General features: G+C 41.6%; 1 protein-coding gene across 2 annotated transcripts; it reads right to left on the bottom strand.

Moving 5' to 3' along the window:
• Nucleotides 1-35032: 35032 nt before the first annotated feature.
• On the bottom strand, nucleotides 35033-60173 carry LOC130846806 (kynurenine/alpha-aminoadipate aminotransferase, mitochondrial-like). 2 transcript variants are annotated; one of them, XM_057725263.1, is made up of 13 exons: nucleotides 59923-60162; nucleotides 59219-59387; nucleotides 58112-58244; nucleotides 55899-55973; nucleotides 50290-50499; nucleotides 49652-49717; nucleotides 48348-48430; nucleotides 47816-47912; nucleotides 46505-46566; nucleotides 46171-46235; nucleotides 44811-44917; nucleotides 36570-36671; nucleotides 35033-35619 (listed from the first exon to the last, which is right to left on the bottom strand). In XM_057725263.1, the coding sequence occupies exons 1-13, from the start codon at nucleotides 59987-59989 to the stop codon at nucleotides 35578-35580; spliced, it is 1278 nt and encodes a 425-aa protein (XP_057581246.1). In that variant the 5' UTR covers nucleotides 59990-60162; the 3' UTR covers nucleotides 35033-35577. The 2 variants fall into 2 exon arrangements, with proteins under 2 accessions (XP_057581246.1, XP_057581247.1); XM_057725264.1 differs by lacking the exon at nucleotides 55899-55973 and having other exon boundaries at nucleotides 59923-60173.
• Between the last annotated feature and the right edge of the window lie 11916 nt (nucleotides 60174-72089).

Raw genomic sequence — 72089 nt, 5'->3', positions numbered from 1 at the left:
TACCTCCCCAGGAGACCCTCCAAGACCAGCAGGTAGGTCTGGCCCTAGCTCCTCTCAAATGATTGCTTTTGCCATTTGTTCCAGTGAGTATGAGATTTTGTGTGCACCCTTTAAGAATGAATTCTCTGTTTCCTGCAATCCTGTGGAGGTCCTGCAGTCAATTCCTTTTGGCCTTCAAAGCCAAATGCTCTGGGGGTTCCTTTCTCAGTGCCAGACCCTCAGGCTTGCGGGCCTGACGTGAGGCTCAGAACTCTCACTCCTGTGGGAGAACCTCTGTAATATAATTATCCTCCAGTTTGTGGATTGTCCACCAGGGCCGTTTGGGGTATCAGATTTAATTATGTTTTGAGTCTGCCCCTCCTATGCATCTCATGTGGTTCCACCTTTATGTCTTTAGCTGTGGAGGATATTTTCTGGTAGGTTTCAGTCCTTTTCAAAAATGGTTGTTCTGCAGATTGTTGCAATTTTGGTGTGCTCACAAGAGGAGGTGAGTTTTGGGTCTTTCCACTCCACCATCTTGGCTGCTTTCCCAACATATCTTTTTTGAGGGTACCGAATTTAAATCATAACTCATAATTACTAGCAGAAGACTTCTGGCTGACTATTGTAGGAGGATGCAGTTGCCTCCCACGTGTACCTCTCCACAGAGTTGCTTTAGTGTCCTCGGGGCATAGATGGCTGGTTTCCCTCAGCTTGAGTGACCCAAGAGAGAAAGGCAGAGCCCTCAATAGCTTTTATGACCTTCCTCCCTTCCCTTATTCTTTCCTCCCTCCCTCCCTCCCTTCTTTCCTTCTCTTTTGTATTTTGGACAGTACTCATATTTGTTATCTGTAGGAAGTTTGGGTCAGGTAAGAGCATACTTGGTTATATCCAAAGTGGAACTATGGTGGTGGCCTTTTTAAAGTGATGGGAGTGAGTGTGATGTGTTGAGTGATCATGGCTTGGAATCAGACTGGCTGGTTTCAAATATTAGCCTTATCATTTACACTCTGTGTGTCCTTGGACACATTACTTAACCTCTCTATATCACCTAGGCTGTAAAATAGGTTAAAAATGTTACCTATTTCATAGACTTATTATGAGTATTAAGTGCATATAATATACTCTGCAGTGTCTGATATATAATAAGTGCTAATAAATGTCAGGTGTTTTCATTCTTATCAGCAATGTTAATGATGATAAAAGGGGAAACAGAATATTCTGAGAAATGCTACTTAAGAAGGATGTATCTCAAATTCTTTTCTCAAGCTTAAGGGAACTAAATCCATTATATTAAAAATGATTATTAAATGCGAAGTGCAAACTGTGGGCTGACTTTATTTACTAAGACAGACAACACATAGTTCCTATTATTAATGGGTAAATATATGTGTGGGTATATTCAGTGGTTTCCAAAAGTCAACAAATAATGACAGAAAAAAGTGAAAAGTATAAATTGTCTGAGCATAGTGCACATATTAAGAACAAAGATCAAGTGCTTAATTTTAAAAGAGATCCTTGTTTCTCACCAACATGTTTACCCTGGAATCTGTTCATGATCTGAGAGAGATTTAAGTTGTAGACAACCAAGCTTATTGGTGAGCATTCCGGGCTTAAAATCCGTAGTAAAGAGAGGTATGTGATACTATCTCACCTACCAGTGACTTTTTTTTGCAGGGAGGGGAGGAAGGGGCAAAAATATGCAGGTGGCAGCTGACACAAGATTCAAGATAGGCATCAAGGTATTATTCTTCTTGGCAAGTTGAAGTCCCTGGGGCAAGGACTGAATTGGACAAGTTTTGTTTTATGTGTCCTGTGTCTGGTGCTTTGAGACACAGTGGTGAGGGCTGAGCAGAAAGGCACCCAGTGCATGAGGATATAGGATGACACAGGGGTGCAGTCTTGGAGGGTATAGTCCTCCGAGGAAGATATCCTTCCACTGAGGTTGAAAGGCTGAGAAGTCAGTACAGACAGAGTGGATGAGGGGAGGGCGCTCCCAGCAGCAGGAACAGAATGTGCAAAGGTTTCCCAGATCAAGGAAACATGGTGAATTCACAGAAGGGAAGGGAGGCTAAAGGCTGAAGAGCTGAGTGAGAAGAGATGAAAGTAGGAAAGAGCAGAGGCCAAGTCATACTGTCCTGTTGGCTACAGTCAACATCTTCATTCTTATCCCAAGAATAAGGGAGCTGTTGAAGGGTTCAATTTGGAGGATACAGGTCAGGATGGAAGTGGGGTGGAGGTGCAGAAGAGCTAGAAGGGCAACTTAATAAGTGCCTTTTGCCTTTGAGATGCAGAATGGATTAGAAGAAGCAAAAGCAGGTGAAGGGAGACCAATTAGAAGATTATGGTAATAATCTAGATGAGAATTAATTATGATGGTGGAAATTGAGAGGAGTAGACAGGCTAGGAGGTAAAACTAACAGTACTTGATGGATTGGAAATGGATTCCAGGGAGAAGGAAGTGACAGAAATGATTCCTAGGTTTCTGGTTGGCTGAGCTGGGTGGACAGTGGTGCCATTTACTGAGATGGGGATCATGGGAAGAGGCTTAGATTTGGGTGGGCCAATTGTGAGTCTAGAAGGAATGACTGGACTCCTATTATTTGTACATAAATCAGAATCCCAGGGGAAAGAATGGTGGACACTGCAATCACAAATGCATTAAATGGATTGGGGGAGAATGTAGAATTGGATTTCCGTTGGTTTTTGTTGCCAGTTTGGGCAAGTCCTAGAATGGTGGTGGTAAAGAAAAGGAGGCGCATGACCACCTTCATTTGCAGAGATGAGCTTGTCTTCCAAGCAACCAGTGGACTTTGTGCTTATGTGCAGCTCTCAGCTGAATTGGAGGAAGGGGAGATGGAGTAGAGGGGCCCCCAGGCAGGCAGAGAATATTGACTTTCTTTCCCTTGTCCTTCCTGTCATTACCCTCTCGGGGTGTGGCACCCTCTCTCAGGAAGGGTTAGGACCTGTGGTTCCCCTCAGCGTTCCCAGAGCACATATGTGAGCATATTTAATTTGAAGATTTGGCTTGAGGAAGGTCAGGTGGTAATTAACGAAGAAGTTTGAGGCAATCAAGTTCCTAATTTTCAAACAGATGTTGGGTGGAATTTCATCTTTTGGCTGATTGAGGGAAACAATAATTTATCCCCCTAGAAACAATGCTCTGAATGGTGATTGGATTTTTTCAAACATTTCTCTGAAAATGGATTCTGAGTTGAAACTTGGATTCCTGAAAGAGTATATCTGATCAGATTTGGTCTGGTGTGACTTGAGGAAATTTGATTGCATTGTGTCATTATTTCAAAAAGTGTTTACTGAGCACTTGGCATTTTCCGGGAACATGTGTGGTGCTGGAGATGTGCTGGCAGATATGATGGGGGTAGCCCCTGCTCTCATGGGATTTATGTGTTAGAGACATGACTAATCGTGTGGGGCACCAGAAGGGGAGTATGGAGAGAGGGGCAGTGTGGCAAGGCTGAGGAGCCTGATGAGTCCATGATGGAGCAGAGAGAGCAGTGAAGAGGGTGGCAGGAGGTCCCCGAAGGGCTTCTCCTCCATGTGAAGCTGTTGGACTTTATCTTCTTTGTGGTAGATGTGCTTTACTCAAGGGAGTGGTGCCTTCAGATTTGTCTTTAATGGTCACCCTTGCTGATGACTAAGAATGGATAGGACAAGAAGAAAAATCAACAGATGGAGCCATTTAGGTGCTTATATAGTAAGGGAAGGGATGGTAGGGAAAAGGGAGGACTCACAGGGTTTGAGAGTCACTCAGTGGGTAGAATCAGGGTTTGTGATAGATGAATGCGCAGGAGAGCAGCCACAGTGGGTGAGTCAGTGTGTTAATTTCCTGTTGCTGCTGAAACAAACTACTACAACTGGGGCAGAAACAAAAATTTATTCTGTCACACTTCTGGAGGCTTGAGATCAAAATCAGGATGGAGCAGGGCCATGCTCCCTCCAAAGGCTTAGGGAGAATCCTTCCTTACCACTGCTAGCTCCTATGGTGCCAGAATCCTTGTCAAAAGGTTTTTCTGCATCTATTGAAATGATCATATTCTTATTCTAATTCCTCAATTTATTGATGTGATGTATCACACTGATTGATTTGCAGGTATTGAAAAATCCTTGCATCCCTGGGGGGGTGCATCATGGTGTATGATCCTTTTAATGTATTGTTGGATTCATTTGCCAGTATTTTGTTGAGGATTTTGGTATCTATGTTCATCAGTGATATTGTCCTGTAATTTTATTTTTTTGTGGTATCTTTGTTTGGTTTTGGTATCAGGTGTCCTCATAGAGTGAGTTCGGGAGTGTTCCTTCCTCCTTCCTTCTGAAGAGTTTCAGAAGGATAGGTGTTAACTCTTCTCTACATGTGTAATAGAATTCGCCTATGAAGCCATTTGGTCCTGGACTTTTGTTTGTTGGGAGTTTTAAAATCACAGTTTCAGTTTCAGTACTTAGGATTGATCTGTTCATATTTTCTATTTCTTCCTGGTTAACTCTTGGGAGATTGTACCTTTCTAGGAATTTGTCCATTTCTTCTAGGTTGTCCATATTACTGGCACGTGGTTGCTTGTAGTAGTCTCATGATCCTTTGTATTTCTGTGGTGTCCATTGTAACTTCTTTTTCTTTGCAGATTGTATTGATTTGAGTCCTCTCCCTCTTTTTCTTGATGAGTCTCGCTAAAGGTTTATCAATTTTGTTTATCTTTTCAAAGAACCAGCTTTGAGTTTCATTAATCTTTTCTATTGTTCTTTTAGTCTCCATTTCATTTATTTCTGCTCTGATCTTTTTTTTTTTTTTTTTTCTGTCTGATCTTTACGGTTCCTTTCCTTCTACTAACTTTAGGTTTTGTTTGTTCATCTTTCTCTGGTTCCTTTATGTGTAAGGTTAGATTGTTTATTTGAGGTTTTTCTTGTTTCCTGAGGTAGGATTGTATTGCTATAAACTTCCCTCTGAGAACTGCTTTTGCCACATCCCATAGGTTTTGGATCATTGTGTTTTCATTTTCATTTGTCTCCAGGTATGTTTTGATTTCCTTTTTGATTTCTTTAGTGATGCATTTGTCGTTTAGTAACATATTGTTTAGCCTCCACGTGTTTGTGTTTTTCACAGTTTTTTTCTTATAGCTTATTTCTTATCTCATAGCATTGTGGTCAGAAAACATGCTAGGTATGATTTCAGTTTTCTTAAATTTAGCAAGGCTCACTTTGTCACCCAGCACATGATCAATCCTAGAGAATGTTCCATGTGCACTTGAGAAAAATGAGTATTCTGCTGCTTGTGGATGGAATGCTCTATAAATATCAATTAAGTTCACCTGGTCTAATGTGTCATTTAAGGCCTGTGGTTCCTTATTTATTTTCTGTCTGGATGATCTGTACACTGATGTAAGTGGGATGTTTAAGTTTCCCACTATTACTGTGTTACTGTCAATTTCTCCCTTTATGGCTGTTAAGATTTGCCTTATATATTGAGGTTTTCCTACATTGGGTGCATATATATTTACAATTGTCATATCTTCTTCTTGAATTGATCTATCTTCATGTAGTGTCTTTCTATGTCTCTTGTAACAGTGTTTATTTTAAACTCTCTTCTGTCAAATGTGAGAACTGCTACTGTAGCTTTCTTTTGTTTTCCATTTGCATGGAATTCCTTGTTCCATCCCCTCACTTTCAGTCTGTACATGTTTCTAGATCTGAAGTGTGTCTCTTGTAGACAGCATATATACAGGGTCCAGGCTATATCTTTTGGTTGGAGCACTGAATCCATTTATGTTTAAAGTAATTATAGATGTATGTTCTTATTGCCATTTTGTTAATTGTTTTGGATTTGTTTTTGTAGGTCTTTTCTCTTCCTTTCCTCTCTTGTTCTCTTTTCTTATGAGTTGATGACTAATTTTAGTGTTGTGTTTGGATTTTTTCCCCCTTTTTTGTGTGTGTCTCTGTTGTAGATTTTTGGTTTGTGGTTACCATGAGGTTTGAATGTAGCAGTCCATATATAAACATATTAAAACAATCTTAAAGGATTGTTTTAAGTTGCTGGTCTTTTAACCTTGGATGCACCACCTGGCCACCCAGTAAACTGAGATATGTGTGGAAATAGGAAAATCTTGGTGCAGGTATGGAGGGCTAATCTATTTATTTTTCTAGAGAAGTAGGAGATCCAGTGCTGAAGGAGAAAGGGTGTGTGGGAGAATTGGGCATTTGAGGAGAAGGAAGAGGATTTGAATGTTTATTATGAAGAACAGAGCAGCAGCAGGGTAGCATCCCAGATGTGACACAGGCCCATTTGAAGTTGGTAGCTACAAGTTGGGACCAATCTACACCATTAATGAGATTCTTCTTTATCAACATTTAGCACATGGGGTGCAGACACAAATGAGAAGGGGGTAACTGGATCTACCTGGGATTGGGGTTTTGCATGTGGATGCAATGAGAGGTCTGTGGAAAACATCAGGAAGAGAAGAGTTGAGATGGTACCTAAAAAGTATACAGGGGAAGGGGTGAAATGAAACAGTTGATGGATAAAGAGAAGGTAGAGGGTTCTGTGGACAGGAGGCACCCTGGAACTTGGTGTGGAAGAAGTAGTCTGAGCTGGGTGTCCCTGGAAGTGAAGGAGGCTGGTCCATGATAGTGGCAGGAAAGGCAGATATAGTGTGTGCCCAGAAACAGAGTGTACAGTGGAGCCAAATTACCTGAGTCTCCAGGGAGCAGGAGCTGTTGAAGAAGGTGTAGGAGTGGTGGTGTGGACATGGTCTGGGGAGAAAGGAACATGCCAACCTCATTTCCCACCTGCAAGGTAAGAGGGATATAGGAGGATGGACAGTTGTTACCTGCAGTTGTTACCTGAGGAAGCTACAGGACCAGGTGTCTGCAATAGGTACCCGGGCTTCAGCAAAGCCAGTCTGGTAAATCCAGGAAGTGTGGAGCAGAGTTTAAAGGTTGAAAAGAATTAACGATGACCCAGCCTTCCCAGAGTCTTGGGAGGGGGGAGGGGGTGGGCTTCTCAAGGAAGAAGTCACATAGAGTATTTAAGTGATGAGAGTGTAAATAACCAAAAGAGTTTATGTATTTGGACAGGAACCGAAGAAAACAGGGATGCATGTCCTGGTTGTTATAAGTCAGCTGTCCCCTGAAGTGTTGTTTCTCACAACTTGTTCCATAGACCATTTGCATCAGAATCACTTAGGGGCTTATTAAAAATTCACATTCCTGGGCTCTGCCTCTTACTGACTAAATTAGAACCTGGCAGGAGGAGTGGGGTGAGAGGGTAATGGGCATTGGTGGTGTGGTGGGAAGATGCTTGGGAATCTTTTACAAATAAAGAAGGAAAACCAAGGCTCTGTTGGATAGTGGGCACATAATTCATGAGAGCGTGCCTGGACCATTGTGTGGGAGCCTGGAGCAGGGTGGTCAGAAGTGGTGAGCCCAACAGGGCACTGTTGATCTTGATGTTCAGGGACTGTGGATTGGCCTGACCTAAGTGGATTGGAGAAGACTAGGGTTTTAAGTCATACCAGGCTGAACTTTTAATGGCTGAGAATGAGGCTATCCTTAAAGCTGCAAATGACCAAAAAGCTTGGAGATCTGCCCCAGATATTATCAAGGGGCAGAGGGAGGGGAGCCCACAGAGTCTGTTTGTAGCAGTAAAAGGAAGACAAATAAATCTGCTTCCGGGACTTCTCTGGCGGTCTAGTGGTTGAGACGTTGTGCTTCCATGGTGGGGTGTGTGTGTGTATGTGTGTGTATGTGGTGCAGGTTCAATGGGGGAACTAGGATCCTGCATGCTGTGCGGTGCGGCCACAAAATAGAAAAAAACATCTGCTTCCTAAATGTAATGCCATCTAATTTAGCCCCTTCCTTAAAGTAGTTACACTTTCTTTCCTTCAGGGTCCCTCCCTGCCCCAGTTCAGTTTTGACCAGTAGTTCTCCTGCTGGTGGGACAATTTCTTCTCATTCGTGACCTTCCCAGGAAATCAGATCTCAACTGTTTATGTTCGTTCCTACTTCTAGAAGTTAGACTGAGGCTGGTGCAGCTGACCTGGGCCGGCTCTCGCCTGGTAGGTGGTGACGTTGTGGGTTCTGGCAGCCTCTCGCTACTCAAGCCCTCATCACCCAAACCAGCAATGGATATTCCAGCTGGAGCCCTGGAGGGTTTTTCTCCACCTGCACCAGTATGTCAGCTATTGATGGGCCAGTGTGACACCTCTCTGTGGTTGTGTGTGGAAACTTGCCCCAGGACATTTGTAAGCCCAAAGGTTGCAGAAACAGGACTCCTAGTGGGTGGTGGGTAGGAAAAAATCCAGCTGTACTTGGGGTGCCAAAGCAGAGGTTACTGCACGGGGACACACTTCAGTCCCATGGGTTCCTAGCTAGTTTGTAACTATTATATAGTTATAAGTGTTTCACATGAGAGCTCATCTAGGACACTGAAAATCTGTTAACCTTCATAGCTCTGACACTGCATCACATGTATGTTATCCTCTTAGACTAGAGCCAACACTCTGTCTCTAGTTTCTCTCTAGTTGGACATGGTTGTTAGAAGACGGGCAAGCAGAGGTGGAGACCATTTCACCTCACACGGCTGTGGTCTCAGCTGGGAGAATGGAAGAGATACTATTAAGCAAAACTAGACCCAGGGAGCTGTAGAATTAAGGTGGCGGGTCTCAGGCAACTTTACGGGAAGTACATCAGGCTCGGGAGCCTAACGGTGCTCTTAAGAACTCATCTTGGGGGTGTGTAGGGACAGCTGATTGTTGGATGCTCTTCTGGTCTCCTGGAGCACATGGCCACTGGGCTTTCACTCTGTTTTCCAGCTTCCTTTGTGACCAGGGATGGCCATGTGACCAGTTCTAACCTATGAGAGGTGTTGTGTTCTGTAGGCATAACCAGATTTGACCCATAAAGTAGACACAATCGTTTACTCTCATGCTCTTCCATGTTGGTTTTGCTCTTAGCCTGTGGCCTTAGGAACCAGGGTACTGGCTTTGCATCCATCATTCTTGTCCCAACCCTGTGCAACCTACTAGCTTGGCTTAGTTTCCCTTGTGTCTCCAGTGAAGTGAGCCAGCGCAGTGGTCCTGTGCCCAGGACATCTGCTGTCCCAGCCGTGTGGTATTAATTCAAAACAACTTTGGGGTGATTGTCTCCCAAGGCACAGAGCTAGAGATGCAGCACTGGACCAGGGAGAGCTTTTCTGTTCGGATGGGACTGGTGGTGGGGGGTGGTGTGTGTGCCCATATTCAACTGGAGAGGTGCTGCCCAGGAAGCGTGGAGGCTGCTGCTGGGCAGGGACTTTCATTCAGGGCTGAAGGGGACGGACCAGTTAGAAATGTGGCTCAGGTGTGCCCTCGAGGATGGACTGTGTTTGGTGAAGTGAAGCAGGTGTGCCAGCTGTACTGGAAAATCTTCCCACACAAGGAAGGAGGGAGTGTAACCAGGAAGGCAAACCTGTGCTCGTTGTCTGCGAAGAAGCTTTAAGGGAACGGGTGCAGATGAGGCTGACTGTGGATGATGGCCCAGCTGAGAGGGGAGGACTCTGTCACAGGGAAATTCTCCCCAGAATCCTGCGGACAGCTGCTGACAACCCTAAAGATTAAATCAGGAAAGAGTTGTATTCTAAGGAATTCTGAAATCAGGAGGTCAAGATATGAGAGACAAACTCAATGTACAGCAGGGTATAGATGTGTATATAGATATAGATATCTAACTATATCTATAGCTGTATCTAGACCTAGAGAAAGGAATCCTCTGTCAAAAAGTAAAGGAGCAGGGACATTATAAATGTCCTTTTGACATTATAATTGAATGGGTCTTAATTATGCACAGGGTGGTAAATGTACATTGATATGAATTGGAGAAAAGGAAAAAGTCTATTTGTAAGGGTATGTATGTCCCAAATGACTAAATTTTTTAAAAAAATTTTTATTGGGATATAGTTGATTTACAATGTTGTGTTAGTTTCAGGTGTATAGCAAAGTGAATCTGTTATATATACATATATCAACTTTTTCAGATTCTTTCCCCATATAAGTCATTACTGAGTAGAGTAGTAGGTCAGTATTGAGTAGAGTTCCCTGTGCTATACAGTAGGTCCTTATTAGTTTTCTATTTTATATATAGTAGTGTGTTTATGTCAATCCCAATCTCCCAATTCATGCCTCCTCCCCTTTCCCCCCAGTAACCATGAGATTTTCTATGTCTGTGACTCTATTTCTGTTTTGTAAATAAGTTCATTTGCACCATTTTTTAAAAAGATTCTATGTATAAGCGATATCATATGACATTGGTTCTTCTCTGCCAAATGACTAAGCATGAAAGAATTATGTAAGGCGTGATTCCCTCTCAGGAGGTGGTAGATATATGGGTGACTGCAGCTTGGGGGTGGACTCTGGGACTAGGATTCTACCCACTCTTCCAAGTGGCGTGCTGCTCTAACAGCCTTCCCCTGGATCCCTCCCATGACACATTCTTCTGCAGCCTTGGCTGCAGGGTCTTAATAAGGGAATTAACAGATGATCCAAAATACTTTACATGCATATTGTCCAGCCTCAGTCCTCATATTCATGAGCGCTAATATTTATGCAGAGCCTAACGCGTGTCGTGCTCTTTATTTAGTGCTTTACCTACATGATCTGTTTCTAATTAAGGTTTTAAAATGGAAGCATTCCATGCATACACATCATATACATACACAAATCAGAAGTGTACTATGTGTTATCCTAAAGTGAACAGATCCATGTCATCACCACTTAGGTTAAGAAGTGAGCTCTTCCCAGGACCCCAGAAGTATCCCCATCCCCTCCCCAGTGACAGTTGCTCCCTTTACTCTAAAACCAACCACTCTCCTGACTTCTAACACCACAGGTTGGTTGTAGCTGTTTTTGAACTTTATATCAAATAGAATCAAGCAGTTTTCCTCGTTTTGTTTTCTTTTCCTCAACATCATGTTTGTGAGATTCACTTACATTGTTCCCTGGCGTAGTAATTAACTCAGTCTTGCTGTTGCATTCCGGTGTGTGACTATAGCACAATGTATCCCTTGTGTGTGACCGTAGCACAAAGTATCCCTTGCACTGTTCACGGATTGTGGAAAGTTTTGACTATTTGGCTATTAGGAGTATTGCATTCATGAACATTATTGTACAGATCTTTTGGGCAAAATCTCTATGTATTTTGGATATATACCTAGAGATGAAATTGCTGGGTCATAGGGTATATACATTGTTAGTATTAGTAGAAACTATCATATGGTTTTCCTAAGTGGTTATGTACTACTTTGCCTTTTTGTTAGCAGTGCACGAGAATTCCAAATGCTCCACCTCAGCAACATTGGGCTTTGTCTGCTTTAAAATTTTTAACTATCATGGCAAATGTCTAGTGATAGTTCATTGTCTGCTATAGAGTGGATGTCTGTGTTCCCACCCTCCCCCCCGCCCCCCCACCAATTGGTGTGTTGAAATCATAATCTCAGGGTGATGGTAGGAAGCTGGGGCCTTTTGGAGGTGCTAGGGTCATGAGGGTAGAGCCCTTGTGAATGGGATTAGTGTCCTTATAAGAGAGACCCCAGAGAGCTCGCTAGCCCTTCCACCATGGAGGACACAGTGAGAAATCTGCCACCTGGCTGAGGGCCTCACCCGACCATGCTGTCACCCTGATCTGGGACTTACAGACTCTGTGAGAAATAAATTTCTATTTATTTTTTTTTAAAATTTTATTTATTTATTTATTATTTTTTTGGGGGTACACCAAGTTCAATCATCTGTTTTTATACACATATCCCCGTATTCCCTCCCTCCTCGACTCCCCCGCATCCTCCCTGTCCCTGTCCTCTAAGGCATCTTCCATCCTCGAGTTGAACTCCCTTGGTTATACAACAACTTCCCTCGGGCTATCTATTTTACAGTTGGTAGTATATATATGTCTGTGCTACTCTCTCGCTTCGTCTCAGCTTCCCCTTCACCCCCTGCCCCCCCCAAACCTCGAGTTCTCCAGTCCATTCTCTGTATCTGCATCCTTGTTCTTGTCACTGAGTTCATCAGTACCATTTTTAGATTCCGTATATATGAGTTAGCATACAATATTTGTCTTTCTCTTTCAGACTTACTTCACTCTGTATGACAGACTGTAGTTCTATCCACCTCATGACATATAGCTCCATCTCATCCCTTTTTATAGCTGAGTAATATTCCATTGTATACATATGCCACATCTTCTTTATCCATTCATTTGTTGATGGGCATTTCAGTTGCTTCCATGTCCTGGCTATTGTAAATAGTGCTGCAATAAACATTATGGTACATGTTTCTTTTGGGATTATGGTTTTCTCTGGGTATATGCCCAGTAGTGGGATTACTGGATCATATGGTAGTTCTATTTGTAGTTTTTTAAGGAACCTCCAAATTGTTTTCCATAGTAGCTGCACCAACTTACAGTCCCACCAACAGTGCAGGACAGTTCCCTTTTCTCCACACCCTCTCCAACATTTGTTGTTTCCAGGTTTTGTGATGATGGCCATTCTGACTGGTGTGAGGTGATACCTCATTGTGGCTTTGACTTGCATTTCTCTGATGATGAGTGATGTTGAGCATCTTTTCATGTGTGTGTTGGCCATCTGTATGTCTTCTTTGGAGAAATGTCTATTTAGGTCTTCTGCCCATTTGTGGATTGGGTTATTTGCTTTTTTGGTATTAAGCTGCATGAGCTGCTTATATATTTTGGAGGTTAATCCTTTGTCCGTTGTTTCATAGGCAACTATGTTTTCCCATTCTGAGGGTTGCCTTCTAGTCTTGTTTATGGTTTCTTTCGCTGTGCAAAAGCTTTTAAGTTTCATGAGGTCCCATTTGTTTATTCTTGATTTTATTTCCATGATTCTAGGAGGGGGGTCAAAAAGGATGTTGCCTTGATGGATGTCATAGAGTGTTCTGCCTATGTTTTCCTCGAGGAGTTTTATAGTGTCTGGCCTTACATGCAGGTCTTTAATCCATTTGGAGTTTATTTTTGTGTATGGTGTTAGGAAGTGTTCTAATTTCATTCTTTTACATGTTGCGGTCCAATTTTCCCAGCACCACTTATTGAAGAGGCTGTCTTTTTTCCATTGTGTATTCGTTCCTCCTTTGTCAAAGATAAGGTGCCCATATGTGTTTGGGCTTACTTCGGAGTTCTCTATTCTATTCCATTGATCTTCCTTTCTATTTTTGTGCCAGTACCATACTGTCTTGATCACTATGGCCTTGTAGTATAGTCTGAAGTCAGGAAGCCTGATGCCACCAACTCCATTTTTCCTTCTCAAGATTGCTTTGGCTATTCGGGGTCTTTTGCATTTTCATACAAATTGTAAGATTTCTTGCTCTAGTTCTGTGAAAAATGCCATTGGTAATTTGATTGGGATTGCATTGAATCTGTAAATTGCTTTGGGTAGTATAGTCATTTTCACAATATTGATTCTTCCAACCCAGGAACATGGTATGTCTCTCCATCTGTTTTTGTCGTCTTTGATTTCTTTCATCAGTGTCTTAAAGTTTTCTGCATACAGAAATTTTGCCTCCTTAGGCAGGTTTATTCCTAGGTATTTTATTCTTGTTGTTGCAATGGTGAATGGGAGAGTTTCCTTAATTTCTCTTTCTGCTCTTCCGTTGTTCGTGTATAGGAATGCAAGAGATTTCTGTGCATTAATTTTGTATCCTGCTACTTTACGAAACTCATCAATGAGTGCTAGCAGTTTTCTGGTAGAGTCTTTAGGGTTTTCTATATATAATATCATGTCATCTGCAAAGAGTGACAATTTTACTTCTTCTTTTCCAATTTGGATTCCTTTGATTTCTTTTTCTTCTCTGATTGCTGTGGCTAAAACTTCCAAAACTATGTTGAATAATAGTGGTGAGAGTGGACACCCTTGTCTTGTTCCTGTTCTAAGAGGGAATTCTTTCAGTTTTTCCCAATTGAGAACGATGTTGGCTGTTGGATTCTCATATATGGCTTTTATTATGTTGAGGTAATTTCCTTCTATGCCCATTTTCTGGAGAGCTTTTATCATAAATGGATGCTGAATTTTGTCAAATGCTTTTTCTGCATCTTTTGAGATGATCATATGGTACTTATCCTTCAATTTGTTGATATGATATATCATGTTGATTGATTTGCATATATTGAAGAATCCTTGCATCCCAGGGATAAGCCCCACTTGATCATGGTGTATAATTTTTTTTAAATGTGCTGTTGGATTCTGTTAGGTAGTATTTTGTTGAGGATTTTTGCATCTATATTCATCAGTGATATTGGTCTGTAATTTTCTTTTTTTGTGACATCTTTGCCTGGTTTTGGTATCAGGGTGATGGTGGCCTCGTAGATTGTGTTTGGGAGTGTTCCGCCTTCTGCAATATTTTGGAAGAGTTTGAGAAGGATAGGTGTTAGCTCTTCTCTAAATGTTTGATAGCATTCACCCGTGAATCCATCTGGCCCTGGGCTTTTGTGTGTTGGGAGATTTTTAATCACTGCCTCAATTTCCATACTTGTGATTGGTCTGTTCATAGTTTCTATTTCTTCCTGGTTCAGTCATAGAAGATTGTATTTTTCTAAGAATGTATCCATTTCTTCCAGGTTATCCAATTGATTGGCATGTAGTTGCTTGTAGTAGTCTCTCATGATCTTTTGTATTTCTGAGGTGTCCGTTGTTACTTCTCCTTTTTCATTTCTAATTCTGTTGATTTGCATCTTCTCCCTTTTTTTCTTGATGAGTCTGCCTAATGGTTTATTAATTTTGTTAATCCTCTCAAAGAACCAGCTTTTAGTTTTATTAATTTTTGCTATTGGTTCCTTCCTTTCTTTTTCATTTATTTGTGCTCTGATCTTTATGATTTCTTTCCTTCTGCTCACTTTGGGGTTTCTTTGTTCTTCTTTTTCTAATTGTTTTAGGTGTAAGGTTAGGTTTTTTATTCGATAATTTTCTTGTTTCTTGAGGTAGGACTGTATTGCTATAAACTTCCCTCTTAGAACTGCTTTTGCTGCATCCCATAGGTTTTGGGTAGTTGTGTTTTCATTGTCGTTTGTTTCTAGATATTTTTTGATTTCCTCTTTGATTTCTTTAGTGATTCCTTGGTTGTTTAATAGTGAATTGTTTAGCCTCCATGTGTGTGTTTTTTTTTTTTTTTTTTTTTTTTTTGCAGTTTTTTTTCCTGTAATTCATATCCAGTCTCATGGCGTTGTGGTCTGAGAAGATGCTTGATAGGATTTCAGTTTTCTTGAATTTACCAAGGTTTGATTTGTGACCCAAGATGTGATCTATCCTGGAAAATGTTCCTTGTGCACTTGAGAAGAAAGTGTATTCTGTCATTTTTGGATGGAATGTCGTATAAATATCAATTAAGTCAAGATGGTCTAATGTGTCATTTAAAGCTTGTGTGTCTTTATTTATTTTCTGTTTGGATGATCTGTCCATTGATGTAAATGTGGTGTTCAAGTCTCCCACTATTATTGTGTTACTGTCCATGTCCCCTTTTATAGCTGTTAGCATTTGCCTTATGTATCGAGGTGCTCCTATGTTCTGTGCATAGATAATTACCATTGTGATATGTTCTTCTTGGATGGATCCCGTGATCATTATGTAGGGTCCTTCTTGTCTCTTGTAATAGTCTTTACTTTAAAGTCTAATTTGTCTGATATGAGTATTGCTACTCCAGCTTTCTTTTGACTTCCATTTGCATGGAATATCTTTTTCCATCCCTTGACTTTCAGTTTGTATGTACCCCTTGCTCTGAAGTGGGTTTCTTGTAGGCAGCATATAGAAGGGTCTTGTTTTTGTATCCATTCAGCCAGTCTGTGTCTTTTGGTTGGAGCATTTAATCCATTTACATTTAAGGTGATTATTGACATGTGTGTTCCAATTGCCATTTTCTTAATTGTTTTGGGTTTGTACTTGTAGATGTTTTCCTTTTCTTGTGTTTCCTACTTAGAGAAGTTCCTTTAGCACTTGTTGTAAGGCTGGTTTGGTGGTGCTGAATTCTCTTAACTTTTGCTTGTCTGGAAAGCTTTTGATTTCTCCATCAAATCTGAATGAGATTTTTGCTGGGTAGAGTGTTCTTGGCTGTAGGTTTCTCTCTTTCAGAACTTTCAGTATATCCTGCCATTCCCTTCTGGCCTGCAGAGTTTCTGTAGAAAGGTCAGCTGTTATCCTTGTGAGTTTTCCCTTATATGTTATTTGTTGCTTTTCTCTTGCTGCTTTTAATATTTTTTCTTTGTGTTTAATTGTCATTAGTTTGATTAATATGTGCCTTGGAGTATTTCTCGTTGGGTTTATTCTGTATGGGATTCTCTGTGCTTCTTGGACTTGGTTAATTATTTCCTTTCCCATGTTGGGGAAGTTTTCCACTATAACCTCTTCAAATATTTTCTCAGACCCTTTCTTTTTTTCTTCTTCTTCTGGGATGCCTATAACTTGAATGTTGATATACTTAATGTTATCACTGAGGTCTCTGAGACTGTCTTCCATTCTTTTTATTCTTTTTTCTTTTTCCTGCTCTGTGGCATTTTTTGTACTTTATTTTGTTTTCAAGATTTTGTATCCTTTTTACTATCATTACTCTGAATTCTTTTTCAGGCATTTTCCCTATGTCCTCTTCATTTATTTGGTCTTGTAGGTTTCTTTCATGCTGCTTTGCCTGCATGGTGTTTCTTTGTTTCTTCATGGTAGTCAAAACTTTTGGGGTTGCTTGTTCCAGTGATAAAAGGGTTTATAGAAGCCTGTCCAAGCCCCAGACTAATGTCCAAGTGTTGGGTTAAACAAATAGTAAGTCTAGGAAACACATACATGTATAAGACACACAATTATTGAATCCATTAGGACATAAGGCTCTCGAAAGACCTGTCAGAAGAACCCCCGTATGCTATCAGATATTCAAAGAGAAACCCTACAGAAATTGACAATGAAAACAGCACAAAACAGAAACAAAAGCAAAAACAAACAAACAAGCAAATAATACCTTACACTTACAAACACAAATCCAGGAAGATATTGAAAGCTAGGACCAAATATAAAAAAGAGCTAGAGTACCACCAGACAGAATGGAGATCCTCAGAATGAAATTAGACAATTGTGCTAAGAACTAAGATAAAGACAAAAACCTAATATTAAATACCAAGGTGGTGTGTCATCTGGAGAATAGAGCAAGGAGTCTGAGCAGATGAATAGTGTTGCTTATATGTTAAAATAAAATAAACTTAAAATGGATGGAAGACAGGGGAACAGAAGATCATAGTGTGCCTGGAAATATGTAAATAAAAGGAAGGGAATAGAAATGTATAAAGAATAGAGATGAAAGGAAGGTAGGAGAGATATATAGTCCGTACTACCAAAAGCTTAGCTAGAAATAGAAGTATATAAAAAGGCTAAAAATAAAAATAGAATAAAAAATAGCATTTAAAAATGTTATAAAACTTGTAGATCCCTTAGGATTAAGATCGTGATTAAAAAAAGAAACAAACAAAAACTGGAACTGATCCTCGAATGGACCACTTCAATAGAATTGGTACTAATATTTCTGTTTCCTTAGAGCCTCAGCTCTAAGTGTCCTTCTACTCGTCTTGGGTTTTTTGTATTATTCTGTGACCAGCAGAGCTTCCTTTATTGTTTGTCTGTAAGCGTTGGTGTGTGTGGAGGGAGAAGGTACAATAGTGGTTCCTTCCCCTGGGAGTGTGTGAACAGTGGCACTCTGTCATTTTAGTTGGGCTTGGAGATGCCTTTTGCAGAGGGACGCTGGTGGCTCCAGTGTAAAAAGAAAGTCTCAGAGTTGGGCCTCTCTTGGGGTTTTTTTTTTTCTTTTTCCTTTTTTCTCAGCAGCCTCCCTGCTGCCGGCATTCCAAGGGGTTTTAATCTAGCCCCGCCCGAGGTCCTGAGGGTACTTGTTATCCCTGAGTGCGTTAGGTGGCCCACTGGGGTCCCTTCATTGCCAGCTGCAGGCGCCAAGAGAGAGAGGCTATGCCCGCGGCTCCTTCCCCCCGCCCTTAAGCCTGCAGCATCCTGCCGCCATCATGGCCGGGCAGCTCTCAGGGGTAGGCACTCCTTGCCATGGACCTCTTCCCTCCTGTCCTCTCAGTCCGTCACCTTACTGGCACCAATTTTTTCACCCTGAACCAGCTCTCCGGTTCCCACGCTCCCGCTCCCAGACTCTCTGTTCAGCTGTGAATCGACGTCTCAGTCCGGGATTGCTGAGCTGTGGTGTGGACCCTCCATGTGTTTCTCACTCCCTCCCATCTGCCACAGCTCCGCCGCTTCACCCTCTTTGAGCTGTTGTAGATGCCTCCCTAGCAGTTATGTCAGGATCCCTGTGGTTCTTTCTGGTGTCCGAAGTCGCCTGCTGGTGTTCAGTGGGTTCTCTGTGGGAATAATTGCATCTTTTGGTGCATTCCCAATGCATCTGTGGAGAGGGATGCATTCCATGTCCCTCTACTTCGGCGCCATCTTTTCTCCCCCTGTATATAGTAGTTTTAAATAAGCTAGTCCTTATGAGGAAAGGTACATGAAAGTATGGCAATGACTTCCTTTGGAATAGTTGTTTATCTAAAAAACCTGAATGATGATTTGGTTAGAAGCAAGTTGGTATTTGGGGAGGTGGCTTTTTACATACAGTTAATCTCTAAGATTAGTATGTAGTAAAAATTACTCTAGAAAACCCCTTGCCTTGACCATAAAATTTAACATTCCTGTTTGAGTAAATAATCTCTCTCCAATGGGAGGATGAAAGGAATGTCTCTGTACAAATGCCCAGGTGGTCAGATCCACTGTCTTGAAGAAACCTCTCAAATGCCTGTGTGGCTGGAGGCTGGGGAGACACCCAAATGATCCTGCTTGTCCATAGGATCTATGCGTTCTGCCTTAATATTAAACCTTTATTCCTGAGTACATTTCACTATGAGGATTAAACATAAGGAGTCATGGTTTCTGCATCTTACGTAGGGGAGGGTCAGATGCAGGAGTCAGAGACCATGTGGCCTTTTATGCTGTAAGGAGCCTGGAAGTCATGGCAGTTTTTGGATTGAGTTACGTTATTTGAGAGGCAGCCGTTCTGGAGCAATAACCAACCAAACAGGGCTTCCTCGAATAGTTTCAGCTGGATCAAAACCTCCGTGAGCAGCCTGGCTCCAGAACGGTTATTGCTCTCAGGTCACAGGACACATCACCATGACAGTAAAGCCAGGGTATCATCTCTGTTTGGAATTTAATCTCACTTTGTTCTGGTTTAAGATGGTCACAGGAGGTTGTGGCATGAGGTGGAGTGGATGAGAGCAAATTGTCACCATTATTAGAAAACCTGGAGGGTCGGGTGGGTGGTCTGAAGTTCATCATCAGTACTGTCTTTGGACCAAAGGTGCACTATTTCTGTTCCATTTGTGTGAGTGCACTGTGTTTCTCAGCCTTTCCTTTAATGATGACCTTACTAATCTAAGAGCCATCAGTGTCCTGTTTGTAACCTGCTCAGGCACCTGGGTGATGAATGCCAGTGCGAGATTTACTCTGAAACAACCTGATGGTTTCAATGCCAGGGATGCCTCTTAAGTCTAGCCTCAAGTACCAGGGGTCACAACGGTTCATCTTACAGCGAGATGGACGCTGATAGTGCCAAGGACGCTCCAGGTCCAGGGAGCCGAGTGAGCGCTGCATGTGGAGAGTGTGGATGCCATGAGCTTCAGGAGTTTGGTGTCATTTACTCAGTTTTAATTTGTATTAATGACATTTAATTTTTATTACTAATAATTACATTTAATAATTTAATAATAACTTAATTTAATAATAATTACATTTAATATTTCCAATAGTGAACCCTTCCCAGGGGCCTGGTGTCCCTCGGTGGCCTAGCAGCTGGACCTCTGCGTGCTGAGTTGCCCAGAAGTCAGAGGCTCCAAGGCCTGCTTGTCCTGCTGGTGTTCCCTGGGCAGCCTGCCGAGGGGCATCTCTCCCCTACCTGTGCACTCCTGCCATCCGAGCTGCTCTGCATTTACCAGGGCACCTGGTCCTTCCCCACATGCTGAGACATTGTGCATGAGTGTGTGCCCTGCGGGACCCTATGCACGGATGTCCCCACGTCCCAGCACCTGGGGGGGCAGACCCCAAGCCCACTGGGATGAGTCCTGCTGGGTCTGTGCCTACTGTGCGCCTAGGAGTGATGTCCATGGGCAGGACTGAAAAGGCGGGCAGACTAGGTCCATCCACCTCTGTGCTGTGGATGGAGTCCTGTCTGCCCTGAGTTCCCAGGTGGAAGCCTAAACCCCAAGGGCTGGTCTTGGTGGGGGTGGGAGGTAACTGGGTCGTGAGAGCCCAACCTCTTGCTGGGCTAGTGCCCCCGTGGACAAACCCAGAGAGGATCTCTCCCCACTTGGGGACACTGCAGAGGCAGCCATGCAGGCCAGGACGGGAGCCTCCCTGGAAGCCAACCCTGGCCATGGACTCCCAGCCTCCAGACTGTGACAGTAACGTCAGCTTTTGAAGCCCCCAGCCTGGGGAATTTTGTTACAGCAGCCTGGGCTGGCTAAGCCAGCTTGTTTCCAGGAAACGTGTCTGGAACATGGTCTTCCTCTGACTCCAGTCTCCTAGTGGAGCCATCAGCTGACAGCAGGGCCACAGGGAGACTGTCTAAGGGTGGGGCCAGCATTTGTGTCACCTGAGTGCAGGTGCTGCTGTGAGGGGGACGGAGCAGCCTCCTTTTTATGAGGATGCACTGAATGAAACTTTCAGAGCAAAGCATGTGGTCCTGCTGTGGGACTGTTTGTACGTGGTGTTTGTGGGGCTGTGATTCCAATGCGGGTACCAGAGATACAGCCTTTGAAGAGATGGTTCTGGGTTTTGCTTGTTTGAGACCCTTTAGGGTCATTCAAAAGATCTCTTACAGAAAAGGCCTATGATTTATTTGTTCATACCGAACCTCTTGGATTTTGATTTTTTTCTTTGAAAATTTTCTTAAAAATTAATTTGTTAAAAATGTAAAATTTTCTAAGTTATTCCCCACTCCTGCCTCTTTGCTTGAATTGCATTTCTCTATGCAAAAAAACTTGTCAGGAATTGCAGTGCTTGAATGGTTATTTCTCTAGAAAAATTTCATTTCCATTTTTGCTATTTTTTTTTTTTTTGCACTCCTTTTTTCCTATTATACATTTGGCCCTTATCATATTTGGCCCATATCACTTTTTTCGATCTCTTTTGTTTTTTAGAAGTTCAATCACCATTGAGAATATACAAGAATAAGTTAGAAACATAGAAAAAACATTTTCCACGAAGTGAGTTTTCCTGCATAAGGAGTTATATTGTGTTACGGAGCCCGTTTTAGGGAATGGTGATCAGCAGATCATAAGAATGAGAAATGAGAACTCTTACCCCCTTTTCTCTGCCATGAACACTGATCAGTTTACCTTTGATTATCTGCTCTGAGTAGAGGCTGATGTCCTAGCTGATAAAACTTATTTCAGAGTTTGAAAGTGTATGTCGATATAGTAGCACAGACAGACACATTTCCACGGTGTATCTGTGAAGACCTTACAATCCCATAAGAGCAGACCTTTTAGAACGTGTAACAGTTTATAATGTACCTGATGGGCAGGAGTTTTAAATTACCTCAAGTCCTTTCTGGAAACAGGGATGTCTATTAATAATGTCACCCAGCGCACATAGAGGTGTGGCCAGTGTTTTCAGAATCTGCACGGTACTGCCACCAGACAGAAGGTGTGAGGGTCAGAGTCAGAGTTAGGGTATCCTGGGCCATCTTTCAGGCTGGCGTCGGAGCTGAAAGCCCATCTCTGCCACACGAGGTGGTCCCTATGCCGATGGATGCCCTGCTTGACCACGAGCAAGAAGAACTTCTGGAGGAAAGCAGTGTGAATACCTTGATGCTCCAAATAAGCTGATGATGGACAGAGCAGAGGTGCTCTGTCCACAGGGTAGCCCACAGGGTAGCCTCATCTGGCCCCTTGGCTGTTTCACTGGCCTACACCAACAGCCACACTTGATTTTTAAGGTAGCAAAAGAGGCTTTACCCAGAGTCTTCCAATTTATCCAGCCTCTGCAGGAAACAGATTTTTCCCCTGATCTGCAATTCTAATGGCTGATTCCATCTGAATACTTAAGTTGGATTTCACTGTGTATGTTTATACATACAAAATATTGAGATAAAGGTAGTGAATTTTAGTTGATGTATGTTAGTAGTTTGCTAGGGTTGTGGTAGCAAAGTACCACAAACTGAGTGGCTTAAAGGGAAAAGGAAAGCGCCTTTTAGTTCTGGATGCTAGACGTCCAAGATCAGGGTGTCAGCAGGGCTGTTGTCCCTCTGGGGAAGGAGCTGTCAGGACTTCAGCGTATGAATTTTGGGGGACACAGTTCAGCACACAACAGTGCGATCAGTGTGAAGTTAATCAGCTTATGGAAACTTAGAGCCAGTAGGGTCCTGGAGATTATTGGATGCAATCGTATTATTTTGCACGTGAGATCGATGGGCAGTAAAGACTGTATTATTTTAAAAATTAAATCATGTAAAGTGTCCTTCAGATGCTCCCAAATAATTAGAGATCCTTTATTTGCCCACATCTATCTCCAGCCCCAGCGGCCCTTTTTCTTCTTTCTCCGACTCTGCCTGCCCTCCTGGCTCCTGCCCACCTCCATCACCACCTGGAATCCTTCCCCAGCTGTCCTCAGCAGTGGACTGCCCAACTCTGTGCCACCAGCCTTTAGTAACTTGTCCATTCTGTCTTTTGACTTTTATTCATTGAAATTTGAAATGTACAAACCACCTTATGTTACCTTATGTTTTAATCATGCCATGCAGTTTTTAGGCTCCTGGCATTTGCCGATGGAAAGATTTCTGATATTAAAAGGAACTCTGATACTTAGGCATGTGAAATTTTTCTGAAATACAAGTTTTTTATTTTGTTTTTTTGGGCCGTGCCATGGGCCATGCGGGATCTGAGTTCCCCGACCAGAGATCGAACCCGGGCCCCCTACGGTGGAAGTGCAGAGTCCTAACCACTGGACCACCAGGGAAGCCTCCTGAAATACAAGTTTTAATCACTTGGGTTTTGAAGAGTGGATGTGTGGGGCCAGGCTGTGGAGTGGGTGGTAATGAGTAACTGAGTCAATGAGTGCCTGGCTGGCCTTTCTTCACCCAAACGTGAAACTCACTGCCGTTCTCACTTTGATAATGTTAAGTCTTTTGTTGGGACTGTATATGCAAGCACATCTTTGGGAACTTTAGAAAGTTCCCAGGGACATAAGATTCTGTTGGTCTTGCCTCTACAACAAGGCTGTGTGCTCCCTGAAGGCAGGAACCTCCTCTTTCCTGCTTGGTGCCAACTTCCTGCTGGGGCAGGGCCATGCTTGTTGACCTGTCACTCCAGCTAGGTAAGCCAGGTGTTGTCCCAATGTAAATAAGGTCAATAGAGGAAAATGTGTTATCTTACTGGACTAGACTCAGCAGATATTTTGAGAGTAAACATGTATTTACCATGATTAACCCATGGGGTTTGCCATTTCAATTGAGACTACGATGTGAAATATACTTTTTTTTTTTAGCTCTTTATTGGAATATAATTGCTTTACACTCTTGTACCAGCTTTTGAGGTACACCAAAGTGAATCAGATGTATTTATACATATATCCCCATATCCCCTCCCTCCCGCGACTCCCTCCCACCCTCCCTGGCCCTCTAAGGCATCACCCATCATCGAGTTGATCTCCCTTTGTTATACAGCATCTTCCCACTGGCTATCTATTTTACAGTTGTTAGGGTATATATGTCTATGCTACTTTCTCACTTTGTCCCGGCTTCCCCTTTGCCCCCCACCTTCCCAACCCCGTGTCCTCCAGTCCATTCTCTGCATCTGCATCGTTATTCTTTCCCTGTCACTAGGTTTATCAGTACCATTTTTTTTTTTTCAGATTCCGTATCTATGAGTTAGCATGCAGTATTTGTTTTTCTCTTCCTGGCTTAATTCACTCTGTATGACAGTCTCTAAGTCTATCCACCTCATTACATATAGCTCCATCTCATCCCTTTTTATGGCTGCCGTAATATTCCATTGTATATATGTGCCACATCTTCTTTATCCATTCATCTGTTGATGGGCATTTAGGTTGCTTCCATGTCCTGGCTATTGTAAATAGTGCTGCAGTGAACATTATGGTACATGTTTCTTTTTGGATAAAATATACTTTTAAATATTGTAAAAATTAGAACTACATATTAATTTTTCTAAAAAGTTAAAAGTTAATTTTGTTATTTCTCTACAGTGAATGAAAACCTGAATTTTTAAAAAAAAATTAATTGAGACCCAGGAGTATGCCATATACAATTAGTGACAGGCCTCACATAGGAAGACAAAATATATTAAATCTCTTCAATGGAAAATCAATGTTTAAGTATATTACTTCCCCCCACTATGACTTAGAATGGCCTAGATATGATGCTTTACATGGAGTGTGCAGAAATGTCTTGATGATTCATTCACTTAATATTAACACCTACATGTATTATCTTGTATTCTTTCAGTTAATTGAATGAACAGATTCAGACAACATTATTCATGAAACTCCAGGCCACAGTATGATTAAATAATGTTGCATTCGTACTTCCTGCTAAATATGAGATATGTTTGGATTTTGGGGATGGTATCAGAATCAAAAATTTACTGTATGACCGACTCTAGGTCTATCCACCTCATTACAAATAACTCAGTTTCATTGTTTTTTTATGGCCGAGTAATATTCCATTGTATATATGTGCCACGTACAGAGTGAAGTAAGTCAGAAAGAGAAAAACAAATACCGTATGCTAACATATATGTGGACTCTTAAAAAAAAAATGGTACTGATGAACCCAGGGGCAGGGCAAGAATAAAGATGCAGATGCAGAGAAGGGACTTGAGGACACAGGGCGGAGGGGGGGCGGGGGGCAATGGGGAAGCTGGGATGAAGTGAGAGAGTAACTTTGACATATATACACTACCAAATGTAAAACAGATAGCTCGTGGGAAGTTCCTGCATAACATAAGGAGACAAACTTGATGATGGGTGATGATTTAGAGGGCCAGGATAGGGAGGGTGGGAGGGAGTTGTGGGAGGGTGGGGATATGTGAATAAATACAGGTGATTCATTTTGGTGTGCCTCAAGGATTGGCATGGCAGTATAAAGCAATTATATTCCAATAAAAAGTTAAAAAAAAAAAAAAAGGTAGGTGTTTATCCAATACTGACTAGTGCTATTGGCACAGGCCCTGATCTCCAGCTATCTGGGCTCAAATCCCAGCTCTCTCTCCACCCTCACCGGGCTTGTTGCATGAATTTGAGCCGTTGACCTCTCTGTACTTCAGTTTTGTCACCACTGAAATGGCAACAGCCATAATACTATTGTAGAGGGTTACCGTGAGCCCTGCATGTGTTAATATCTGTGCCTGGCCTATCGTAAGCGCTCAATAAACGTTAGCCACTATGATTTTTTTTCATTTTATTTATTTATTTATTATATTTTTGGGGGGTACACCAAGTTCAATCATCTGTACTTATACACATATCCCCGTATTCCCTCCCTCCCTCGACTCCCCCCCACCTTCCCTGTCCCAGTCTTCTAAGGCATCATCCATCCTCCAGTTGAACTCTTTTTGTTATACAGCAACTTCCCACTGGCTATCTGTTTGACAGTTGGTAGTATATATATGTCTATACTACTCTCTCACTTCGTCTCAGCTTCCCCTTCACCCCCCACCCCCCCAAACCTCGAGTTGATTTTCTTAAAAAAAAAAAAATTTACTGTAGTATGAGCTTTTGAAGAAATCATCATGAGGCAAGCCTGCCACCCTCTGGTCAAGGCTTGTTACTTCAGCCTACGTTTCAAATAACCTGGGCATTTTTCATTACAGCAAAAGAATGTAATACAATTCGAAGCAATCCTATACGTAGACTTTTGAGATTTCCCAAGCTGTCATAAATTATTGAAGTCTGAACATCCTAATTGTCATTCCCAAAAGCCTTTCATGTTTATTCTTCCCTTCTGATGACCATTGATGGTAAATCTAGGGCTGTATATTTCTGAGTCCTTGATACAAAGTCCAAGTTCGATTCAGGCTTCTGTCTCTTGAGCAATCATGTACCAAGAACCTATCTGTAAGTGCTGCCAATCCTCCTGCAGGATTGCACTCCTCTGCCTCTTCTTTCCTGACCACATCGCATGCACACACATACACTGGTGCAGCTGTTGTGTCCCCATGCAGTGTCCCGCTCCTCTGTCTGGCCCTGAGCCCAGCCTGGGGCTGTCCGTCCCCTAGGAGTCCCAGAACCTCAGCTTCCTTATCTGTGAAGTAGGGGCTAATGACTCCTCTTGGTTGCCTTGAGCATTAAATCAGGTAATGTGGGAAAGCCCTTAGGAGGCTGTAAGATTCTTCTGTGTGTATCCATCATCAGCAGTTAGAAGACTCACCAAGATGTGACTGTGTGACTTTTCACCTCATCTATGTTGCCCAACCCAGCTATTAGTCCTCTTTTTCTTCCCTGTTGTGCTTTGAAGACCCCTTTCATGGGCAGGCAGACTGCAGTCCCAGAGACTAAATGTTTAGAGCATCACCACAAACAGGACAGAAACCGCCTGGAGGCTGGAGAGAAACGCTGGTGGGTCCTGCAAGCATTCGGAGCTTCTCCATGTTTACGCAGCTGTTGATTTGTCTGCATGCATTAAACCTAACTTTGTATTTGCTAGAAAGAGGGGTAATCATTATGACTATTTCAGGAAAGTAGAGCGAGGGAGGTAATTAGTGCAGTAAGTGTTAATTAAACGATAGCCATACACAGTGATGGGGAGAGGTGCTGGGGGCAGGAGGTTGGGACAGGACCTTTTCCAGAGCCCCATGAGAAAGTCCCCTGACTGTGTCAATCCCAGTAACAAGGTTCCTTCCGCAGCTGTTATATGTGTTGTGTCACAATTGGATTATCCCAGGTTTCTTTTTAACCTTTTCAGGTCTTATGAGCTTCAAGTGCCTGAAATTTCTGGTTTGCCTGCTTCTCAGTGGAGCTGACGGGTATGTCTGCGGCTGGGGCGGGGGCTGTGCTCAGTGTCCACGTGTGTCCACGTGTCCACAGTGTAGGGTAAGCATTCAGTGACCACATTCATCTCTTTAACTGCAGAGTTTAGCATGTTCTTGCTACATGGAAAGAAACGTCTGTTTGAATTACTGAAAAGAATCTTCAAGTTGTCAGGGGCCCCGTTAATTTCAGAGTGCTCCGTCATTGAACTTAGGGACCAGCAGACTGGATGTGTATCCTCTGGACTTCTTGGGAATCAGAAGAAGGTGGATACTTCCTGGGGACTGTTACTGTGTAACAGTTGAACTATTATGTACTGAACTGTCTATGTACCATTGAACTTGATCTACCTATACTTTCTGCTGCTGAGATCTGAGCCCCTGGGGCTGAGGTGGGCTGCTGGTTGTTGGAACATTTAGAGGAGGATGTTGATCACTGTGTTTTCACTTACTCTAGATGCAGTGCGTGATTATTCAGCTGCTCAGTAAAGAGATACGGGGGACAGGACCTCACCTGGAGCCTCAGGACATGGACACACTGCCTGCTCACACTTCCGTGCACGTTGCCAGGTGTTTACAATGAACGCAGCTGAGTGCTGAACACTGCCCCACCCCCTGTCAACCCCCTCCAGGTGGCTTTCACCCCCCTCTACGCCACGAAGCTGCTTTTCAGTGATGCCTGTGACCCCCGTCTCAGTGATTAACGGAGATGACTCCCCTCCTTCCCTTTAAAACTTTCTTGGTCGAGCAGAATCTCAGAAGTGGCTTTTGGGGCACATGGAGTCCACCATCTCTCCAGATTGCCAGCATCCTGATTAAAGGAACCTTTCCTTTCCACCAACACTTCTCTCTCTTGAGTGTTGACTTTTGAGTGCTGAGGAGCCAGACCTGATTGGGTAACCCCAAGTCTCACCTCCAGCCCTGACCTCTCTCCAAACTCCAGGTGGACACTTCCAGCTGCCTCATCCACGTCTCCATCTGGGTGTCCTTGGGGTCTTGCCACTCCCCCAGATGTCTGCGTGGCTAATGCCCACTTGAGTCTTTGCTCACCTTCTCAAGGACCAGGCTAGCATCCTGATTTCAGGCTGCACCACGCTCCTTGCCAGCATCCCTACCTTCTCTGCCAGGTGGCCCCACGGCCCTTTGTCCCATCAAAGATGCTATGTGATGTACTTGTGTATTGTGTTTATTACTTATGGTCAATCTCCCGTGCTAGAATGTAAGCCCCATGATAACAAGGGTCTTTATTCACTGATGGGTCACAGACGCTTAGAACTGTGCCAACAAATATGGGCATTCAAAAATACTGGTTAAATATGTGGATCTATCATTTTGTTAAGCAAAAAACAAAAACAAAAACTCCAAAAACAAAGCCAAAACAACAACAAAAAACAACCCAGGGTCATATTGTATAAATAAACTGCTTTAGCAAACTCTTTTGCATGGTGTTTCTTGAATGTTTTCCCACTTCAATAGACATGCAACTGAAACTTTGTTTCTAACTACATTGAATGCCACTGTATTCTCTCTCTTTTTAAAAATTAATTAATTTATTGGCTGTGTAGGGTGTGCTGCTTCACGCTGGCTTTCTCTAGTTGCGGTGAGCGGGGGCTACTCTTCACTGTGGTGCGTGGGCTTCTCATTGCATTGGCTTCTCTTGTTGCAAAGCATGGACTCTAAGCACATGGGCTTCAGTAGTTGCGGTGCGTGGGCGCAGTAGTTGTGGCTCACAGGCTCTAGAGCGCAGGCTCAATAGTTGTGGCGCACGGTCTTAGTTGCTCTGTGGCATGTAGGATCTTCCCAGCCCAGGGCTCGAACCCATGTCCCCTGCATTGGCAGGCAGATTCTTAACCACTGCACCAACAGGGAAGTCCTGGTAAGTCTCTTCATTGTTTAGTTTACTTGTTTTAATGGTAATGTCTTTTTTTTAATAGCTATGTTGAGAAGGAATTCACACACCACAGACTTCCCCATTAAAAGTGCACAATCCAGCAGCAACACTTATGCCCTGGAGGCCTGCCCTCAGCCAGGCACTGTGGTGGCCCTGAGGATGCAGCCGTGAGGAGCCTGGCACAGCTCCTGTCCTCAGAGATGAGGGCCTGGGAGAAGAACATCAGTTAACAAGCGCACCGAGAATGACTTCTTACTGTAGGAAGAACTACAAAGGAAAAGAGGTTGGGCTGTGTGGTGTCTGACAAAGGCCCTGAGCTGGCCAGGGGGTCCAGGCCTCGCCTCCAAGTGCATGGTGCGTGGGACCCGAGTCCTCAGGGCGAACGGGGATCAGGAGGTGGGGGGGGCACGGGGGGAGGGTGGCACTCGAAGGAAGTCATTGTGGTCGGACACTTGGGCTGCTTCCTTCTCTCTGTAATATTTGCAGTGTTGTCTCCTTCCACAAATTCTTGGAGGTCCAATTTCTCTGTCAAGACGTATGTGGGTCCACCCTTCCTCCTTCCCTTTGTTCTTTCTCTTCTTTCTTAAATTGTTAATAAAAATTGCGGAAAGGGTGGCAGTTAAGGTGTCTAGGGAATTCTAGGTGCCCCTGCTGCTCTGTTGCTTCCTTCCCAGGTTGGTTCAGAGGGGGTTCAAGGTGCCTGGGGGAGAGGTCCTGTGGCAGGTCTTTGCAAACAGAGGCTGCTGTGGGGGACAGCAAAAGATCTGGACTTGCAGTCAGGCTCCAGTATTTCTGAATTGTAGCGAGACATGTTATTTTCTCCTGGTTTCTTCCTTAAATGTAAAATCTAAGAGCCCCATGAGGTTCTCATCTTGAGTGCTTCTTCAATGACTATAATTGTAGTGTCTGGGCAATCCAGCTATGTAAATGCTCAGTGTTACTGGAATGTCTGTATTTCAGGTTGGAACTTAAATTTTCAATGTCAGTTATAAAAAAAAAAAAAGACAGAAAATAGTTTACAGGAAGTGTATGAAATAAAACAGAAATAAAAACAACCCGAAAAGAAGGAATACAAAAAAAAGCACATGAGCCAAACCATGCTAGTAAGACAGAGAAAATGAGTTTCCTCATTGGGAATCACGCAATACTTATTTCAGCCTAAATTCATTCAATAGTCTCTTTTTATTCCGTTCGTATTGAAAAATTGTTTTGCTTCTCTCTTTCCTCAAGTATCTGCCCTTTATTCAGATTTCACCTTAGATGCTGCGTTGTCAGAGTTTGTCCTGATCCCCTAGTTGAGACGGAGGGTACTGTCCGCAGGCTCCTCAGGGCTCTCCCAGTGCTGCCTCTGCTCCTTGGTGACCTATTTTCCATGCTGGGGTCAGAGTGACCTTCGAAAGCAAAGTCAGCCTCGCTGTTCTCCTTCTTGGAACCCTGCCGTGGCTCCCATGTCTGTGGGCTAATTCAGGATCTTGCATGGCCTGCAAGGCCTTACCTGGTTGGCCACCTCCTCAGCTGCCCTCTCTGGTGTTTTATCTTTTACCACTTTTCTTATGAACTGAGTTGGGGTGGGGAGGGGCATTCATATGTTGATGTTCTAACCCCAGGACCTCAGACTGTGACTGTATTTGGTTGTAGGGCCTCTAAAGAAGTAATTAAATTAAAATGAGGTCATTAGGGTGGGCCCTGGCCCCTCAAGACGCATGTGACTGCAGTCCTTACAGGAAGAGATGAGGATACAGCCATGCATAGAGGGATGACCACGCAAGGTCACAGGGAAAGGCAGCTGTCCATCCATAAGCCAAGGAGGGATGCCTCAGAAGAAACAGCCCTGCCGGTCCCTAGATCTTGGACTTACAGCCTCCAGACTGTGGCAAAATACATTTCTGTTGCTGAAGCTGCCTCATCTGTGATGCTCTAGCACACCTCTGCCGACCCCGCAGCCTCTCTCTGAACTCTTTGACAGTTCCTTCCCAGGCCTTTGCGCTCCAGGGCCACTCTGCACGGTGTCTGCAGTCTGTTCTCTGCCAGTGTCACCCATCTGGGGCCTTCTCTGAGCCCCTGTTACACATAGCACCCCAACGTTACATTACCCTTTTCCCTGCATTATTTTCTTTGTAGCACTTTACGGTCAATTCCTATCAGGACCAAACGTTCCGGCTCTATAGTTGGTTGTGGACCCGGAGCGGTGACTCCAGGGCGGCCACAGAAGCTACGTGGACCAACAGCAGGAAACCCACTGGATCCACCCCGACCAGCTGCGTGAGTGGACTTTCCCTGGAGTGGTAGCTGCTGCTACGTGCTGGCTCTGGGTATACTTCGTACCATGGCCTTTGAGGGCCTGTGCTTATCCGACCGAGACAAGCGTGACTCGCCTGCTTAGGGTATGAAACAATACATTTATTTTTGAATTATAAAAGTAAAGAGCCACGTTAGAGAAGATTTTGTAAATAAAGAGAAAAATGACCCAATTGTTGCCGTTTTGGGTAAGCGTCTTTGTTTTTATACAGTTGTAACTCGTTTGAAATAGGGGTGGGGCAGGCGCTCAGCCGTTAGCGCCACCATTAGCCCCAAGTTAACTGGAGACCCTCAGGTGAAGGTTGGCGCCCAGCCTTTAGCGTGAGACTCTCAGGTGACAGCGCGCAGGCGTTAGCGCGACCGTTAGCCCCGCGTTAGCGCGAGAGCCTCAGGTGACGGTTGGCGCCCTGCCTTTAGCGCGACCGTTAGCGCGAGAGCCTCAGGTGACGGTTGGCGCCGCCCGCCCACAGTCCATGGCCCGGGCCCCTGCGGCGGAGAACGGAGTGAGAGGCCGACCGTGGCCTTCTCCCCGGGCCCTCCAGGCCCCTGGCCTCGAGCCGGCGCCCGGCGACAGGCTGAGGGCTGAGTCCCGCGGAGCCCCAGGGTCCTCCCCAACGCCCGCCGGCCGGGCCAGGCCTGGAGGCGGCGGGAGCCCGTCCCCCGTCCCCGCCTGGGCGACCTCACAGCGGCCACGTCTCCCGGGACGAGGTCCATGGAGGCCTTAGCAAGTGAAGGACATGGACGCCGCCATTCAGGTAACAGCTTCAACCAGCTTCAGCCCCTCCGCTCAGGTTTCCAAGATGGCGGGAGGTCAGGGTGAAGTTGCAAGGACACTGCACGCCATTACTTCAGGTCCGCCTGTGGGGGTGGGGCTGCTCTCAAAGAAGGACGATCTCTGTGAGCTGGGGCTTAACCTGATGGGTATTTGCTGCAACGTGTAAGTATGTATCGATTCATATAAATGATTTTCTCCAGGTTCAGTGAAAAGCCTGAGGGGTGCCCGGCTCCCTTGGGGAGGATGGCGGGGTGGGGTCTGGGGACCTGGCCCTGAGGGAGCCGCCAGTGGAGAGCTGCCTCCTCAGTCGGCTGCGCGCTGGCAGGAGGACCAGACCCGGTGCTGGAGGAACGCTCCTTGCCAGGGTCACCGGCCCCCTGACAGGGACCCCCCTCCTCTCAGCCAGGCCTGTACCTCGGAGGGCGAAAGTCAAGCCTTGAGACCTTGCCCTTCCTTGTCAGAACAGAGGATAACATTTGTTTGGTGCAGATTTACAGGAACTTCCTTACCTGACGGTGACCTGACCTCAAGAGCAAAGGATCTGACACCAGGGAGGCTGCAACAACTAACCACGCCCTCCCTCACCTTCCTTGTAAGAGGGCTTTGCTGAAACTTCCAGGAGCGGAGCTTTTCCTCCTTGCACAGCCCTGCAGTACACCCTCCTCTGCTCCAGACTCCCACATTTTGGTGTTGTGTGGCCTCACTCTACGTGGGGCAGTGAGGTAACAGTTAGTGTACACTTTATAGGCTGACTTTTACCATAATGGCATTTAGTGGTTGCCAGAAACTTAGTTACGTTGATGAACCGTGATTGACACAACATTTTCCCACCTTGAGACCTCTAGTCGCCAAACCTCTACCCCCACCCCCAGCTTTTTGCTGTTTTAAATTACAGTTACTGTCTTTGTAGTTTTTAGTGTCTTGCGTATTTTGGGTAACTCTTTCGCGTTCCAGAAGTGGGATTCCCGGTGGGCAGGAGAAGGTGAAGGCGGCAGCTGTGGGTCCCCCAGGCCGCACACATTCCCAGGCACGGGCTGCTTGCATGCCTGCCCTGGGCTGGCTCCTGGGGACGGAGCTCTCGGGGTACATGGAATGCAAGAGTGTTCTGCACGCCGGGGGGCTGATCCCTGCTGTCACAGCTTCTCCAGGTGGTTTATGCTGAATACCTGCTCTCCCTCTGTGGCAGGCGGGCAGTCTTACAGCCACGTTGTCACCCATCATTGCTGAAGGACTTAAGCGAGTCCCGTGGGACTGCTGGGAGAGGACTCTCGGGAGCTTGTGCCTCGTTTTCCCCAGACTTTGCCCACGTGACTTTCCCTTTGATATTTTGCTCTATCCTTCTGCTGTAATAACGTGTAACTGTGAACAGAACAATTTCTGGTCCTCCGAGTCCTTTCAGTGACCCATGAAGCCTGATGGTGGTCTTGGAGACCCCGACACACCTGTCTGGTGGGCATTCAGTTGCAGGTAATGGAAACTACTCTGACTGTTTTAAGCAAAAAATGTTTATTATCATGTATTCCGTGGTTTCCAAATAGTTGGTATGACTGAAAATGTGGATGGAGCAATTTCCACAGGGCTGGGGACAGTTTCTAGCCCTGCATGTCCCTGTTTCTGCCAGAAGCAGATCCATCCAGCCTGGCAGCAGCCTGCTGTGAGGTCCTGCTGCCTTAGCTGTGCCGGGAGACGGAAGCCCCGCATCCTGCCCGCTCATCTCCTGACTCAGTTCTGAACCCAGGCATCTGAGGGACAGAGCTCACACCTGGGGCTGCGGCTGCAAGGCCCTCTGGAAATGTGGTATTTCACCTTCCAGAGCTCAAAGACCCAGAAAGGAGCTCAGAATCTGAGCCAAGGGAGCCAAGCCACAGCATCTAATACACTGTGTCAAAGACTACAGACATGTTAGTGTTTCTGGATCCTGCCAGACAGCTTTCCCAGAAGCTTGAAAAGACTCAAGGGCAAAGACATCAGAGCAGGCTCTTGTTTGTGGTGCTTTAACATTTCAGGGGGAAGGAAATCTCTGCAAATGGAAGTGAACCCTGAGTGATAAGGGGCAGCTTGCCCATCTCCTGTGTGTCCTCTCTCTGCCTTTCTATTTTCCTACGAAGAAGCAGATTCCCGTAGGCTGTGGTTAGATTGCGTGTTTCCCGGCTTGAAAGGGGACTGTACATCGACTCCTCTATGTCAGGGACTTAAAAAGGAAAACTAGGCCCTCATGTACATAGCCCAGGCTGAGCAGTTTGGCTATTGTTGAAAACTATTGAATAAAAGACATGGAAGTCTGGTTTTACTTTTGGGAATTAATTTGAACTTTCCTCTGTCTTGTCCCACTACACAGGCTTGTCAGCTTCCCCATCTCATCTATCCTCTGCTTCCTGCGTCTCTCCAGTCTCCTAAATAACCACCACAGCTTGCCCTAGAAATGGGATGGGGCTTGGAGCGAGCTGATTTGATCTGAGCTTTAAGGTAAGATTTTTGCTCAAGAACTTTAGCTGTCAGAAGGTGTAACGTCTCATTCAGATGCCGGGAAAATAATAACCGTGATGGAGATGTTTATACACACAAAGGATGGTGGAAATGATAAAGAGGTAAACTTCCTAATTGATCATAGGACTGGATAACCTTACAAGGACTGGGTCTTGGAGCACTGGTAAATTGTTCTACAGCAGTAGAAAACAGATACAGGGTATTTATGATACTGTCCTAATGAGATCCCATTCTTGTACGTATTACGCATACATGCATAGAAAACATCTAAAAGGATGGATGATAAATGCTGGCAGTGAGATAGCCAGTGTCTTCTACTTTATTCCTTATATATGCTTCCTGGATTGTTTGAACAAAAATTAAGTGAGCATATATTTAATAATCAGATGGAGAAAATAAAGATCTTAAAGGTGAGGAAGAAAATTATTAAAAAGTATATCCTAAGTACCTCAAAGTAGTCTAGTAGATTGAAATTACGTAATAGACAAGAATGCATTTTTGAAAGCTGTGTAGTTTCATGAAAATACAATGTAGTACATTTTTCTCCGTCCTTACTATCTCCTCCTTACTTAGAATTCACAGGCAGACCTTTAGTATGTTTAGATTCAGAATTTTATTTTAAAAGGATTTCTATGCCGTAACATAATGTCTGTGATACTCTTACTGAAAATTATGTATAATGGTCAAATTCTAACAATTTTTGCAAGAAGCTCTCATTACATTTTCTAAAAAATAAAGTTCACATTATATACCATTTTGAACATGACTATTTGCTTACAAATAGCTTACTGTAAAATGTCAGTTTCAAAGAAAATTTATGGGAAATTATAAAGCAACTACAAAATTCTTTACAATAAAATCTAGGATAAAAATATTTTTTGTGGGTTTAAAATTTATCAACATGTATAGTTGGATTATAAATGTATTTTGGCAATCTGATGGGTTCAAGGGCCCTTTAAAAGTTGTCTAGTTAAATTACTACAGCTATGATGTGTTTGGTGAAACCCAATCTGTAAGTCTAATACCAATGATCATTTCTTCCTCCTGAAACATAGAAATAATTTATCTGCAAACCGTGAGTGCTGTGAAGAGTTTGATTTCTTCACAAAGCTTCCTTTATAAATTGGGCTAATCCCTGGAAGGCCTAAAAGAGAACAGAGAGAAGAATTAATGAAATTAGGATGCTGTTTAGGAAAAGTCTGTCATAACTTGAAAAATTTAGACAAAGAATATCCATCTTAGATTGAGATAAGGCAATGAAAGGTCAGGCTTAACCTCAGCTTTATCTGGGTCAAATGCCATCATGTTCACTAATATACGTAGGTGGAAACATATCAGAGTCCCAGGAATTTTGAAAAAATTCTTATATCCCTCGAGAGCATCATTTTCTCCTACAACATGAATTATTTTTTCATATATATATAATTATTTTTCTCACCTGCATATGCCTTCTGTATAGTCTCAATTGTCCAACTTTACTCAAATAAAACTTATGAAAAGCATACTTAATGATGTGAGAAAGCAAATAAATCAAGAACACACCAGAGATAACCCATCTCCAAGGGTAAGAATGTACTCTTCTTACCATTACTGGACTCTCAGTTTATGGCTCTTCCATGAGTTCCAGACACACAGTTCATAGGAACTCGCTTCTTCGCTTCCTGTAATCTTGGTTAAAGCTGGGCTTTGTGATTAATCAATGAATTAACTCTAATCATTAGTATTATTCTATTTGACCCTTGCTGATATCTTTTCCTTCAGAGATAGAGACTGATGGCTTCATGAATTTGTACTTTTGGCTCATGCTAATTCCATGACAGCGCAAAAGAGGTTCACTTCCTGACATGTTGGTGATCTGCCAGCACTGAGTAGGTCTGAAATCTGCTCATGAAGACAATAAAATTCAACCCCAACGTGGTCGCATCATTTGTCTATAGAAGTCTGGCAACTTCTTTGAATGGTAATTCGTGACTTTCCAACTAATACCCGTTTTTCAGAAACCCAAGAAGATATCAAACAATGTTGTAACTCACAAAATGAACAGAAAAAATTAATTGATATCCAGTGTTACTCTAAAGAGAATATTGTACTTACCATGTCCATCTGCTCTGGAGAAGCTAAAGAGTAGGATGCTCTGAAGTAGGGGCAAGGCGCTGAACTGTCAACGTAGAAATTATATCCAGGAAGCATGAATATCTAAGAGGGTTTATGGAAAACAGGTGATGTAGCAAAAGAAAAACTAAAAGAAAATATAGGTGAATCTAATCTCAGAGTGGAGGATGATTCTTAAACTTAAAAAACAATGAAAGAAATCACAAGAGAAAAATCAACTTTTGTAGAATTTCTGCATGTCATACAATAAAACTGAAAGCATAGAAACTGGAAAAGTGTTTACAATAAATACAGCAATTCTACCTCTTCTCCATATGCTATAAAGAATGCACAGAAACAGAGGAAAAACTTTAAAATGCACAAGGATGGCTTATTCAAGCAATAGAAATTGTAATAAACATGAATAAATGTTTAATGTAACTAGAAAAATAAATTCAAACAATGAAACATTTATTTTCTTTTTTTAAATTAAACTATAGTTGATTTACAATGTTGTGTTAGTTTCAGGTATACAGCATAGTGATTCAGTTATACATATGTATATACATGTATATGTATATCTATCTTCCTATTCTTTTTCATATTCTTTTCACTTATGGGTTATTACAAAATACTGAGTATAGTTTGCTGTGCTATACAGTAGGACCTTGTTGGTAATCTATTTTATACATAGTAGTGTATGTATGTTAATCGCAAACTCCTATTTATCCCTTCTCCCCTTTCCCCTTTGGTAACCATAAGTTTGTTTTCTATGTCTGTGGGTCTATTTCCATTTTGTCCATAAGTTCATTTGTATCATTTTTTTTAGATTCCACATATAGTGATATCATATGATATTTGTTTTTCTCTGTCTGATGTCACTTAGTATGATGATCTCTCAGTCTAACCATGTTGCTGCAAATGGCATTATTTCATTCTTTGTTTATCGCTGAGTAATATTCCATTGTGTATATGTAGCACATCTTCTTTATCCATTCATTTTTCAATGAACATTTAGGTTGCTTCCATGTCTTGGCTGTTGTAAATAGTGCTGCAATGAATACTGGGGTGCGTGTATCTTTTTGAATTATACTTTTCTCCATACATATGCCCAGGATTGGGATCCCTGGATCATGTGGTAACTCTTTACTTTATTAAGGAACCTCCATACTATTCTCCATAGTGGTTGCACCAATTTACATTCCCACCAACAGTGCAGGAAGGTTCCCTTTTCTCCACACCCTCTCCAGCATTTATTATTTGTAGAATTTTGATGATGGGCATTCTGATTGGTACGAGTTGATATCTCATTCTGGTTTTGATTTGATTTTCTCTAGTAATTAGCAATACTGAGCATGTTTTCATGTGCCTATTGGCCATCTGTATGTCTTCTTTGCAGAAATGTCTTTTTGGGTCTTCTGCCCAATTTTGGATTGGGTTATTCATTTTTTTTGTTTGTTTTGTTGTTTTGTTTTGATATTGAGCTGTATGAGCTGTTTGTATACTTTGGAAATTAATCCCCTGTCTGTCACATCATTTGCAAATATTTTCTCCCATTCTGTAGGTTGTCTTTTTGTTTATAGTTAATTTGCTGTGCAAAACTTTTAAGTTTAATTAGGTCACATTTGTTTTTGTTTTTATTTCCATTACTCTAGAAGATAGCACCAAAAAGATATTGCTGCGATTTATGTCAAAGAGTGTTCTGCTTGTTTTACTCTAGGAGTTTTGTAATATCCAGTCATACATTGAGGTCATTAATCCCTTTTGAGTTTATTTTTGTTTATGGTGTTAGAGAATGTTCTAATTTCATTCCTTTATATGAGCTGTCCAGTTCTCCCAGAACCACTTACTGAAGAGACTGTCTTTATTCCACTATATTTTCTTGCCTTCTTTGTTGTAGATTAATTGGCCACAGGTGCATGGGTTTATTTCTGGGCTTTCTATACTGTTCCAGTGGTCTATATTTCTGGTTTTGTGCCAGTACTGTACTGTTGTTGTTGTTTCTTTGTTGTTGTTGTTGTTTTTCTGTAAATTTATTTATTGATTGGCTGTGTTGGGTCTTTGTTGCTGCATGTGGGCTTTCCCTAGCTGCAGCGAGCAGGGGCTACTCTTTGTTGTGGTGTGCAGGCTCCTCATTGCTGTGGCTTCTCTTGTTGTGGATTATGGGCTCTAGGTGCATGGGTTTCCATGGTTGTGGCACATGGGCTCAATAGTTGCAACTCATGGGCTCTAAAGCACAGGCTCAATAGTTGTGGCACATGGGCTTAGTTGCTCCATGGCATTTGGGATCTTCCCAGAGCAGGAATCTAACCTGTGTCCCCTGCATTGGCAGGCAGATTCTTAACCACTGTGCCACCTCGGAAGTCCCATACTGTTTTGATGACTGTAGCTTTGTAGTATAGTCTGAAGTCAGGGAATGTGACTCCTCCAGCTCCATTCTTATTTCTCAAGATCACTTTGGCTGTTAGCATTCTTTTATGTTTCCATACAAATGCTAAATGTATTTGTCCTCATTCTGTGAAAAATGAGATTGGTAACTTGATAGGGATTGCATTCAACCTGTAATTGGCCTTGGATACTAAAATCATTTTGACAATATTGATTCTTCCAATCCAAGAACACGGTATATCTTTCCATCTGTTTGTGTCATCTGCAGTTTCTTTCATCAGTGTCTTATAGTTTTCCAAGTACAGTTCTTTTGCCTTTTAAAGTAGGTTTATTCCTAGGTATTTTATTCTTTTTGATGTGATGGTAAATGGGATTGCTTCTTTAATTTCTCTTTCTGATCTTTTGTTACTAGTGTATAGAAATGCAACAAATTTCTGTGTATTTATTTTGTATCATTGAACTTTACTGAATTCATTGATGAGCTTTAGCAGTTTTCTGGTAGCATCTTTACGATTTTCTACATATAGCATCATCTCATCTGCAAACAGTAACAATTTTACTTATTCCTTTCCAATTTGGATTCCTTATATATCTTTTTCTTCTCTGATTGCTGTGTCTAGGTCTTCCAAAACTGTGTTGAATGAAAGTGGCTAGTATGGACACCCTTGTGTTGTTCCTGATCTTAAAGGAAATGCTTTCAGATTTTTGCCATTTAGTATGATGTTAGCTGTGGGTTTTTCATATATAGCCTTTATTATGTTAAGGAGTGTTTTCTCTATACCCAGTTTGTAGAGAGTTTTTATCATAAATGGATTTAGAATTTTATCAGAAGCTTTTTTTGCTTCTATTGAGATGATCATATGGTTTTTATCCTTCAGTTTGTTAATGTGGCATATCACACTGATTGATTTGTAGATATTGAAAAAAATGCAAAAAACACAAATGTGGAGGCTAAACAATATGCTGCTACACAACCAATGGATCACTGAAGAAATTAAAGAGAAAATCAAAAATACCTAGAGAGAAATGAAAATGAAAACACAGTTCTCTAAAACCTATGGGACTCAGCAAAAGCAGTTCCAAGAGGGATGTTTATAGCAATACAATTGTACCTTAAGAAACAAGAAAAATCCCCAATAAAGAACCTAACCTTATACTTAAAGCAACTAGAGAAAGAAGAACAAAACCCTTAGTTAGTAGAAGGAAAGAAATCATAAAGATCAGAGCAGAAAAAAAATTACCTAGACACTAAGAAGACAATAGAAAAGATCAATGAAACTAAAAGCTGGTTCTTTGGAAAGATAAACAAAACTGATAAACCTTGAGCCAGACTCATCAAGAAAAAAAAAATGAAGAGGGCCTAACAATAAAATGAGAAACGAAAAAGGAGATGTTATGACCAATGCCACAGAGAGTTGAAGAACCATGAGAGACTACTGTAAGCATCTAATACCAATAAAATGGACAACCTAGAAGAAATGGACAAATTTTTAGAAAGGTACAACCTCCCAACCCTGAAGCAGGAAGAAATAGAAAATATGAACAGAGCAGTTAGCAGTATTGAAATTGAATCAGTAATTTACAAACTCCCAACAAGCAAAAGTCCAGGACCAGATGACTTCACAGGTAAATTCTATCAAACATTTAGAGAAGTGTTAACACCTATCCTTCTGAAACTATTGCAAAATATTGCAGAGAAAGGAACGCTTCCCAAACTCATTCTATACCAAAACCAGACAAAGATACCACAGATAAAGAGAAAATTACAGGCCAATATCACTGATGAACATAGATGTAAAAATCCTCAACAAAATACTAGCAAACCAAATCCGATAATACATTAAATGGATCATACACTGTGATCAAGTGGGATTTATCCCAGGAATGGAAGGATTTTTCAACATCTGCAAATGAATCAGTGTGGAATACCCTTTTTAAGTTATCAAATTTGGAGGTGACTTTTAAGCTGGGGGTTGAAGGATAAGTAGGCGTTGACCAAGCAAAAAGTAGGGGAAGAATCCTTCAGCGTAAAGATACAGAGTGTAGAGGCCCCAAGGTGCAAAGAAAATTGATCACTCAAAGAGGTGAAAAAACTTAATACGTAAAGTGAAGGAATAAAAATGATAGGTCATTGTGTCCAAATGATGGGACACCTGTCTTCTTGGTGACCTCTGTGGCTGACAGCTCACTGCCCCAAAGCATGTGTCCTCTGCTTCCTGGGCATGAAAACACAGGGTTCCCAGCCTCTATCTAGATGCCTGTGGCTATGTGATTGAATCCCAGCCAGGAGAGGGGAAGTTGTGGTGCTGTTTCTCGGCCTGGCCCCTGAACATCTCCCTATGTGACCCATCGTGCCCTCTGCATGCAAAGGTCATCGTGGATCCATGTGTTGAAAAATGCATAGCAAGAAGATGGCAGGAACCTGGGTCTCTGACTCAAGAGGGGAGCAGAGGAACCTGCAGACCACGTCTTTGAAAATTGTACGTGAGTCAGAAATAAACTTGGGTTGTGTAAAGCCTTTGAGATTGTTGTCTAGCAAAATCATGACATTCAAAGCTTTAAGTAACTGCTTGTGGTTACATGGTGTAAATTATGGGCCCTCTCTGCTGAAGTTAGATGAGCTGGGAATGAAATGATTTGGGGCACTCTGGGGAGAAGATTTCAAGGCGGAAGATGGTTTTTTTTTTCCTCATTAACGATGAAATGAAAACATCATTTCTCCCAATATTGTGGAACAGTTTAGGGATGTGCCAGAAGCAAGTTTCTGTAGAGAAGGAGGGAGCGGTAATAATCTCCTTGTAAGATGACGCAAATCTGAGCTAAGGCGGAAGTGATACAGGGTATATGGAGTAAAGGAAAGGGACCAAAAAAAAATCAATAAAGTATGAAGTCTGTATCCTTAGCTCCTAGCTCAGGGATACACACAAATAGCCACTTATCACATGTTCTGGATAATAATGGCATTGATAACAAAGCAAAGAAGATGTAATAAAATTGATTTGTTCTACTAAAGTGCATTTCTTTATGTCATTTAAGTATCTGTTAAGCACTTTCTATGTGCTGTTATTAGCATTAAAACAATTCATAAAGCATGAGTCCTACACTCAATTACAATGATTACAGAGAATGAGTGATTTTCCCAGGGGAGTGGATTGGCTCTTGAGTCCAGGCAGCCACTTCCCAGCTCTGACCTCTAGACTGTCTCTTATGCTCTAGCACAGGAGTTTGCCAACAACAACATGATATGTTCTTTGTACTTACTGTGTCAAGACAAAATTGATCTTAGAAACAGATCTTGGTGTTTACAAAAGAGTGACAAATATGACAAAGGAACTAATTAATGGAGAAAGGATGACTGATTTAGTAGACTGGAAAGCTACACAGAAGCATATTTAGATGTCTCAACTTAATCAATGCCTCTGAATGAAATCTAAGTAGAGTTATGAGCTAAGTACAAAAGGAGAAAAGAACCCGGAAGAAACCCTTGTGGGCTAATTTTAAATGAAAAAAGCAGAATATAAACTTTTCTGTGTAATTTTAATCAGGTAAAAGAATTGCACAGTCATATCAAACAAACAAACCACCTGATAAAAAATGGGCAGAAGATCTGAATATACATTTTTCCAAGGAAGACTTACAGATGCCTAAAAGGCACATGAAAAGATGCTTGATATCGCTAATTATTAGAGATATGCAAATGAAAACTGCAATGATGTACCGCCTTACACTGGTCAGAATGGCTATCATCAAAAAGTGTACAAACAATAAATGCTGGAGGGGGTATGGAGAAAAGAAACCCTCCTACGCTGTTGGTGGGAATGTAAATTGGTGAAGCCGCTATGGAAAATATTATAGAGGTTTCTCAAAACACTAAAAATAAGACTTTCCTGGTGGTGCAGTGGTTAAGAATCCACCTGCAAATGCAGGGGACACGGGTTTGAGCCCTGGTCTGGAAAGATCCCACATGCCATGCAGCAACTAAGCCCGTGTGCCACAACTACTGAACCTATGCTCTAGAGCCTGTGAACCACAACTACTGAAGCCTGTGCGCCTAGAGCCCGTGCTCTGCAACAAGAGAAGCCACCGTACCAAGAAGCCCGTGCACAGCAACGAAGAGTAGGCCCCGCTGACCACAACTAGACAAAGCCCACGCACAGCAAGAAAGACCCAATGCAGCCAAAATAAATAAATAAATAAATAAATAAATAAATAAATAAATAAATAAATAAATAAATAAAAACAGAAAACAAAAAATCCAAAAAAAACCCTCTGAAAATAAAACTACATATGACCGAGCAATTGCACGGGTGGGTACCTATCTGAAGAAAATGAAAACACTAATTCAAAAAGATACATGCACCCCAATGTTCATTGCAGCATTATTTATAATAACTAAGATATGGAAACAACCTAAGTGCCCATCAACAGATGAATGGATAAAGAAAAATGTAATATATATATATATAGAAACAATGGGCTAAAGAAGTATTCCATTGTGTATCATATCACAGTGTGATGCAATACACAATGGAATACTACTGAGTCACAAAAAGAATGAAATAATGCCTTTTGTGACAACATGGATGGACTTGAAGGGTATTATGCTTAGTGAAATAAGTCAGAGAAAGACAAATGTGCACTTATATGCAGAATCTAAAAAAATAAAATGAATAAATACAACAAAAAGAAACAGACTCATACATAATAAACTGGTGGTTACCAGTGGGAAGAGAGAAGTGGGGAAGGGCAAGATAGGAATAGAGGATTAAGAGGTATAAACTATTATGTATAAAATAAACAAGACAAAATGACATATTGTACAGCACAGGGAATATAGCCAATATTTCATAAAAACTTTAAATGGAGTCTAATCTTTAAAATTATTGAATCACTATGTTGCACACCCGAAACTAATATAATATAGTAAATCAATTATACTTTCATAAAAAATAATTTCAGAGACAAAATATTAGGTATATACAAGCTCTTCAAGAAGATGTATCACAAATGGTCGTAAAAATCTGGGTGGTAAAATTATGGGCTATTTAAAAAATTTTCATTATGCTTTGATGACCTGTAATGCTACCATGAGTGTGCTTTACTTTCATAATCAGGAAAAAAATCCTTTTATTTTAATCCTAATGCTTATGGTTACCAGAGGTTAAGGGGAGGAGGGATAAATTAGGAGACTGAGATTGACATATGCAACTACTATATATAAAATAGACAATAAGGACCTACTCTATAGCACAGGGAACTCTACTCAATAGTCTGTAATAGCCTATATGGGAAAAGAATCTAAAAAAGAGTAGATATATGTATAACTGATTCACTTTGCTGTACACCTGAAACTAATACAACATTGTAAAGCAACTATACTCCAATAAAAATTTTAAAAAATAATAAAAAAAATCTAATGGCTAATACTTATGAAGCATTGGCTATGTGCCAGGTATTAGTCTAAGTGCTTTATCCATATTGACTGTTTCCAACATCACAGTGACCTAAGAGGGAGGGATTCTTATCATCTGCACTTTACAGATGAAACTCAGGGAGGGCACCTCACCCAATGCCACATATTGGGACAGGGCTCCAGCTGGGATACACACCCAAGGACGTGGCTCCAGAGACTGTGCTTTTAGTCACTAAGCTAATTAGTAGCTGAGCTGTGACTGTATTTCCCTTAGTTTAGACCAGCAGACTGATTCTGTACTCAAAATCTATTATGATCTTAGTAAGGAGATAATGTATCTGATAGGCAAATATTATGAGTTGGGGTAGTGGGCAACAATAAATCTCTCTCACCATTTTTATTGAGAAATTAAAGAAAAAGTGTAGCTTCCCCTCCTGTTTTACCTCTTTCTTAAACGCTTTTTCTTCAATCAGTTTTCTTACATCCTGAATGCCCTTAATTTTAACCCATAAAAACATTCCAGCATTTGGAACATGCCATTCTGCCAGACCTACAAAAAAAAGAAGAGAAGAAATATTTCCAAAGACCATTTTTGATGATGTCAACTGTATCACTGAAATAACAAATCAAAGTAATTGTAAACTAGTATTTCCAAAAAAGTTCCTTCAGTGATAGCATTTTTAAAAAATAGTTTTATGAGTCCTGAAAATGGGTGTTCTGAGTTTTATTTCAAAAAGTGAAGGGGGGTGCGTGTTGAAAGGGAGTGAGGGGATCCATGTGTTTTTTATGATTTTAGTGGGTCTCAGGGCAGTGCAGGAGATCCAGTGCCATGCCCACCTCTTCCTATTTTAGGAGAGGATTCCTCAACTCTTTCTAGTCTTCTAGTGTTTTAATAAATCCTATCATTAATGTAATAGTTCAGAAGTCCAGTGAATTGAAGTTTTTATCAGAATGTAATTAATTATGAAAGGAGTACATACAGTTAAGAAATTCTGGTCATTTGTAAGGTGTATGTTTCATTGAATATAAGGACAGAGAAACCAAGAAGGAAGAATATTTTGATTTTAATTACTGCCTTAAAAAAAACACCTTGCTGTTGATTAAAACCTTTTTTTTTAACTTTACTATACAAAGTAGTAGACTAGTACTCTTATCAAAAGGATGTAATCTATTTTTACCAAGACTTCCTAGGGAACAAGATATGATGGAAATAAGGAGTGGATACTTTGTATTTCCTATTATTCTTGCCAGAGGCATTTTTAGTGGTGTAATGAAAGCCATGCAATTCATTTTACTTTCTTCCTTAATATAAAATTAAATCTAAACTATTCTGAAATCAATTTAGCAATAGAAAATATTAGATACATGAGGTTAATGATTAAAAGGCAAGTCGTCTGTAAAGAGAAACCCGCCTTAGATTGTACTGTCTTGTCTTTATAACGTCAGAAAAGGTGTATGCTGTTTATTTCACAATTTCTCTTCTATTTGGAGCAAAATTTTGAAAACCTTTTGAATACAGATGTTATTTAGCTTTAATTAGGTTATTGCTGGTTGATTGTTAGACTAATTGGTATTTTTTCTTTAAACCACAGATACTTGGCAGCAGTCAGGTATAGCAGAGATGGGTAGAATTGTGCCAGGGTTTGTGCTGTTACTTCTGAGATTATTTACAGGGTAACATTTTCTTGTTCCTCCTGGACCCTGTTTCCTTCCCCAGGGTTACTGACGATACCATGTGGTGTTTACCATTCACTCATCTAAGGGCTACTGTTCATCCCAGGACAGGATGTGCGTTCCACTCACCACTTAACCACTTGTCTGCAGCAGCCAATAATGCATCCCTCTGCTTCCTATAGAAATCAATAACCCTAGACGAAGAAAAAAAAATGAAAAGGATGTGTTTGCTACATTGATTGCAGAAACTAAGAAGGTCTGGAGTCCAGTCTATAAGAGTCTATATTCTACCTTGAGGAAAATGTTGAGTTCTTGATGAGGCAGTAGAGCACATTTATTTGACCTGTTGGGCAGTAAACTTTTTACCATTGTGGTTTTCCCATTATTGTGGAACAATTCAAAAATGAAAATTAATAGAGTGAAGTCTCTTTCTATGTAAAGTATGGAACCTAAAATACATTACCTCTCTACGTGAGCCAGGAAGCCGTCTTCTCCCCACTGGTGGAGAAGCTGTGACACCAGGAGCTAAAAGGGATGAGACAGTAATAAGGTCATCAGTCATCCTCTAAAATGTGTTTTTTGCCAAATGTAACAGCAAACCACTCTTGATTGTGTGTGGAAACCACCCAAAGAAGATGCAATCACCTGCAGGAAGCTTTGTGAGTCAATGGTTTATAATAAGGTTGATTAAGAACAATGGCAACAATAATAGTGAAAATAACATTTATATGGAACTTGCTATGTGCTGGAAACTGCTGTACCATATGAATATATTTCAGCTCAGTTGATCTTCGTAATACCCTTATCAGGCAGGTCATTATTTCCACTCTGCGGATGAAGAGACTGAGGCACGGGGCGAAGTTAACTTTGCTGAGGTCACCAGCAGTCCCAGAGCCTGGACACAAGTCAGACTGTCCAGCCCCAGATCCACCCAATAACTGCTGCCCTGGATGGCCTCTCTACATAGAAAACACATGCAGATGATACATGAAGTTATGCAATATATTCAGAGATTTTTCTATCCAAAATGGAAGTTTTAAATGTTGTAAAAGGATAGTGAATTTGGTTGATAACAGATACAGAAAATATGAAAAAAGTCCCCAACTTGATAAAACATGAGGACATCTGCACTTTGTGGAATGTATAATATCAAACAAATGTCCAATCTATATAAACTACCACTTTTGCCTTCGTAGATAGAAGTTCTGTCCTTAAGGTCTGATTGTCAAGGTTGCCTTAGGGATGGGTCCAATCATTTCTCAAAGCTTGCGAAGAAATTTATACATTCGCCACAAATAATTTTACTGCATTTTAATTAAAACACATTCCAGCTGGTGTCTGTAGGGGAGGTCAGCACGTGAGCAGCAGAGGTAGACATCAGGCCACCACGTGGGTTTGGAACACTTGCTGTTAGATTCCAGGACAATGAAGCTAATGCTGTGTTACTTCAACAAACCTCTTCTGTCCTGTTGAGTTCAACAGAGTGTTTAGGGGGTTCCTGGGCTAGATGGCAGGACACAAGATGAATAAGATCTCTGACTCTCAAGGCACTCTGCCTACACTGTGAAACAGCACCAGGTCCATTCAAATTGTTGTTGCCTTCTAGAGCTCACATCTGTGGTGTGTGGTCTCCTAATGCAGTCCATGTGGAACTAGAGATGCAATCAGTAATTTCTCTTCCTGCCACCTTCACTCAGTCTTATTTGCCAACAACTACTCGTATTTTGTATTATGATCTGACTTAAAAAATTTCTCTTTCCTAAATTGTCCTTACCTGTGTAAAAGTGCTGGGGTGCACTGTTGAAACTTGTATGTGTAAAACAATTCTCTCCATCAAGGGCTTTGGACCAGAAATAAACCCTATTCTCAACCTGCACAAAGAGAGAAAAGGCACAATACCAACCCTGCATTAACAATTAATACTATGTTACTGATTTTACAGGGAGGAAATTTGTGACCTGGGGAAAGAGGGACCTAGACAGTTAACACATTCTAATAAAACTACTTCTTATTTAAAATACACATTTAAATTAAATTGTACAGTTAAAATAGAATGCATATCTGACCACGTATTTCTAAATGCGTTCTTTCATATGTACAATCAAAAACGTGACCACCCCCCCTACAGCTATAGCTTAACAGGCAAGTATTTTTGACCGCTGGGGACAAATTGGGAGAAAAGCCTGGTATTAATAGTCATAATCAAATGGGGATAGCAGCATCTTAAATGAGAACTATTCGCACTAAGAGATGCTGTGGTGCAGCGTCACCTCTTGATGCATCCTGAAGGCAGAGCAGGGCCTTACCCAGGGGACAGGACTTTGGAAAAAGAGTCAGCTCGGATGACTCGCCCATCGACATCCATGGAGAGAAAAGTCGGTGCCCAGGGCTTGAAATGGAAGAAAAATACTGTTGGTTTGGGACGTCTGTTAGAGACTGTGTCCCTACTTTGTGCAGAGAGTGGGAGGAATGGATGTGGAGAACAGTAGGACCAACATCCTTTTCCTTGTTTTCATCGCAGCCCTTTGAAATGGAGTAAGACTGAGATGCATGTTCTTCTATTCGTATCTGCCGATCTTCACGGCTTTTTTGCCAAAGACACATACACACGTCCTCACTTGCTCAGGACACCACTCCTGTGAGTTTACGGGAACCTCACACAGGACCTCCCTGTGCCAAGGCTTGAGATCCAGGATGAACTAGATTTAGAGGAAGGATACAAGAAAAACTAGTTTGGAAAAGACCAAAACGAAGAGGGCCATCAGCATTCAGGGCTGTTTAGAAAGAGAAGGTTGACCCTTAGACCAACTAGAAACACAAAAGAGGTGCCAATGAAGATGAGCCATGTGGTCAGTGTGCAATGCTGAGACTTCCATATTTACTTCAAAAGTAAATGCCAGCAGGAAAGGGGGGCATGTTTGTGGTGAGGGTGGCCGGCAGGCAGACATGATATTCAGGCAAAGTAGATAAAAAGCCAAGAGTTCTGTTTCTTCTCAGTAGATTTAAAGTGGGGACTGAATCCATGTGTTTGTTCTCTGCAGCCTGAGGGCAAATAGTATTGGATTTTGAGGAATCGGGCATTGGGAGTCTGTACCACTGCTGTTGTCTCCTCGGAAACAGCAGTTGTACATATGTAGTAGAAAAGGATCTAAAAGCCGATTATCCTGCAGGTAAGTTCCAGTGCCTAAGTGACAAGGATGGTGCCGAGCAGGCTGCAAGATGCTAGGAATGCCCCCTCCTCTGCCCACCACCACATCACTGACTGAGCACAGTCCTCCTGTCTGAATACAGCTTCGAAGTCTCAGCTCATCAGCCAGCCCCGAGAGACTGAGGTTGCCACCCAAGGAGACACCCCCTCCATATCCCCGGTACGATGTCTGAGGAGCTACGATCTGGATGTGGAGTCAAGACGACCCTCACCCTTGACTCACACGACCCTCCCCATGCCTGGCACAGAGAGTCAGCCACTGTTCTAAAGGTAAGGAATTTCTGGAGAGAGCAGTAATACCAGAGATGCAAATACTCAGCAACGCCAGCTAAAATTAAATCAGTGCAATAACTTACAACCTCTTACCTACTGATAGTGGGCTGCATTGGCACTGTCACTTACCTTGTTGAACTGCATAAAATAGTAAGGGTCATCTTCTATGATGAGGAAGTCATATTCTCTTGCAAGCTAAAAAAGGTTAACGGAGCATATTTATTTCTTCAGAGCTATGTAAGATAAAAGCACTTCGAGTTATAGTTCTTTGTACCCATTTCTGTGTAGCTTAATATGTGGTCCTGAGAATAATGTTTATAGTGAAAATCTTAGGCATCAAGGTCAGCTACCTAGAATAGACTTTACAAAAGGAGCCTGCCTCCTACCTTTAAGGAATTTCTTTGTAACTGGAAATGATAAGAAGTAGAAATGGTAAGGGCCAGGTTAAAAATACAGACATAAAATAATGAAAATCAAATTTGGGTCAATTATTAAATAACCTCATAGAGTTTAACATCCCACCAAGAATAACATTTCTTTCAAAGAAAATGTCAATTAAAGGGAAAGAAAAATTTCATAATCTACAAGGGTGTAATAGTTTATTGAATTTAAATTTATTGGGACCCTTGGCATAGATGACTTCCTTTTATTAAAAATCATCTTCCTTGAGAGCAAGAGGCTAATAAGAGAAGGCACTTGCAGCACCCTCTTCTAAAGGGTCAGAAAGAAACAAGAACACAGCCAAGTAACACATTCTTTGAAAATACCTCATAGATTTCCTTTTTGCGCTTAGTTGTTAATAAGCTCCCAGCAGGGTTGTTGCCATTTGGGACAGTGTAAAGTAATTTGGGGGTGTTTTTCTCTGGGTTCTTTGAATCTTCTGGTTTCCACTTGGAAAGTATTTCTCTCAGGGAGTCTGGAATAATCCCGTGCTCATCACTGGAAACATTGATCATGTTGCAGCCCAGGGGTTGCAGCTGCCAGTCCAAAGAGAGAAGAAAGCCCAAGATTCAGACATGGTAACAAAATATCAGTGCCCTCCATTCTCACACTAAGGAGAATGTTACCATTTATGCAGTGAAACACAAACCTGCACTCATCTCTACTCCCACATTGCATTATCTGTATAATTACATTTAGAATTGGTTCATAAAATAGGTGTTTATTAAGGAATGTTTTCCTTATAATTAAGGAATATTAAGCAAATTAATCTTATAAAGCATCTGTGATGCTAATACATAAAATAGTTATAAGCAGAGGTGATATTCAAAATATTGGACAAGTGGTGTAGCATGGGCACATCAGACACAGAGCAGGCTGGAATGGGGTCCTGGAGGCCCCCTGCCATGTGCGCATTAGCTCTGTGTCGTATGGGGTTCAGGGTGGTCTTAGGAGAGGGGCCAGGGGAGCCAGGGTGGTGCTGGGGCACCAAGGAGCATCAGGGCAGTGGCTCGCCACGGCATGTGGATACTATAGAGTAGCAATTGCAGAGGCCGAAGTCACAAGTAGTGGCCTTGCTTATGGACATAGTTTTATGAAAGTCTTGTGTTTTCATGTTTTATGTTTGTGCACAAAAATAAAGAAAAAAATTGGCACGTAAATAACAAGCAAAGGAAAAGACAACATACAGTATGGGAGAAAATGGTTGCAAGCAATGGAACTGACAAGGGATTATTTTCCAAAATATACAGACAGCTCATACAGCTCAATATCCAAAAAACAAAGAACCCAATCCAAAATTGGGCAGAAGATCTAAATAGACATTACTCCAAAGAAGACATGCAAATAGCCAACAGGCACATGAAAAGATGCTCAATGCTACAAATCATTAGAGAAATGCAAAGGAAATCTGCAATGATGTACCACCTCATACCTGTCAGAATGGCCATCATTGAAAAGTCTACAAATAACAAGTGCTGGAGAGGGTGTGGAGAAAAGGGAACCCTCCTACATGGTTGGTGGGAATGTAAATTGGTGCAGCCACTGTGGAGGACAGTACGGAGGTTCGTTAAAAATCTAAAAACAGAATTACCATATGACCCAGCAATCCACCTCCTGGTCATATCTGAAGAAAACCATACTTTGAAAAGGCACATGCACCCCAATGTTCATGCAGCACTATTTACAATAGCCAAGATATGGAAGCAACCTAAGTGTCCACTGACTGATGAATAAAGATGTTAAACACACACACACACACACACACACACACAATGGAATATTACTCAGCCATAAAAAGATTGAAATAATGCCATTTTCTGCAACATGGATGGATCTAGAGATTATCATAGTAAATGAAGTAGGTCAGATGGAGAAAGACGAATACTGTATAATTTCGCTTATATATGGAATCTAAAAATGATACAAATGAACTTATTTTCAAAACAAATAGACACACAGATGCAGAAAACAAGCTAATGGCTACAAAGGGAAAGAAGAGGAGAGGGATAAATTAGGAGTTTGGGATTAAAATATACACACTACTGTATATAAAACAGATAACCAACAAGGACCTACTGTATAGCACAGGGAACTATACTCAATATCTTGTAATAACGTATAATGGAAAAGAATTTGAAAGTTATACATATATATATGTATAACTGAATCACTTTGCTGTACATCTGAAACTACCACAATATTGTAAAGCAACCAGAATATATTTCATAAAAATTTAAAAAATAACAATAATTGAGTGAGGTTATCGGAAAAAAATTTTTCAAAGGATAAGCAAACACTTTTCTTAGCGGTCAAATGTAGAATTGTGCACTGAGACTAATCCAGACCCCACTTATGGTAAATTTAAAAGGCCTTAGGCATAAAAACCACAGAAACATGAATAAAAGAAGCCAATATTGGGCCATGCAATAAACACACACATCAGTATATTCCCTCACAGCCTGGCCTTGGTCTCCGGACGTGTGAAAAAACATGTGTGCATGTGTGCTGTTTACACAGATATAAGTTTTATGTTTGTAAGCACTGTATAATCTTATACTGTAGGAATTTAGGAAAATAATTAATAGTGTATAGTCACTAAGAAAAGGCAATGATTTTACTTTTGTTTTTTAAATTATGGCAAAATATATAAATAACAAAAATTTGCCAAAGTGTGCAACTCAGTGGCATTAATTACATTCGCAATGTGTACATCCATTGTCCCTATTAATTTCCAAAATCTCTTCATCACTCCAAACAGACCCCCTGTAGCATTAAGCAAAAAACCCCCACTTACCCCTCCCCCAGGCCCTGGTAACCTCTGAGCAACTTTCTGTCTCTATGAATTTGCCTATTTTAGATTTTTCATGTCAGTGGAATCATACAGTATTTGTCCTTTTGTGTCTGGCTTCTTTCACTTGGCATAGTGTTTTCGAGGTTTATCCATGTCGTAGCAGGTATCAGAACTTCATTTCTTTTTCTGGCTGAATATTATTCCATTGTGTGGATGGACCACATTTTATGCATCTGTTGATGTACACTTGGGCTGCTCCCACATTTTGGCTATTGTGAATAACGCTGCTATGAACGGTTATGTTTCTTTTTGAGCCCCAGTTTTCAAATCTTTTTGGGTACATAGTAGGAGTGGAATTGGTGAGCCCTATGGTAATTCTATGTTTAACTCTTCGAGGCACCGATAAGCAGTTTTCCACAGGGCTGCAGCATTTTACATTTCTACCAGCAATGTACAGGAGTTGCAATTTCTCTACATATTCACCACTATTTGCTATGTCCCATTAAAAAAAAAATAATAACCATCCTAGTAGGTGTGTAGTAGTACCTCACTATGGTTTTGACTTTTATTTCTCTAATGACTAGTGATGTTGAGCATCTTTTCACGTACTTATTGGCCATTTATATATCTTATTTGGAGAAATGTCTACTCAAGTCCTTTTTCTATTTTAAAATTAATTTTTGTCTTTTGTTGTTCCGTTGTAGGAGGTCTTTATATACTGTGGATTTTGAGCTCTTACCGTGCATATGATTTGCATGTATTTTCTCCCACCCTGTAGGCTGTCTTTTCACTTTTTTCATAATGTCCTTTAATGCTCAAAAGATTTTAATTTTTAATTGATGAAGTCCAATTTATCTATATTTTTGTTGCTGTTGCTTGTATTTTTTATTGTTACATCTAAGAATAGTGCCAAATCCAAGGTCAAGAAGATTTGCCCTTATGTTTTCTTCTAAGAATTTATAGTTTTAGCTCTTATATTTAAGTCTTTATCCATTTTGAGTTAAATTTTTATATGGCATGAAGTAAGGGTCCAACTTCTTTCTTTTGCATGTGGAAATCTAGTTGTCCCAGCACAGTTCATTGAAGAGACTTCTTTTTCCCTATTTAATGGTTTTGGTACCCTTGTCAAAATCAATTGGCCACAGCTGTATGGTTTATTTCTGGACTCTCAAATCTATTCCATTGGAATATGTATCTTTCCTTATGCCAGTACCACACGGTTTTGATTACTACAGATTACTGCAGTTGGTTTTGTAATTGGGAACTGTGAATCTTCTAAATCTGCACTTTTTCAAGATTGTTTTAGCCATTTGGACCCTTTTTAATCCCATATGAATCTAAGGACTGGCTTTTGCATTTCTGCAAAAGAGGCTATCAGAATTTTGATAGGGACTGCGTGGAATCTGTCAATAGCTTTGGTAGTATTGACACCTGAACAGTATTAAGTTGTCCAGTCCAGGAGAAGGTGATGGTTTTGGTTTATTGGCGTCTTCTTTAATTTCTTTCAACAATGTTTTGTAGTTTTTAATGTGGAAGTCTTTCACCCATTTTGTAGAATTAGTCTCAGATGTTTTATTATTTTGGATGCTATTACAAATGGAATTGTTTTCTTAATTTACTTTTCAGATTGTTCATTAGAAAAACAATGTTTATAATATATTTTTACCCTTCCTTAGGAGTGTTGAGGAAATATGCCTTTCATCAAGACTAGCTAATTGCTTTATATATATTCATTTTTACAAAGATAACATTAAATTCCAAAAAGAAAAGGTAACCCATGAAGTTAGATTCAATAGAGCGTAAGGATCATCTTATTAAATCCCCTACTCTAAACTAGAACTACTTTGCTAGCATTGGTTTCAGGTGGCCTTTGAGAGTTACTTTGAGCCCCTGCAGTGATGGACAGTGCTTTACTCCTCAGAGAGCTGGTAAGGCTGATGGTTAGAAAGTTGTTACATTGAGTTGAAATTGTTTCCCTGTAGTTTCCACCCTTTGGTTCCAGTTCTATCAACCTAAGGCATGCACAGACAAATCTAACTTCTCTGTCACATGGTTAACTTTAATGTACTTGAGGACAATTCTCGTGTCCCTGTGGAGTCTTCTCTTTCTGGGGAAAAGAGTATAGTTCCTAAGACAATTCAACCTATGGTATTATTTCCAATTCTTTGTTCACTCTGGTTGCTTTTCTCCGACTGTGCTCCAGTCGTATTCACATCGACCTGAAAGTATTGTGCCCCAGACAGTGGCGTGATCTGAGCAGGCCCCAGCAGAGCAGGTGATCTGCTTCCTCATTCTGGACATTAGAGTCCCATTAATTAACACTAGAGAGGAAAGTCCGAATCACTGCATGGTTTTGTTTTGTTTTGTTTTGTTTTGTTTTTTGTTGTTGGTGGTGGTTTTTTTGTTGTTATTTTGTTTTTGTTTTTGTTTTAATCTTTAAAAATCTCGATTTATTATAAAGCTTTGATAATGAACACACCCTGGTTATTAGCACAGAGGTAGACAAATAAATCTATGGAACAGAAAAGAGAGACCAAGTTATATGGGACCTTGGTGTATGGTCAAAAGCCATTACAAATTTGTGAGGGAAAAAGATGGACTATTCAAAATTAGGGTTTGGAGAAGCTTTTCAAATGGAAACAAAATAAAATTAGACCCTATCTCACACCATGCTGAAAACTAAATGAGATGAATTAATGGATTATTAATACACATGACATCATTTATGTGAAAATATAATGAAAACACAATCATATTATGTATTATTTGTGGATTTAAAAACTAATAAATTCCATGTTACTTTACAGTTATTCTACATTGACATTTGATCATCCTTAGGCATGTGGTTATATAGATACTAATAAAAAAAGTCTTTGTAAATTAAGTTGCATTTCAGGTGAAATATTAAGAAATCTGGACATGATTTTGCACAACCCATTTTTAGCACCTCTACACTTAGACTGTAAAAAGAAATGTATAGAGGGTACATACATTTAATAGATTTTGCATATATTAAAGATTCTCCTGTTTACAGAAGAAGGATGCTATTTTATTTTTCAGTGGACAGATAATTCTGAAGGTGCAGTGGTTTCTTCTTATTTATTATAAGAAAGAGAGTTGCCTTTTGTAGAAGTGTGTACTCACAGCATGAATTGCTCCTGAATAAATAGGTTCATTTACGAGGACATTATCTCCAGGATTAACGATCATTTCAAACACCTAACAAAAGAAGCATAGGTTAGCTTGGATAGTATGGTTTCCAGTCTTAGAACACCCCCTGCACCCCTTTTTGTTTTAGTTTCAGCTCACTAGGATTCTAGAGAAGGAGTTGGCAAGTTTTCTGTAAATGCCAGATGGTACGTATTTTGTGAGCCCCGGTGTCTGTGTTGCAACTACTCATCTCTGCTTGTATGGTGAGAAGGTGGCTGCAGGGAATACCTCAGCCGATGGTGTGGCTGAGTTCAATAAAGCTCTATTTACAGAATCAGACAAGGGCTGGCTTGGCTCTCAAGCCATAGTTTGCAAACCTCCATTCTAGGTTGAAAATAATAATAAAAAAAAATAACTGGTTTTGCTCCTAAAATTCATTTATCCTTTTATTCCTTTTTTGAGTAATTTAAAAATCTTTGCTATAAGCCAGGCCTGTGTAAAGGTTGGAGAGAAAGTGATGAGCATAACAGCATGGTTTTTACCCTCATGGAGATACTAGTCCACCATTCTGACTAAATCTTACACGTGTCACAGAATAATCATTTCCTATCCTGTGATGTTTCACAATCCCCAAGTCAAGCATCTCCTCCCTATTATTTTAACAACCTAGAGCTCTTGACAAACAGCATGGCCATTATGCATTGAGACAGAAGATGTGACCTCTGTTTCCTGATTAGATCTAGGATGTTCCATTTACTTTTCCTTATGAGCTGTTGGCATTTTATGACAAACAATGTCCTCCTCTGACAAGTTTCTAATTAATTCATGATTGACAAGACCTCTTAGGACCAAACAAATCAGTGGGGTGGCTTGTGTGTTATCCATGGATCAGCTGAAAATCTTATCACATACATTTCCCATGTCAATAAGTGAACATAAGAAGTAAAATATCCTGAATGAGGAGGAAGGGACATTTATTATCTGAGACACAGACACCTAAAATAATTTCCATCCTGCAGAACAAAGTGGAAGAAATAGTAAACCAGAGTCCCGGGATGCCTCTGTAACAAGCATAGCTATAAGCCAGTGAGTGACTGATGCATTTGGCCATCTATGCTGTCTTCCTCTTTGATAAGAGTGATGTTGCAACAGAGAAGAAATTTTCTTGAGTATCTTTCTGGAAAAAAAAGTGGACCTTCCTAAGAAAAAAATTTCACTGAAAACAGCTTTTTTGTTTTTCCTACTAGTCTGGGGCATCACAAATATTTCTCTTCAAGAAAAAAACAAACAGCAGCTAATCCTGTTATTTTTCCTAATTGAGTCCAAAAAGAGGAAGGAAAATTATAAAGTCTTATTACTTTAATACATTATTCTGTAATAATAATTAAAATTCATTAAAATAACAAGCTTGCACATTTACATGAAAAAGAACAGCAAGAAAGCTACTCTGGTTTGAGATAAACAAGAGGCATACTTGAATCTGGATGTGAAGAGTGAATATAGAGCCTCTTTACCCAGGACTAATTATTCATGAAAAAGAAAAGTGAAGAATAGATGAAACTGAACCATATATGCAGTCTCTTTATTGGGGGAACCCCCCATGATGGTTACCTCTGTGGGGTCCTGGAATCCAGGGGAGAAGCAGACTAGAGACAGAGAGAGAGAGAGAGAAAGAGAGAGAACTAACCCAGGGGAGAAGTCAGACACAGACACAGACAATATATTTAGACCTGCAGAAGCACAACCATGAGGGAGTCAGGGCACAAGAGGCAGGCGGCACAGACGATGACACCAGCAGACACACAAGGGAATGACGTTTCAGCTCAGGAGTATCAGGATACACCCTCTGAAAAATTTAAAAGTCATACACTGAAATGTTATAGCCACAAGCATAACGGAAATGTAGCCTGAATCTCTGAGCCAGATGAGACTAAGCAGCGCTCACTAAGCTGCAGGAAGGGCTTGAGTTCTCCCTGACTGGGAATCTTGTCCTAATGACTCAGAGCCCTGGGTCATTGATGATGGGATCTCTGTTTAAGAGCAGTCAGGTTGGTGAATGTCTTTAAGTTCCATTTATGATTCTAGGTGAAATCAAGGAAGAGTTCCTAACCCACAAAACATGGTGCTCTGTGGTTAAGGGAGAGAGGGCTGTATGGGGGAACATAGTATTTGATTCTTCCCGCAGGTACCCTTCCTTCCAGTCTTACCTTACAGAGACCTTCTTGGCTGCCACATGTGACACATATGTCCATTTGCCCTTGGCTGGGTGGATAATGGATGGTGGGAGGATTATGCAGTTTTATTTGTAACTGTTTTAGCCAGGATAACAGCTCTGGGAGTCTAAAGCACAAAATGCATTTCAAAAGTGACAGGAGTGAAAATCATAATAATAGCAGACAGGAACTAAATGCTGGCCTTATACCAGGCACTTTACACATTCAATTTAAAAGTCCTCATATGCTTTTTGCCAATATTAATATCTTTACTTAAAAGACAAGGCAACAGACTTAGAGATTAAGAAATCCACATAAAGTTAATCAGCTGGTGATTAAAAGAGCTGAGACTTGACTTTACAGCTTTCTTATCCAAAGCCTGTACTTTTTCTTTTACATTAGAGCACTCATTGCATAATTAATTTTTTTGTTTTGCTTAGAGATATTTCTGTAGGATACCTAGACATTCACATTTAGTAAGTTCTTTGTATTACAGAAAGAGAGCCTAGGTGTACATTATACAATTCTTATGCACCCAACACGCATTATTCTTCAACCACAGAGCAAACAGTCTTTAATAAAGTATAATTAATAGACACTCTGCGAGTTACCCTTTAGCACTGGAAGAAGACCAGCTAAGGGAAGCCTTAGAATATGTGTTCCATGTGCCTTCATGAAATTAAACACATCTGAATTGAGGGCAACATGTTTGCATAGCTGCCTGTTTAGAAGGGAACAAAATGATCAAAAAATGTCCCCAGGACCTAACTGGCTGCTTCCTGAGTCATCCTTTTCCTCCTTTCTCCTACCCTGCTTCTTCACCTAGCTATCTTCCCCCTCTCTCTTCTTTTCCACTCTCAGCTCAAATGGAACCTCCTTCCAAACACCTCCCCCTCTCCTAGTCATATAAGGTTGAGAAGTATCACTTGGGTTAAGTATTCAGTATCATTGCTGTTGTTAATTATTCTTCTAAAACTCTTCCCCAAACCTTCCTAACTGCTGAATACCCAGTTAAAAAGACACAAGTTGCTTTATCAGCAGGCCATAGAATATTGTTCATGAAAATGAACCAACAAAATTAAATTATCTACTGATCAGTACCCAGCACTTTGAGAATACTGCAGTGCTCTCTTCATTATTTCTTCATCAAATTGAATGGCCTCTCCGTTTTCTATGGTGATAACTGCAGTCTTGAAAGGGAACATGTTGGGGTTTGGTGCTCCAGCCGCCAAAGAGAGGGCAGATTTCGATGCCTTGCCCAATATCTCAGCTTCAACAAATGAGGAGGAGAAGAAACACTTTCAGTGAAGACTTTCATAAACAGAGATGGTTCAGCATGTTGCATTAAAGTCAGTAAAACTTTAGAGTGTGAGGAATGCTAGTCTGAAAGAAACGTAGAAGATGACTTTTTCTGGACCAACCTCACCGGTGGAGGAGCTAAGGAATAGACAGGTGCAACTAAGAAGGCAGAGTGACCAGACAGACAAGCCAAGGGCCACAGTAACAGAAAAGGCTCCTCCACTCGGCCCCTCCCTGCCTGCCAGGCTCCCATTGCACCCCTCTCTCTCCCATTACCCTCCTTACACACACACCCCCTCCCCCAACCCGGACTCCTGTGTCCTGAAGCGCTCTCTGGACTCTAACCAGGACGAGTGCACAGTGGCCTGTGTTCTCTCTATTGATGATTTACTGCCCTCGTGCCCGTTCTAGCTGGTCTTCTGTGCCAAGACTGCGCAGAACCGGTTTCAGGACACAAGAGCAGCTTTGCTGGGACCCTCCCGGGGGAGAGCGCAGCGAGGACTCACCCATTACTCGAATGGCAGAATGCTCTCTGGCTGCGCTTGTGGCCGTGATGAACCGTGCGTAATTCATTCTTTGATTCCAAGCACCAAGCCCCTCCTTCGGTGGTTGAAGATTAGGAAAATCGAGGATCCGTTTCAATCCAGTCTGTAACCCTTGCCCTGGAAAGGCCACCTCCACTGTCCCCCGTGTCTGAGTATGGCGCGCGGAGCCAGGAGAGGCCGCCGAAGCTCCGGCTGGAGGCTGGCTTAGGCCTGGCTAGGAAGTGGCAGGGCGGGTGGCAGGACTGGCTAAGTCCACTTGCAGAAACAGTGTGCGCGCCTCTTCCTGCTCCAAGGCCTTTGGTTCTAACCTGCCACGCCCCTCCATCCTGGCCAAGCCCCAGCCGCGCCTCCAGTCCCCGCCCCGCGTGGGCTGAGCCTCCAGGCGCATCACTACTCCAGTGCCTCTAGTCAGACTCCGGCCCCTGGTTGCTGGTCCAGCCTGAGACCTGACCTTGAGCCTCCAGCCTGGTCTCTTTCTTGGCGCAGGCAGTGCGGGGAGGCTGGCTACATTTAATGATTTTCTAACTGGGTATTTTGCACAAGGTACTTAATCTTTCTGGGCATCAGTTTGCTCACAGAGCTGTGGGCAGGATTAAATCAGAGAATCTCTGAAGCTTCTCAGAACCCTGGCCTGATCTTATAAAAGCACTCAGTGACTGTTAGCTGTTATGATTAGGAGCAATGTTCTTAGCAAAACTAAGGACTCAGCCTCCTAAAGGTTTTCGCTAGAGAAACTGGCAACTTTTAAGGCAAATTATGTCCTTAGTTAATTCATGTACACAATTAAGGATCTTTGTGAGGTTATCTAACAAAGTGTTGCCTCTGAATGTTTCTAGAAATTAGCTCAAGAAGCTCTAACTAACCTCTAATTAGGGTATAAACTTAAGTTAATTATGAAATAAAAGTGGAGCTATTGCTGTTAGTAGAGATGCAGAATTCCTCCCCCTCCCGGCTCCCCCCCCCCATTAGTGTGGTTCCCTTAGACAGGGGTCCCCAACCTTTCTGACACCAGGGACCTGTTTCATGGAAGATAATTTTTCCACGGATGGGCGGTGGGGGTGTTGGGGGAGGCTGGTTCAGGTGGTAGTGCCAGCAGTCATTCAGGAGGTAATGCAGCTATGGGGAACAGCAGTGAAACTTTGCTCTTTAGCCTGCTGCTCACCTCCTGCTGTGCGACCTGGTTCCTAACAGGCCACCAGGTAGGGTCCGCGGCCCTGGGGGTTGGGGATTCCTGCCCTTAGATATTTAGGTCCCTTAGATACACAAACTCAAACTTCTTCCCTTTGGCAGTAGGAACCTGTTTGTGAAAGGTGTTTGGCGTTCTGGGCCGAGAAGAAAACTAAAGTTTAGCCTTTGCAGCCATATTCCTGCTCGGGTCTGTGCTGCTTATAGTATTTATTATATACAGATTTTTGTTTTAGGTGCAGAACTAATACCTGCGCATGTTTCCAATCAATGGCAATAAAACTAAAGGAGCCAAAACTAGAGTTTTCAGGCCAGCTCATCATAAGATGCAGGCTCTCAAGCTTCATCAGTTTGCTGAATTTTCTATCTGGCTGCTGGAGTTGGACAGGTGAGAGGTTGAGGGTGCTGATTCATTATAAGGTGTTGATGATTTAGGTCAGGTGCAGAGGCAGAGAAGTGGACCATCAGGGAGGCTACTGGAATGCAGAGGACCCAAGGGTTGTGCTTAGAAAATGCAGGCAGAGAATGGCCTGGGAAGAGTTAGGCAAGGGCTAAGTTGGGAACAGCTTGCCTGACAATCAGACGCTGAAAACTGAATAGACAGTTGATTGTCAGAGAAATCAAACAGATCAGACTTTAAAATTGTCAGGAGCAACTGCAGAAGTTCTCTCCAGGGGTGTGGGATGGGTGAGCAAGGTCACAGGTCCGGCTGCCTTCTAAAGACTTGGCTTAGGACTCTTGGGGACAGAGTGAATTAAAGGGCCGGGTCTTCTGGACCCAGTCATTCTCTAAACAATTGTTGAGTGCTTCCTCTGTGCTGGGAGCTGTAATACGTTTAAAGAGATGACAGAGACCAGCCACAGATCTGGAGGCTGGAAGTGCAGGGAGAAGGCATTGGCAAGGGTGGTTCTCTCTGAGACCTGTGACCGGGAATCTCTTCTAGGCTCTCAGCCAGATGCTGGTGGTTTGCTGATAACTTTTAACATTCTCTGGCTTGTGGTTGCATCTCCTGATCTCTGTCTTCATCTTCACATGGTGTCTCCCTTCTTGTGCATGTCCCTGTGTTCAAACTTCCTTTTTTATAAGGACACCAGTCACATCAGACTAGGGCTCACCTTCATAGCCTCGTGTTAACTTGGTTACCTCTGCAAGGACTCTTAATTTTGTATCCTGGAAATTTATGGAATTCATTGACGAACTCTAGTATTTTTCTGGTGGGATCTTTAGGATTTTCTGTGTATAGCATCATGTCATCTGCGAACAGTGAGAGTTTTACTTCCTCTTTTCCAATTTGGATTCCTTTTATGTCTTTTTCCTGTCTGGTTGGTGTGGCTAGGCTTCCAAAACTATGTTGAATAAAAGTGGCAAGTGTGGGCATTCTTGTCTTGTTTCTGAAGTTAGTGGAAATGCTTTCAGTTCTTCACCATTGAGTATGAAGTTAGCTGTGGGTTTGTCGTATATGGCCTTATTGTGTCCCTCTATGCCCACTTCCTGAAGAGTTTTTATCATAAATCATTGTCAAATATTATCAAAAGCTTTTTCTGCATCTGTTGAGCTGATCATATGGTTTTTTTTCTTCAATTTGTTAATATGATGTATCATATTGATTGATTTCCGAATATTGAAAAAGCCTAGCATACCTGGGATAAATCCCCTTGATCATGGCGTATGATCATTTTAATGTATCATTGGAGTTGATCTCCTAGTATTTTGTTGAGGATTTTTTGCATCTGTGTTCATCAGTGATATTGGCATGTACACTTCTTTTTTTTTGTTAATGATATCTTTGTCTGGTTTTGGCATCGTGATGACAGTGGCCTCATAGAATGAATTTGGAAGTGTTCCTTCCCCTGCAATTTTGTTGTTGTTGTTTTTTGAATAGTTTTGGAGGGTGGTGTTAACTCTCCTCTAAAGGTTTGGTAGAATCCACCTGTGAGGCCATCTAATTCTGGACTTTTAGTTGTTGGGAGTTTTAAAGTTTCTGATTCAATTTCAGTACTGGCAATTGGTCTGTTCACAATTTCTATTTTCTCCTGGTACAGTCTTGGTACCTTCCTAAGAATTTGTCCATTTCTTCTAGGCTGTCCATTTTATTGGTGTGCAGTTGCTTGTAGTAGTCTTCTATGGTCATTTCTGTTGTGTCTGTTGTTCTCCCTTTTCATTTCTAATTTTATTGATTTGAGTCCTCTCCCTTTTTTTCTTGATGAGTGTGGCTAGTGGTTTATCAATCTTGTTTATCTTTTCAAAGAGCCACCTTTTAGGTTCATTGATGTATGGGGAAGCATTAAGGACTTTCTTACATGGGTGAAGGGATTCCCAAAATAGACAAGTGAATATTCAAATTTCAATGAGAAGGAATCCATACTGCGTGACAAGTGTTCTCTTTTTATTGCTATTACTGTTTGCCTTATATATTAAGGTGCTCCTCTGTGGGTGCATATATATTTATAATAGTCATATCTTCTTCTTGGATTGATCCCTTGATCATTATGTAATGTCCTTCCTTATCTCTTGTAACACTCTTTATTTTAAAGTTGATTTTGTCTGATTTGAGTATTGCTACTCCAGCTTTCTTTTGGTTTCCATTTGCATGGAATACCTTTTTCCAAATCCTCACTTTCAGTCTGTATGTGTCCCTAGATCAGAAGTGGGTCTCTTGTAGGTAGTGTATATATGGGTCTTATTTTTGTATCCATTCAGCCAGTCAGTGTCTTTTGGTTGGAGCATTTATTCCATTTATGCTTAAGATAATTATCAATATGTAAGTTCTTATTGCCATTTTATTAATTGGTTAGGGATGGTTTTTGTAGGCACTTTTTCTTCTCCTCTTCTTTTTTTCTCTTCTCTTCTGATTTGATGACTAACTATAGTGTTGTGTTTGGATTCCTTTTCCTTTTTTCTGTGTGTATCTATCGTAGATTTTGTTATTTTTTATATTTTTATTTTTAGTGGCACATGGGCTTAGTTGTGCCTCGGCATGTGGTATCTTCCCAGACTAGGGCTCGAACCTGTGTCCCCTGCATTGGCAGGCAGATTCCAAACCACGGTGCCACCTAGTAAGTCCCTATCATAGATTTTTGGTTTGTGGTTACTGTGAGGTTTCAATATAGCCGTCCATATATAAACAAGATTGTTTTAAGATGCTGGTCTTTTAATTTCAATGCATTTCCAATATCCTGCATTTGTGCTCTCTTAATCTCACAATTGCTGGTTTTGATATCATATTTGTGTGTGGGTGATTTCCTATGTTTACTGTATGTTTGCCTTTACCAGTGAGTGCTTCCATTCATAATTTTCTTGTTTCTAGTTGTGGCCTTTTCTTTTCTGCCTAGAGAAGTTCCTTTAGCGTTTGTGCAAAGCTGGTCTGGTGGTGCTGAATTCTCTTAGCTTTTGATTTCTTTGTCAAATCTGCATGAGCGCCTTGCTGAGTAGTGCATTCATGGTTGTAGCGTTTTCCCTTTCATCATTCTAAAGATGTCCTGACACTCCCTTCCAGCCTACAAAGTTCTGCTGAGAAATCAGCTGATAACCTCATGGGGATTCCCTTGCATGTTATTTGTTGCTTTTCTCTTGTTGCTTTTAATATTTTTTCTTTGTCTTTAATTTTATCAATTTTTTTACTATGTGTCTCGGCATGTCCCTCCCTGGGTTTATCCTGCCTGGGACTCTCTGTGCAGCCTAACCTGTTCATTTTAGATCAAGTTGAAATAGCCACATTGATTCCCACCAGGACCAAATGCTCCAGCTCATTCATATGCTGGGAAAATAATAACTGTGATGGAGACGTTTACACCAGGATGGCAGGAATGACAGTGACATAAACTTCCTAATTCCTTAAAGGACCTGACGATCTTACAAGGACTGGGTCTTGGAACATTGATAAATTGTTCAACAGTAACAGGAAACAGATACAGGGTGTTTATGATACTGTCCTAATTAGATCCCATTCTTGTACATATTACACATACATGCAAGGATAACATCTAAAAAATGGATGATAAATGCTGGAGGTGAGACAGCCAGTGGCTTTTACTTTATGCCTTGTACTTTCTGGATTGATTGAAAAATATTAGTGAGCCTATATTTAATAATTAGATAGGAAAAATAAAGATCATAAAGGGTGAGAAAGAAAAATATGAAAAAGTATATCCAAAGGAGTGTAGTAAATTGAAATCACATAACTGATAAGAATGTTTTTTTGAATTTGTAGAATCACAAAAAAACTATTTAGTGCATTTTTCTAAGGCCCTGATCTCTCCTCCTCACTTAGAATTAATAGGCAGACTTTAGGTATGCTTAGTTTCAGAATTTTATTTTTAAGAGATTTGTATGCGGCACTCCCTCTTGCAAGAGCACCGGAATTAGTACTAAATGCTGAACAATCATCGACAGAAAGACACTGGAACTCAGCAAAAAAGACACCCCACATCCAGAAACAAAGGAGAAGCAGCAATGAGATGGTTGGAGGGGCGCAATGGCGTTAAACTCAAATCCCATAAATGCTGGGTGGGTGACTCACAAATTGGAGAACATTTATACTGCAGAAGTCCACCCTCTAAAGTGAGGGTTCTGAGCCCCACATCAGGATTCCCAACCTGGGAGTCTAGCAACGGGAGGAGGAATCCCCAGAGAATCAGATTTTGAGAGCCAGCGGGATTTGATTGCAGGACCCACAGGACTGGGTGAAACAGAGACTCCACTCTTGTAGAACACACAAAAAAGTGTGCTCACCAGGACCCAGGGGGAAGGAGCAGTGACCCCATAGGAGGCTGAACCAGACCTACCTGCTGGTGTTGGAGGGTTGCCTGCAGAGGTGGGGGACAGCTGTGGGTCACCGAGGAGACAGAGACACTGGCAGCAGGGGTTCTAAGAAGAGCTCATTGGCGTGAGCCCTCCCAGAGTCCGCCTTTAGCCCCACCAGAGAGCCTGTAGGATCCAGTAATGGGTCGCCTCAGGCCAAACGACCACCAGGGTGGGAACACAGCCCCACCCATTGGCAGACAAGCAGATTAAAGTGTCACTGAGCTCCATCCACCAAATCGGATTAAAATTTTACTGAGCTCTGCCCACCCAGCCCAACCCACCATCAGTCCCTCCCATCAGGAAGCACCCACCAGCCTCCTAGACAGCTTCCTCCACAAGAGGGCAGACAGCAGAATCAAGCAGTATCAGCAGTATTTCACCTTGTGGAACTGAAAATCAAAGCCACAGAAAGACAGAGAAAATGAAAAGGCAAAAGACTTTATACCAGATGAAGGGACAAGGTAAAACACCAGAAAAATAACTAAATGAACAGATGATAGGCACCCTTCCGGAAAAAGAATTCAGAATAATGATGGTGAAGATGATCCAGGACTTTGAAAAAAGACTGGATGCAAAGATTGAAAAGTTGCAAGAAAAGTTTACCAAAGACCTAGAAGAAGTAAAGAGCAAACAAACAGAGATATGCAACACAATAACTGAAATGAACAATACACTAGAAGGAACCAACAGATTAACTGAGGCAGAAAGGCAAATAAGTGACCTGGAAGACAGAATGGTGAAAATCACTGATGCAGAAAAGAATAAGGAAAAAAGAATGAAAAGAACTGAAGACAGCCTAAGATACCTCTGGGACAATGTTAAGCACACCAACATTCGCATTATAGGGGGTCCCAGAAGGGGGCGAGAGAGAGAAAGGACCCGAGAAAATATTGGAAGAGATTATAGTCAAAAACTTCCCTAACATGGGAAAGGAAATAGCTACCCAAGTGCAGGAAGCGCAGAGAGTCCCAGGCAGGATAAACCCAAGGAGAAACACGCCAAGACATATAGTGGTCAAATTGACAAACCTTAAAGATAGAGAAAAGTTATTAAAAGCAACAAGGGAAAACGACAAATAACATACAAGGGAACTCCCATCAGGTTAACAGCTGATTTCTCAGCAGAAACTCTACAAGCCAGAAGGGAGTGGCATGATATATTTAAAGTGATGACCGAGCTTCTCTGCTGAGGTTAGATGAGCTGGGAATGAAATGATTTGGGGCTCTCTGGGGAGAAGATTTCAAGAGGTGATGAGTTTTTGTGTTTTCATTAACAGTAGAATGAGAACCATCATTTCTCCTAATATCGTGGAACAGTTTAGGGATGTACCAGAAGCAAGTTTCTGTAGAGAAGGAGGGAGTGGTAAAAATCTTGCAAGATGACCAAAATCTGGGCTAAGAGATTATTTAGAAAAGGTAAAGTTTTGTGCAAGAGGGTATATGGAATAAATGAAGGGGACTGAAAAAACTACAACAAAGAATGAAATCTGTATCCTTAGCTCCTAGCCCCGAATACACACAAATAGCCACGTATCAAATGTTCTGGATGATAATGGCACTGATAAGAAAGCAAAGCAAATGTAATAAAGTTGATTTATTGTACTAAAATGCACTTATTTAAGTCATTTAAGTATTTATTAAACACTTTCTATGTGCCGTTATTAGCATTAAAACAATTCATAAATTCCTGTGCTCAGGTACGGTGATTAGAGAGGATGAGTGAGTTTCTCTGGGGAGTGGACTGGGTCTCGGGTCCAGGCAGCCAGCTCCCAGCTCTGACCTCTAGACTGTCTCTTATGCTCTAGCCTAGGAGTTTGCCAATAACAACATGATCTGTTCTTTTTTACTCACTTCTCAAGAAAAACGTGATACCAGAAACAGATCGTGGTATCTGTTAACAGTGACAAACATGATGAAAGAATTAACTGATAGAGAAAGGATAATTTATTTGGTAAGTTGAAAGCTATACAAGAAAAATATTTAGATTTCTCAGCTTAATCAATGCCCCTGAATGAAATCTAAGTAGACATGATTTCAGTACAGAAGGAGAGAAAAACCCAGAAGAAACCCTTGCAGGAAAACTCTAAATAAAAAAAGCAGGATATAAATTTTCCGTGTAATTTTAATCATGTAAAATAGTCGCACAGCATTATTTAAAAAAAAAAAACACCCCAGATTAAACAATGGGCAGAAGAAGACCGGAATAGACAGTTTTCCAAAGAAGAAATGCAGATGAACAACAGGTCCATGAAGAGATTCTCAACATCACTAATAATCAGGGAAATGCAAATAAAACTACAATGAGACACCACCTCACACCTGTCTGAATGGCTATTACGAAAAGGAACACAAATAACTAGTGTTGGTGAGGATGTGGAGAATAGGGAACCCTCCTACACTGTTGGTGGGAACATAAATTGTTGCAGCCACTATGGAAAATAATATTGAGCTTCCTGAAAAAACTAAAAATAGATCTACCATATGATCCAGCAATCCACTCATGGGTATGTATCTGGAAAAAATGAAAACACTAATTTGAACAGATACATGCAACCAAACATTCATTTCAGCATTATTTATACTAGCCAAGATATAGAAACAACCTAAGTGTCCATCAACAAATGAATGGATGAAGAAGATGTGGTATATATGCACAATGGAATACTACTCAGCGATAAAAAAAGAATGAAGTCTCGCCATTTGTGACATGAATGGACTTGGAGGGTATTATGACTGGTGAGATAAGTCAGAAAAAGAAAAATACCATGTTAACACATATGCCGATCTAAAAAATAAAACTAATAAATAGGACAAAAAGAAACAGACATAGCTATAGAGAACAAACTCTTGGTTACCATGGAAAAGAGGGAAGCAGGGAGGGGCAAGATAGGGGTAGAGGATTAAGACATACAAACTATTATGTATAATATAAATAACATATAAGGATATATTATACAGCACAGGGAATATGGCCAATATTTTACAACTTTAAATGGAGTCTATCTTTAAAAATATTGTCACCTTGTTGTACACCTGAAACTAATGTAATATTGCAAATCAGCTGTACTTTAATAAAAAAACATTTGATAGCCAAAATACTAGATATATACAAGGTCATCAAGAAAATGTATCACACATGGTCATAAAATGTGGGTGGTAAAATTATTGGCTATTTAAAAATTTTTCATTATGCTTTAATGAAGTTTAATGCTACCATAAGTGTGCTTTATTTTCATAATCAGGAAGAAAAGTCCTTCTACTGTAAATACTAATGATGTATGGTTTCTGGGGGGAAGGGTGGGAGGGATAAATTGGGAGTTTGAGACTGACATATACACACTACTATATATAAACTAGATAACTAGTAAGGACCTGCTGGAACTCTACTCAATACTCTGTAACGACCTATATGGGAAAAGAATCAAAAAAAGAGTGGATATAAGTATCTGTATAACTGATTCACTTTGCTGTACACCTGAAACTAACACAACATTGTAAATCAACTATACGCTATTAACAAGTAAAAACAAACACACAAAACCCCCCAAAACTAATTGCTAATACTTATGAAGCATTTACTGTGTGCCAGGTATTAGTCTACGTGCTTTACCCATATTGACTGCTTTCATCATTTTAGTGACCTAAGAGGGAGGGATTCTTATCATCTGCACTTTACGGATGAAACTCAGGGAGGGCACCTCACCCAACGCTACATATGAGGACAGGAAGGATGCCAGGGGCTGGCAGAGTCGGGGAGGGAGGGCGGTCAAGGAGATGGTGGACTTGGATAGTGGTGGTGGGAGCCGTGGGATGGATTGGAGGTTGGGAATGAGGGGAAGACAGAAGGAAGAGAGGGGGAGTAAGAGGTGAGTTTAACAAGACTGACATGTCTTTTAAGCAAAATATCAAAGAAAGAGAAAATCTCATAGTCAACAGGGGTGTGGTAATTTCTTGTTTTTTAATTTATGGGGATCCTTGGCATAAATGATTTCCTTTTATTAAAAATTATCTTCCTTGAGAGCAAGAGGATAATAAGAAAAGGAACTTGAGAGCACTCTTCTAAAGAGTCAGAAAAAAAAAAACCACAACCACGTAACACATTGTTTGAAAATACCTCATAGATTTCCTTTTTGTGGTTAGTTGTTAATGAGTTGCCAGTTGGGTTGTTGCCATTTGGGACAGCAGAAAGAAATTTGGGGGTGTTTTTCTTGGGATTCTTTGAGTCTTCTGGTTTCCATTTGGAAAGTATTTCTGTGAGGGAGTCTGGAATAATCCCCTGTTCATCACTGGAAACGTTAATTATGTTGCAACCAAGTGGAAGACAGAGAAGAGAAAACGCAAGACTCAGACTTGATACAAAATATCAACGTCACTGGTTCTTACACTAATGACAATGTTACAATTTATACCCTTAAACACAAATCTGTACTCTGCCCTACACCCAAGGTAGGATTGTATTTTCTAATTCCATATTTGCCCCCGGGGATGCTTCTGTTATGGTTCAAAAATATCTTCTGTCAATTCCTAGAGGAAGGATAGACTTCCCTGCTCATATATGTCAGGCTTGGCCAGGGGTCTCGCTGAAGTGACAGGCGTTCCTTCCAAGAAGAAGCTTTAAATCCCAGCTTGTGTCTCTTGTTCCCTGTTTCCTCTGCTCTAAGACTGGCAGCATTCCAGATGAGGCTGTTTCTGTTAGTCTGGGGCTTGGGATCAAGATGACATTGGACAGAGCGACGGTGGCCTGTCAGTGGACACATTATGTGAGAGAAAGACAGGACTTTGCAGCCTTAGGTCACCGAGATATGGAGGCATCTGTTCCACATCATAACCTAGCCTCTTCTGACTGTATCATCTTTATAATTATGATTAGAAATGCTTCATAAAATAGGAGTTTATTACATAATTCTTTCTGACAAAGTAATCTTACAGAGCATATATGATACTAATACATAAAATAGTTATAAGCAGAGATGATATTCAAAATATTGGACAAGTGGTGTAGCATGGGCACATCAGACACAGAGCAGGCTGGAATGGGGTCCTGGAGGCCCCCTGCCATGCGCGCATTAGCTCTGTGTCGTACGGGGTTCAGGGTGGTCTTAGGAGAGGGGCCAGGGGAGCCAGGGTGGTTCTGGGGCACCAAGGAGCATCAGGGCAGTGGCTCACCACGGCATGTGGATACTATAGAGTAGCGATTGCAGAGGCTGAAGTCACAAGTAGTGGCCTTGCTTATGGACATAGTTTTATGAAAGTCTTGAGTTTTTATGTTTTATGTTGTGGACGAACATAAAGAAAAAAATTAGGACTTAATAAATTACAAGCAAAGGAAATCATCCGCAAACAAAAAGACAACCTACAGAATGGGAGAAAATGGTTGCAAACAATGGAACCAACAAGGGATTATTTTCCAAAATATACAGACAGCTCATACAGCTCAATATCAAGAAAAACAACCCATTCCAAAATTGGGCAGAAGATGTAAATAGGCATTTCTCCAAAGAAGACATGCAGATGGCCAACAGGCACATGAAAAGATGCTCAACATTACTAATTATTAGAGAAATGCAAATGAAAACTGCAATGATCTACCACCTCACAGTGGTCAGAATGGCCATCATTGAAAAGTCTATAAGAGGAGAGAAAAGATGGCGGCGAAGTAGAGAGACGTGGAGTGCATCCCTCTCCACAGATGCATTGGGAATGCACGGAAGGATGCAGTAATTCCCACAGAGAACCAGCTGAACACCAGCAGACGGCCTCGGACACCAGAAAGGGCTGCAGGGAGCCCGACATAGCCGGTAGGGAGGCATCTATGACGGCTCAAAGAGGGTGAAGCAGCGGAGCTGTGGCAGATGGGAGGGAGTGAGAAACATACGGAGGGTCTGCAGCGCAGCTCAGCATTCCTGACCGAGACATCGATCCGCGGCTGAATGGAGAGTCCAGGAGCGGGACCGTGGGAACCAGAGAGCTGGTTCAGGGTGAGAAACATTGTTGCCGGTAGGGTGAGGGACCGAGAGGACAGGAGGGAGGAGGTCCGTGGAGAGGAGTGCCCGTCCCTGAGAGCTGCCCGGCCATGATGGCGGCTGGAGGCTGCAGGCTCACGGGTGGGGGGGAGGAGCCGCACGCATAGCCTTTCTCTCT

Source organism: Hippopotamus amphibius, chromosome 2, assembly GCF_030028045.1.
Source record: "Hippopotamus amphibius kiboko isolate mHipAmp2 chromosome 2, mHipAmp2.hap2, whole genome shotgun sequence".
Lineage (NCBI taxonomy): Eukaryota > Metazoa > Chordata > Mammalia > Artiodactyla > Hippopotamidae > Hippopotamus > Hippopotamus amphibius.
This window is presented reverse-complemented; position numbering and strand designations above follow the sequence as displayed.

Bases quoted from the DNA above. Each gene is read 5' to 3' on its own strand.
- LOC130846806 (XM_057725263.1), bottom strand. From the start codon at position 59,989: ATGAATTACGCACGGTTCATCACGGCCACAAGCGCAGCCAGAGAGCAT. The intron at 59,388-59,922 runs GTGAGTCCTCGC...CATTTGTTGAAG, and splicing joins TTCTGCCATTCGAGTAATGG to CTGAGATATTGGGCAAGGCA. The intron at 46,567-47,815 runs GTAAGGACAATT...CATCCCTTTTAG, and splicing joins ACCCCAGCACTTTTACACAG to CTCCTGGTGTCACAGCTTCT.